At 36.3% G+C, this 72,089-nt stretch overlaps 5 protein-coding genes across 5 annotated transcripts; 4 read left to right on the top strand and 1 right to left on the bottom strand.

The window, feature by feature from the left end:
- The first annotated feature begins 3,543 nt into the window (after nucleotides 1-3,543).
- On the top strand, nucleotides 3,544-4,041 carry LOC111903290 (agamous-like MADS-box protein AGL80). The gene has a single exon (XM_023899067.2). The coding sequence runs from the start codon at nucleotides 3,544-3,546 to the stop codon at nucleotides 4,039-4,041; it is 498 nt and encodes a 165-aa protein (XP_023754835.2).
- A 2,127-nt stretch (nucleotides 4,042-6,168) lies between these two features.
- LOC111903291 (agamous-like MADS-box protein AGL92) lies at nucleotides 6,169-6,489 on the top strand. Its single transcript, XM_023899068.1, has one exon. The coding sequence runs from the start codon at nucleotides 6,169-6,171 to the stop codon at nucleotides 6,487-6,489; it is 321 nt and encodes a 106-aa protein (XP_023754836.1).
- Nucleotides 6,490-7,840: 1,351 nt separating this feature from the next.
- Nucleotides 7,841-8,338, top strand: LOC111903292 (agamous-like MADS-box protein AGL80). Its single transcript, XM_023899069.2, has one exon. It carries the CDS (start codon nucleotides 7,841-7,843, stop codon nucleotides 8,336-8,338), a length of 498 nt encoding a protein of 165 aa, XP_023754837.2.
- Nucleotides 8,339-42,731: 34,393 nt separating this feature from the next.
- On the top strand, nucleotides 42,732-44,159 carry LOC111903234 (dehydration-responsive element-binding protein 1D). Its single transcript, XM_023899009.3, has one exon. The coding sequence runs from the start codon at nucleotides 42,792-42,794 to the stop codon at nucleotides 43,422-43,424; it is 633 nt and encodes a 210-aa protein (XP_023754777.1). The 5' UTR covers nucleotides 42,732-42,791; the 3' UTR covers nucleotides 43,425-44,159.
- A 5-nt stretch (nucleotides 44,160-44,164) lies between these two features.
- LOC111903233 (calcium-dependent protein kinase 17) lies at nucleotides 44,165-46,937 on the bottom strand. Its single transcript, XM_023899008.2, has 4 exons — nucleotides 46,770-46,937; nucleotides 45,571-46,375; nucleotides 45,078-45,374; nucleotides 44,165-44,950 (listed from the first exon to the last, which is right to left on the bottom strand). Exons 2-4 carry the CDS (start codon nucleotides 46,163-46,165, stop codon nucleotides 44,361-44,363), a joined length of 1,482 nt encoding a protein of 493 aa, XP_023754776.1. The 5' UTR covers nucleotides 46,166-46,375; nucleotides 46,770-46,937; the 3' UTR covers nucleotides 44,165-44,360.
- Between the last annotated feature and the right edge of the window lie 25,152 nt (nucleotides 46,938-72,089).

The raw sequence follows: 72,089 nt of genomic DNA, 5'->3' as shown, positions 1-72,089 counted from the left end.
ACTCTCGTGTGGAGAACATGTGCAGCAAGTAAACCTGGTGACTCCAATTGATCACTGTTCTGAAATCATTACCTGGCCTGAGATCGTGACCTGCCTTGCACCCAGAGACAACCATCGACTGTAGGTGAAGGCGATAGAAGTCAATCTGTTCAGAAATCTTGTCCTAAGATCATGAGTGGTTTGGCGATTACGACAACCTAAGTATTTCAGAAATCACTGGTCATCCTTCCCGTTTTTTTGTTTTGACGTTTCTCCATTTTGGCGCTAGTCATCTTTCCCGTTTGTGTGAAGATCAAAAATGTGTGGAACCTACTCAAAAGTCACTAGCCTCTTGTTGTTTGAGATCGAAAACCTAAAAAATGTTTGTTTGATTTTAGGTCCTTGTTCTGTTGACTTTGGGTTTCTACTTGGCCCAAAATTTGTTTGCCAACAGACGTGTTTTGTTTCTTTTTTTTTTTGTGATCTTCATTAGTAAAAAAAGAAAAATCAATTCGGTTTGAGAAAAAAAAATCTAGTGTTTGGAGTAAAACAAAATTAGTTTTTTTTAGCTGAAACCATGTAGCAATGACGGGAGGAGAATCATCGCAACCATCGACTAAGGAACACACGTCATTCACATTCCAAAGTGATCGATCTACACAATTTAGAGGATGGGATGTGATCGATCCCAGACCGAATGACGTGAAGAAAAACAACATCATGAAAGGATTGTTGTTTCAATCGATTCTGGAGGATTTAATCCTTCAAATTAGCAATCTAAAAACCGGAAAAGAGATTATGGGAAGTGATTAAAACTCGTAACCTAGGAGATGATCATGTAAAGGAAGCCCGACTCTACTCGAGATGACACAGTGCCTAATGAAAGCAAAATATATTCCAAAGCACTTTTGGGGCGAAGCGGTACGACATGCAACGTTCATTATAAATCGTACACTTACTCGAGCATTGATAGGTGCTACACCATTCGATAAATTTTATGGTGAAAAACCAAATCTTGAAAACTTGAAAGTATTTGGTTGTGTTGCATATGAAAGAGTAGTCGCAAAACATTTGAAGAAACTTGATGATAGGTCACGACCATTAGTATATTTTGGAAAAGAACTCAATTCGGGAGGATTTCGGTTATATAATTCTTAGGAAAATAAAATTATTATTAGTGCCCTTGCACTTTGTGATGAAAATAAGACATGGAAATGGAATAATGAACCCAAAAATCAAGATGGCAATGGATGGGTACATTTACCGTCTTGTGGACTAATGGTCAAGCAACCCAAGATAATGGTGGTTCGAGCCCAACTTTAACAGAAACCGGACAGTTTACTGATGATCAAAATAACGATGACAGCAGCCCATCACGGCCTATTGATGATCAAAATAACGATGCAAGTTTTGTCCCGCTTCGGCGATCCACTCGAACTTTAATGTTAGAAGATTAAATAACTACGGGCTAGATGTTGATCATTTAATGTTGTCATTCGATGAAGAACCAAAGAATTTTAAGGAATCCAGAGTGAACAAGAATTGGCTCAATGCAATGAAGGCCGAAATTGATTCCATCGAGAAGAACAATACTTGGAAATTAGTTCCTCCACCTAAAGATTCTAAACCTATCGGGTTAAGATGGTTGTATAAAATTAAAAGAAATATGAATGAATCAATTTCAAGGTACAAAGCGCGTCTAGTAGCTAAAGGCTATGTACAAGAGCAAGGCATTGATTTTGATGAAGTATTTGCGCCAGTAACTCGACTCGAGACAATAAGATTATTGATTGCTCTCGCAGACGGGAACGAATGGAAGATTCATCACTTAGATGTACAAACAACATTTTTATATGGAGATTTAAAGGAAGAAGTGTACGTGTGCCAACCAGAAGGTTTCGTGAAGCAAGGTAAAGAAACAAAAATCTACAAATTGGCAAAGCATTATACGGTTGAAGCTTAGATGGAGAATGCGGTTTATAGAAAGGTTTTAAATGGAGAATACATAATAGTTGTGGTTTATGTAGATGATTTGTGCGTGACAGGAACAAGTTTAGAGTTCATAAACCAATTCAAGAGACTAATGGCATTGAAGTTTGAAATGTCGGACCTTGGCAAACTAACTTGCTACTTGGTAATTGAAGTATTTCAAGAAAATGGTTGTGTAAAGGTGAATCAAGAGAGTTATGCTATGAAGATTCTAAAAGAGACAGGCATGCAAAAGTGTAATGCAACTCAATGTCTGATGGAGCCAGGACTAAAGTTGTCAAAAGCTGAAGATGAACCAGAAGTTGAAGCTACCTATTATCGAAAAACAGTAGGTTACTTATGATATCTCCTACACACTTTTCCAGATTTAGCATATTCAGTTGGATTAGTTAGTCATTATATGAAAAGTCCAAGAGAATCTCACACACATGCTATTAAGAAACTTCTTCGTTACTTGCGTGGTACTCTGTCTTTTGGGATAGTATATAAACGAAGTAATAATATGAGCTTGATAGGATATAGTGATAGCAGTGATAATGTTGATGTTGATAATGGAAGAAGTACAGCAGGGCATGTCTTCTTCCTTGGTGACTCACCTGTCACTTGCTGCTCCCAGAAGCAAGATACATTAGCTCTATCCTGGTGTGAAGTTGAGTTCATGGCATCTACTGCAGATGTATGTCAGGCAGTTTGATTAAGGGGGTTATTGGCTGAGCTGATAGGAATGATGAAACAAAAGGTGTTGATTCGCACAGACAACAAATCAACAATTGCAATGTCAAAGAATCTTATCTTTCATGGAAGAAGCAAACACATTCACACTCGATTCCACTTTATTTGAGAGCATGTGGAAAACGAGCAAGTGATTGTTGAACATGTTTTGGGAGATAAGCAACGAGCAGATCCACTTACGAAGGCCTTAACTCGAATAAGGTTCGAAGAGATGAGAGTGTTGCTTGGCATGCATTAATTACCCTCGACTCAGAAATTCTAGGGGTGATTATTGGCGAATTTCATAGTAACAGATATGGGTTGTTAGGCGTGTTCTGTTCTAGATGTCTATTACTTGGAGTGTTGTCCAAGATTTCTTGGTGTGTTGACCAAGTTCTAGTATCCTTGAGTAATAAGGAATCTAGTATAGGGAAAGTATGTGTGGTTTCCTAATCTTATACTAATAAGGTTGTTTAGTATAAAAACCATAGATAGGTTCTTGTATTAAAATCAAAAATTGGAGTTTTGAGATCATTTCTTTAGTAAGAAAGTGTACGAGTTTATGCAATTCACTTTTGTGTTTCTTTTTACTGTTTCTCATACTTGTTTTTTTCTTTCTTTTCTATTTTCTATTTTTCTTGAAAACGATATTGTTTTAAAGTCGCTAAAATATTATTTAACATTTATGGTCAAATTATGACAAGTGACAACTCATGAATGACTATGAAACCAAGATGCTAATTAATGCTCTCTTGTTTTTATCTAAACAAAACATATGATCTCAAATAAATGTTTCAAAACTGTTTGTAAGTCCTTATATTTGTAAACCCAAGATCTCATTGGGGAATCTACAATAACCGAAACATGGCAAGAGCTAAGGTAAAACTTGCTAGAATTCTTAATGAAAGCAAGAGACAAGCTACCCTCAAGAAACGAAAGGAAGCTTTGATCAAGAAGCTGCAAACAATTTGCATGGAGTGCAGGGCGGAATCATGCATGATGATTTGTGATGGTCCAAATGATCCAGGAACAAACGACTCAATGGTATGGCCATCAAGGCAAGAGGCTGCAGCAATGATATCTAGATTCCTGAGTTTACCTGAGCATCAAAGAAGCAAGAAGATGATCACTCATGAGAAGTTTCTTGAGAGTATATTGGTACGAGAGAACAACAAGCTACAAGCATTGAAGAGAAAGAATGAACAAATGGAGATGGAAGATATCTTGCACAAACTCCTAATTGAGTCCACCTCTGTTAAATTAGAGAGTGAGAAATTGACTCAAACATATTTTTATATAGAAGATTTGATCCAAAAGATTGAAAGCAAAAAAAGTTCTTCCCAAAATGTCGGTTTTCCTTGATGGTTCTTTGTTTTGTCAAATCTTTAGTTTAGTGTCCCTGTCCGAATAGGCGAATAACAAAACCATGTCTCTTTTTCAGCCTTTATTGGAATTTCTAGTTGTATCGTTTTGTCTAAATCAGTGTTCTAAAAGGCGTGCCATGGCGCGCGCTAAGGCTCGCCATGGCGTGGGGCGTGGCTCCGCCGTTACGAAAAGCCTTATAACGTTGCTGTTAGGCGTGACGCGTGGCAAGGCGTGATATGGTGCGCCATGGCGCGTTATGGCGTGTTATGGCGCGTGTTTTTTCGTTTGAGACATGGTTTTTTGCTCTTTGTTATGTCTTTTCTAATCGGAGATACAGGTATTGTGGTTTTCGTTAAATTTTTGTTACTATTTATTGGTCTAACACTTATAAAAAGTATTTATATTTAATATAAATTTATATATATGTGGTAATATAATTTTAAATTAATACAAAATCGCCGCCTTACATCACGCCTTGAAAAACGCCATGGCTCGCCATGTCTTATTAAGCTTGAGGCTTGACCTTGCCGCCACGCCACGCCTCACGCCGTTTAGAACCTTGGTCTAAATGAAAAAAAAAAAAAAAAAAAAAAAAAAAAAAAAAAAAAAAAAAAAAAACTTAGTATTGTTATTTTAAATAGTGCTTACATGGTATTTGTTATACTACTTGAAAAAAAAATAAGGTCTGCCTAATTTTAATATTTTTGATCAATTGTTCGTAAAAACAACTATAATCATTTTAATTTTGAATGTTTAAGATAATTATATAAAAAATTTCAAAATAAAATCTTCTTATCTATCCTAATAAATGAAAACGTTTTTTTTCTTTTGCCCAACATCATGTTCTTCTTTAGTTTGACCCATGTCATTTTGTAGGATTTTTTAATTTTTTCTTTTTCCACTTCCCATTTTCTTGTGTTTTCAATTTTCTTAAACTTAAAAGTAAATTCTATATTTTATGCAAGTTTATTTATTTTATGTAGAATCATTAAATTAAATTTCAATAACCATTAAAAAAAACGTTGTACAACCACAAATTAGACAATAATCAATTTTTTCATAATTTAATATTTACACATATTACAATTTTCACTTATACAATAATTTATTCAAAGCAAAAATGTTATGGAATACAATTATAAACATAGAAAATAGTTGTCATAAGCTTTTATTTATTAGTATATATACTGAAAAACTTGCTTTGTTCATTATACCCGCAATATTTATGTAAAAATATTACTTTAAAAAAAATATTTGGTGCTTATAACTTTATATTCAATATTTTTTTAATAAACACGTATAATACATGGATCTTACACATAGTGTTTATAATATTGAATGAGTATCCAAAAATATACATTTGTAGGAGAAAAAGTTTCTACACAAATTTTTTAGTACGACAAATATTCCAAAAGAGTTGCTACAAAAGTATTTCATTATTATTTGTTTTTAACTTTTCGATATTGTACAAAATAAAAGAAAAAAACAATATTAAGTTAGTTCCTTACAAATCGTTGGTGGTTTAATGAAATTCCATTCAACGAGATATATGTATATCTGTTTATAATATTTTTAAACATAAAAAAGGTAAAACTTTTATCATATATATATATATATATATATATATATATATATATATATATATATATATATATATATATATATATATATATATATATTCCATCAACAGTCCATCATGATGTAATTTTAAATTTGTTCACAAGATCTTTATTGATTATAAGAGTTCTTAATTTTTTTTAATGTTTATTAAATAAGGTGGATTGGTATGTATATATATATATATATATATATATATATATATATATATATATATATATATATATATATATATATATATATATATATAGATACACACACACATATAGTTTGAAAACTGTTATATTTGTAAACGAAAGAACTCCTTGGAGAATCTACAATAATCGAAACATGGTAAGAGCTAGGGTATAACCTGCTAGAATTCTTAATGAAAGCAAGAGACAATCTACCCTCAAGAAACGAAAGGAAGCTTTGATCAAGGAGCTACAAACAATTTGCATGGAGTGCAGGGCGGAATCATGCATGATGATCTGTGATGGTCCAAATGATCCAGGAACAAACGACTCAATGGTATGGCCATCAAGGCAAGAGGCTGCAACAATGATATCTAGATTCATGAGTTTACCTGAGCATCAAAGAAGCAAGAAGATGATCACTCATGAGAAGTTTCTTGAGAGTATATTGGTACGAGAGAACAACAAGCTACAAGCATTGAAGAGAAAGAATGACCAAATGGAGATGAAAGATATCTTGCACAAACTCCTAATTGAGTCCACCTCTGTTAAATTAGAGAGTGAGAAATTGACTCAAACATATTTTTATATGGAAGATTTGATCCAAAAGATTGAAAGCAAAAAAAGTTCTTCCCAAAATGTCGGTTTTCCTTGATGGTTATTTGTTTTGTCAAATCTTTAGTTTAGTGTCCCTGTCCGAATAGGCGAATAACCAAACCATTTCTCTTTTTCAGCCTTTATTGGAATTTCTAGTTGTATCGTTTTGTCTAAATGAAAAAAAAAAAAAAAACTTAGTATTATTATTTTAAATAGTGTTTACATGGTATTTGTTATACTACTTGCAAAAAAATATAAGGTCTCCCTAATTTTAATATTTTTGATCAATTGTTCGTAAAAACAACTATAATTATTTTAATTTTGAATGTATACGATAATTATATAAAAAATTTTAAAATAAAATCTTCTTATCTATCCTAATAAATAAAAATGTTTTTTTTTGCCTAACAGCATGTTTTCCTTTAGTTTGACCCATGTCATTTTTGTAGGATTTTCTAATTTTTTCTTTTTCCATTTCCCATTTTCTTGTGTTTTCAATTTTCTTAAACTTAAAAGTAAATTCTATGTTTTATGTAAGTTTATTTATTTTATGTAAAATCATTAAATTAAATTTCAATAACCATTAAAAAAACCGTTGTTTAACCACAAATTAGGCAATAATCAATTCTTTCATAATTTAATATTTACACATATTACAATTTTCACTTATACAATAATTTCTTCAAAAACAAAAATGTTATGGAATTCAATTATAAACATAGAAAATAGTTTTCATAAGCTTTTATTTATTAGTATATATACTAAAAAACTTGCTCTGTTCATTATACCCACAATATTTATGTAAAAATATTACTTTAAAATTTTTTTTGATGCTTATAACTTTATATTCAATATTTTTTTAATAAACACATATAATATATAAATCTTACACATAGTGTTTATAATATTGAATGAGCATCCAAAAATATACATTTGTAGGAGAAAAAGTTTCTACACAAATTTTTTAGCACGACAAATATTCGAAAAGAGTTACTACAAAAGTATTTCATTATTATTTATTTTTAACTTTTCGATATTGTACAAAATAAAAGAAAAAAACAATATTAAGTTAGTTCCTTACAAATTGTTGGTGATTTAATGAAATTCCTTTCAAGGAGATATATGTATATCTGTTTTTAATATTTTTAAACATAAAAAAGGTAAAACTTTTATCATATATATATATATATTCCATCAACTGTCCATCATGATGTAATTTTAAATTTGTTCACAAGATCTTTATTGATTATGAGAGTTTTAATGTTTATTAAATAAGGTGGATTGGTGTGTGTGTGTGTGTGTATATATATATATATATATATATATATATATATATATATATATATAGTTTGAAAACTGTTATATTTGTAAACGAAAGAACTCCTTGGAGAATCTACAATAATCGAAACATGGCAAGAGCTAGGGTAAAACTTGCTAGAATTCTTAATGAAAGCAAGAGACAAGCTACCCTCAAGAAACGAAAGGAAGCTTTGATCAAGAAGCTGCAAACAATTTGCATGGAGTGTCGGGCGGAATCATGCATGATGATCTGTGATGGTCCAAATGATCTAGGAACAAACGACTCAATGGTATGGCCATCAAGGCAAGAGGCTGCAATAATGATATCTAGATTCCTGAGTTTACCTGAGCATCAAAGAAGCAAGAAGATGATCACTCATGAGAAGTTTCTTGAGAGTATATTGGTACGAGAGAACAACAAGCTACAAGCATTGAAGAGAAAGAATGACCAAATGGAGATGGAAGATATCTTGCACAAACTCCTAATTGAGTCTGCCTCTGTTAAATTAGAGAGTGAGAAATTGACTCAAACATATTTTTATATAGAAGATTTGATCCAAAAGATTGAAAGCAAAGAAAGTTCTTCCCAAAATGTCGGTTTTCCTTAATGGTTCTTTGTTTTGTCAAATCTTTAGTTTTGGTGTCCCTGTCCGATTAGGCGAATAACCAAACCATTTCTCTTTTTCAACCTTTATTGGAATTTCTAGTTGTATCGTTTTGTCTAAATGAAAAAAACTTAGTATTATTATTTTAAATAGTGTTTACATGGTATTTGTTATACTACTTGCAAAAAAATATGAGGCCTGCCTAATTTTAATATTTTTGATCAATTGTTCGTAAAAACAACTATAATTATTTTAATTTTGAATGTTTAAGACAATTATATAAAAAAATTTCAAAATGAAATCTGTTTATCTATCCTAATAAATGAAAATGTTTTTTTTTTGCCTAATAGCATGTTCTCCTTTAGTTTGACCCATGTCATTTTGTAGGATTTTTTAATTTTTTCTTTTTCCACTTTCCATTTTATTGTGTTTTAATTTTTTTTAAACTTAAAAGTAAATTCTATATTTTATGCAAGTTTATTTATTTTATGTAGAATCATTAAATTAAATTTCAATAACCATTAAAAAAACCATTGTACAACCACAAATTAGGCAATAATCAATTCTTTCATAATTTAATATTTACACATATTACAATTTTCACTTATACATTAATTTCTTCAAAACAAAAATGTTATGGACACAGTTATAAACAAAGAAAATAGTTTTCACAAGATTTTATTTATTAGTATATATACTTAAAAACTTGCTTTATTCATTATATCCGCAATATTTATGTAAATATATTATTTAAAAAAATACTTGATGCTTATAACTTTATATTCAATATTTTTTTTAATAAACGCGTAAGAAACACGGATCTTACATCCAATTTTTAAAATATTGAATGTGCAACTAAAAATATACATTTGTAGGAGAAAAAATTTCTACACAAATTTTTTAGCACAATAAATATTCCAAAAGAGTTGCTACAAAAATATTTCATTATTGTTTATTTTTAACTTTTTGATATTGTACAAAATAAAAGAAAAAAAAAACAATATTAGCTTAGTTCCCTACAAATTGTTGGTAGTTTAATGAAATTCGCTTCAAGGAGATATATGTACATCTGTTATAATATTTTTAAACATAAAAAGGTAAAATTATTATTGTATATATTCCATCAACACTCCATCATGATGTAATTTTAAACATGTTCACATGATCATTAATTGATTATGAGAGTTCTTAGGTTTTTTAATGTTTATTAAATAAGGTGAATTGGTATATAATTTTAAACGTGTTCACAAGATCTTTTATTGATTATGAGAGTTCTTAGTTTTTTTTTTAATGTTTATTTTATAAGACATGAGGACGTGATTGCAATCATCCATTTTGGAGATCAAAAAATTAAAATACAAAATAAATGGAAAAAGAAAAAATCCAAAAATTCTTGTTTTTAATTATTATTTTCTACATTTTATATACCCAACAAAAATAAATAAAAAATAAATAAAAAGAATTATCATTTTTTTAAATATACATAAAATATTCTAATATAATATTACAATGTAAATATTAAAATGAAATTTTTAGAATGTTTTAATATTCTAGTATTCTACTAGAATCGTTAGATATATGAAAATATTCTAATATTCTACTAAAGTTGTTAGACTTTGTCAAATATTTTAATATTCTATTAAAATTATTTGAATATTTATAGTCTAATATTCTAATAGAATATGTGAATATTCTAACAGTTTTATTGTAATTTTTATACTAGAATATTATATTAGAATATTTCATAGATATTTAAAAAAAAAATAGTAATTTATTTATTTATTTATATTTTTTGGAAAATATAAAGACAAAAATAATATTTAATTTTTTTTTGAAAATTTTCAATTATTTTGTATTTTAAAAATATTTTTTTTATCTCCAAATTGAGTGGCTAGGATTGCGCTCCCATGTCTCACAAAATATAGTGGTCTCAATGATATATATATATATATATATATATATATATATATATATATATATATATATATAAATGCACACACACACACACATCAACCTCTTTAGTTTTTCCTGTATGTGAAGGCTTTCACTCAAATCTCAACCATTCACATTTTTCTTTCCGATAAATCAAGCACTTCTTCACAAAGATTCGTTGCATCTCCCTCTTGCTGCTCATCGATGGCACACATCCCCTTCAACGCCTGGAAAGCTTCTTCGAACTTTAGTTGCTTCCCAGCAAGAATACTAACCCGCTTACGAGTATGGCAAGAAACTTCATTCAGCGGGTGGATCCCTTCCATCAAACAAGAACAGGCTCTATAGAGGCTTTCCTTGTCACAAGCATCCAGACACTCAGAACCTTTAGGACTGGAGGTCATGGCAAAGGGTCATTAAAATTGAGGCAATGAGGTGGAAAAGGTAACAAATGTAGGCAAGGGAACCCCCTTTCCAGAAGTAGGAATAACTGAAATAAAGACAAAAGAAATAATCTTTTTGTAAGGGAAAATGTAAAACAAAGAAAGAGAGTTGAGTAAAGTAAAGTAAAAGCATGGTATAAAAAGCATACGAGGTTGCTCTGAACTTTTCTAAGATGTGTCAAAAGACGTTTTGAATTGAGAATCATCCCCAAATAAAGTAGCAGTATCAAGAATTTCCAAAAGAGTAACACTTGAACTACCTGGAGCACCCGAACCAAGAAAAAAGGCGTTTCGTTGTCACAGTCGTAGACTCAACATTTGTCACGTGAAAACACCTACATCCAGCTCCAAAACTTTTTTGTTGAAACTTGAAAGATAGCAACAATAGACAAAGTGGAAGAAGGTTGATCTTTTGATAATGGTTTGAGGGACTCGACGAAAGTTGGAACTTCCGAAGTAGGATGGGGAGGAACCTCAAAAACTAGGTATAGCGAATCAGTTATGATGACTAATATGGAGATGTAAAGATCAAGTGAATCTAAAGCAATATTGAAGATCACACAATGTAAATAATCTCGTTTAAGCTCTCATTAGATCTAGTAAGTTTTCAATAATTCTCTCACTAGACTAAACGCTCCAAATGGGTTCCATAATGGTTCTTACATAAATGGGAGTCCATCACTTCATATTAATAGTAAAGACTCAACCAATTACACATCACAAGAGAGTAAGTCACATCCAAGGAGAACTTTGCACCCTAACATTCTCCCCCTCAAAGTTAGGATTGGATGTCTCGGCGTCAATTTCCAAGCGAGCTCGTGATCAAGACCAACTCCCCCTCGAAGTAACATCGCTTTGAAATTTTATATCTAATAATATTTGAATACCCATTTAAACATTCTCCCCCTTTCTATAATCTACAAATGATTATAAAACCCACAAGGGTATGAGAAGCGCTCGAGGAATAAATGTGACGAAACTCCCCCTTGATGTGTGACAAAATGCAACCATGAAAATCTTGCACGAAAAACAATCACGAAAGACGAAGAAAAAAAGAAGAAGATAAAAAACAAGAACATTTGGGTTTCTAAACAAAATTCTTCATAAATTGTCTTGAAGCCGAAATCAAGGAAGCAAATTTGGGTTCCAGAGCAACACTCATCAAATGTTGAAATGATTTCAAATTCCAAACCCAAAATTGTTAGAAGATTCTCAAATTCGTTATGAAGATGAAGATAAATCTTGGAGAAATGAGAAGTTCCATGAATTGTACGACATGCATCAAGGGCGGTACAATGTGCAATTGGGTAATTTTTTAATTCCAACCAAGGACCTAAATCTTCCATGATCGATTCAAGTATTATTGCAAATGGAAAAAGAATTATCAAGAAGATTTCTCAAATTCTCAAATGGGTTTCGAAAAATGCATGTTGAGATCACTACCTTATTTTTGAAGATCCGATGATGAACAATCCGGGTTTTCTCGAATTCAAAATCAATCATATTTTCAATTCGTACATTCGTTATTGATTTTTGATCGTTTTGACTCATTTGATCAAATTTGTTTTAACCCGAATGCTATGTTCCAATAATTTTTTTTATAGATCAAGCCCAAAACCAAAATTCTCATAATCTTCTTACTATTAAGCGATCCATCTATTTTGAGCCTAATCCAAGTGTTTTTGATCCAATATATTTTCTTCCATTAATCCGATTACTATGCCCAAATATCAAATTCAGTCACTGTTCATTGTCCGTCCGAGCCCAAATACTTGATGAAAAATCTCAATCATAATCTGATTTGTTTGTCATTCACTTCATACCGATTCGTCTGATATTTCATTCGAACATCACGATTGATGTTTGATTGATTCTTATTTCTTCATAACGAATCTGTTGTATCAATTAATCTCATCAAAGTTGTTTTTGCTTCACAAAAATGTATCGATTAATTGTTCTTGGTTTACCTGTTATCGATCATATTTCAAGCTTAATTTCATCAGTTGATTTTCTGTGATTGTCTCATCAATTCATTTCATGAGTTGTTCGATCTTGAGTAGAGAATACTTCTCAGTGATTTTCGAATTGTTCCAATTGAAAACAAAGTTTCGACTTTGATATCGAATAATTGAAGGGATGACTTTGAACTGTTGAGAAGTTACGAATGAATAGGATGGTCGAAAATTCCAATTCGATGGGAAGAGGCTTATGATTGGCTGTGGATAATGAACTGAAAACAGATAATGCAAGGGTCAGAGATATCTTCGTTGTGAATGTTGATAAGAAGCAATGAATGAGTGTTTGTTGTTCAAATCGACAATGGAATTGGAACTGGGTATGGAACGTGATAGGCTTAAGAAATCGAAAGTGATTATTGATTTTGGTTTGAATTTTCTTTCGAGTCGAGACTACTACTGTCGATTGATGCTTCGAATATTCACATATTTGAGAGTCGAAATCGAATGGCTAAGGCATCGGATTGATACCTGTTGGGATCGAAAATCTGAAGCATGTTGCTTGACATCGAAAGTCAAAAGCATATGGAGACGAATGGATTTTGAGTTCGTGATCGAAATCACTTGATTGGAGTCGAATTTGGTTTCGCCGATATCCTCTTTCGAGTCGAGTGTGAGGATTTCAACGGTGTATGTGTTTCATTCGACTGATATGATTTGGATCGAATTTGATTGGTGTTATTTGGAGTCGAAATCAATTTCGATTATATTGATTGTTCTTTCGCGTTGAGCATCGCGATTTTGATTGGTGAAGTCGAAAATTGATTCAAGGTGTTTTAAGACGAATTCGACTGGTACTTCGAAAGCTTAAGGAGTCGATTTCGAGTTGTATGGTATTGAGTTGGCGTCGAAATCGAGTTTAACTCGAGTATATGTTCCGTTCATTCGCATCCAAATCGAATTGAGGATGAACTCTTGAATATTTCACATCTAGTCCTTACTGTTTCAGCATTTTGGCAGAAAACATCCAATTTTGAATTGGGGTAATTTTCTGTGAAGAATTGAAGATGTATTTGCAGTTTAAAAGTTTTGGGCGTTTATACCCATTTTCGAATTGGGGGTATAATTATGTGACGTGAGAAGATTTTTCAGATTTAGTCCCTACAATTGATGCAAATTGACACTTTATACCTATTGTTGCATTTGGTATAAAGTTTTGCCTTTGAAGCTAATTTTTTTCAACAGGTCCCTGCAGAATTTGTGAAAATGACAGTTTTTACCCAGTTTTCGAATTTCTTGCAACTTATTCAAAAGTCGAAAATTTCACAAAATTTGGAAATTTTCTCAACTGGATCTTGAAGTTTTGAATTCAAGGAAAACATCATTCCTGACAACTTCAACTTTGCAATTTTGAATCAAACATTTTGGAGTTTAATACATTTGAACTTCTTGGATTGAAGGTTTTCTATATGACACCATACCTTCAAACGAATCACAAGAACATAAGCAATCATCAGTTTGAACTCCAATTGAACAAAAAACTTTCACAACTTCATGAAATTCACATTGAATTCCTTTATCTTGAACATCATGATCATCCGGGTAAAATGTAAGAACATTGACACTATATTTGCATTCATCAAGATGAATTCCTTTAATGATTTCATCTTCATTTTTCTTCTTTCTTATCTCATGATAAATTGTAACCAAACAATTAAGCAACACTTTATGATTATCATGATCAAAAGGATAACCAACCATTTTTCCACATTCATCTCCTTTTCCACAAGAAATTAATAATTTTTGTTTAAAATACCTGGTTGTAAAGTTTTAATAAGCTCATCAAAACTATATGGATATGGATCATTTCCAAGAAATACAAACCATATTTCACACGAATCTTTTTCCATTTCGTATAAAAAATGAAAAATCACAAGAACTTGGATTTTTCTAGAGAGAAAGTGATTATGAATGAAACCTCTGGAGAGAGAGTGATTTCGAATGAATTTCTAGAGAAAGAAAGCAAAATTGATCAAAATTCTAGAGATAGAAAGTAAAATTCCGAATGACTTTCTAGAGTGAGAAAGCAAAATTGCTTGAATTCTAGAGAGAGAAAATCGAAGAAGATCAAAGAACTAATTCGATTTCTAGAATTAAAACACTCTCACAAAAATGAAGAACTTACAACAATTTTTTATTCAACAAATCATGTTGTCATCATGGATTAAATTCTTGAAAACTTCAAGCACACTTCAAGAACACACGCTCTAATACCAATTATAGTGACCCGATTATGATGACTAATGTGAAAATGTAAAGATCAAGTGAATCTAAAGCAATATTAAAGAACTGTCAATGTAAATAATCTCATTTAAGCTCTCATTAGATCTAGTAAGTTATTACAAAGTGGGTATGCAATAATTCTCTCACTAGGCTAAACTCTCCAAATGGGTTCCATAAAGGTTCTTACATAAATGGGAGTTACTCACTTCCTATTTATAAGAAAGACTCAAACCTTTACACATCACAAGAGGGTTAGCCACATCTAATGAGAAGTTTGCACCCTAACACTAGGGCTTCAACATCCGAGGAAGGAATATTTTCTTCAGTATGTTTTAGTTCGATATCAGCAATTACTATACATTCATGGAGAGTAAATGTTGACGGCGTTTCCAAGGAAGACTCTGGATTTACATATTCATATGAAGGTTGACTACTCGAGACCGATAAGCCATAACTTTTTTCTTCACCACCACGAGTGGTTCTTTTTCGTTTCAAGGAAGATAGGTCAATCACCTTATTAGGGCGAATAATTACTCCTTCCAAGGAAAGGATTTTCTCTACCCCAGCTTTCCTCTTAGACGAAAAATACCTTAACGCCGCCCTGATCGAAGAAGACAAAGGTTTCTTACTGTTGTGTTCCATCTTCACAATTTTCTTGTAGAGAGGCATTACATGCACATTAATATCCAGACCAGAAGGATTGGCAGCAGAATCCATGCTAGACTCCGACCAAGAATGAGAATTGGAAATAGTCGCCTCCTCTGTGACGAAAATAGAACTCGCCAAATGCTTTCAATGCAATTGCTCCAATAAAGTAACTGATCATCCCGCTAGGATTTCCACTGGATTCCCCCCCCCCCCCAACTTATTCTAGTAGGAGCTTATCCCCGCCATGCCTGGCATCACTTCTTCAGGATCTGTCCATTTGACAAAGTTTTATGATGAATGGTCTGTGATACTTTGTTCTTCTGGGGACAATTCAGGCGAGGGATCAAAAACCATGTAAGAAGTAACACCATAGGTCTGAAGTATGCCATAGGTCCAGAAAAGGCAGAGTCATGAACGAAAAAGAATTCTTCCTTATAATACATTATGGAAATCAGAAGACCATCACAAATCTCTACCAAACTATGATGAAGAGAGAAGGATACCCAATCTCCGTTAGACATGGGAACATAAAACTGGCAGAAAATGGGGATAGAAGGCGCAACATCCACGACAAAGAATAACATCACAAAGCAGATAACCTTCTGAAACCCGTTCGGGGTCATTTGAGAAATATGAAGATTGTAGTAGTCTAGAACTGTTTTCAAGAAGCCGAATGTTGGCATACATAAGCTGGACTTGAAGTACACACAATACACACCAACAAACCCCTCCGGAGTGTCAATGATGGAATTCCTAGGATTTGGCAAACATGGATGAAATTTGCGATCAACTTCGTGTTCTTCATGATGTCTATCAGGTTTTGGGGGGTAAGCTTGGACTTTATGGTGCAAATGTTTGAAATCTCTTTGTTAGACATGATGGAAGAAGATGAAGTAACAAAATGAAGAAGTAAGGATGAACATTAATCAGAAGGATGAAGCAAGAAGTGAAGAAAAACAGACAAAGCAGAAACGATATATATATATATATATATATATATATATATATATATATATAGGAAATCGGATAAGAAATAATTTATAGAGGAGACAAAGTAGCGGTTATACACTATAACTTTTTTAATTGGAAAATAGATGAATAGATGGTTACATGCAATGAGGAATGCTAGGGGTCATCGAACCATCACGTCAGAATTCAATTAAGTTGCTTATGCCTATCAGATCGCAACGGTTACATGGCTAATATATTTAAGTTTGAATTATTACTTTTTAAAAGAAAGTAATAATCCAAACTGGGGGACTTAATAGGGTACGGTCTAGCCTGCAGCTATGCGCATACCCTCACTACGTCAAATCAGGTATATATCGAACCAAGTATATATCGGACCAGGTATACACCGGACCAGACATGTACCGAACTAGACATATGTACCGAACCACAAAAAGTAACGACTAAAGTACAAGGTGTCATCACAAAAATGTCAAAGGAAATTGGAACTCAAAGCAAGAAACAGTTGTTAAACGGCTAGCAAGTACACAAGAGTGTACCTTCGGGTGTATGATCATTAACGCGATACGACTTACGCCCTTCTCGGTCGAGGAAGAAGTCATTACCTCCAAACATCGGCAATAAAAAAGAACCAAAACCACTTTAAAAGGTTTGTGAATATACACACACTCCATTAAGCTCCATTTCACATTTGACATGCTTTTTCAAGGTCATCTCTGACTTTATCATCGAAGCGTTGGTCCGAGATCCCCTCCCGGCTAATCGGCTTATGAGTTGTTTGTTGTCTCTAGGTTAATTAACTGTGAAGGAATCGTAAACTCTCACAACCGATGGAAGGTGAACCCAAGGGCTCAACATATATATATATATATATATATATATATATATATATATATATATATATATATCCCCTATTATAACGAAACAGTATATTTTTTGCCATGTGGCATCTCCTAAGCCAAAGTGAAGTACCAAATATACCCCTCACACATATTACACGGTTGAAGATTTGATTTTTAGAATTTGAATTTCAAATCTAATGCATAAATTGTTACTTTCCATGTTAATCCTTCAAAATCTTCGCCCCAAATCTCGGTACCTTGAATCGCTCATGATTTGATTTCAAAATCCCTAGCTCCCTTCTTCTTTGTCATCTCATTTTTTTCTGACTTTGAGAAAGAGCTTAAGAAAGGATTATTTGGTTCTTGATTGATAACTTCAATCTTGAAAAACGTTAAGGTTTATAAAAATTTGATGCAAAACATTTAGGTGAAGAAGACTGTGACATCCCCAAAATCACGGCCAGAAAAGACCGGTTTGTTTATGCTTGGTTTAAAAATCAGAGTACTTCATTTCATAAAAATGTTGCGGAATTTGTTCCCAGAAAAACACGATAAATACGTTATTAAAACATTTTCGAAGAAACGTATTTTATTCATTTTAAAACATTTGGGATGTCATTGTCAATACAGAAACATAAGCATAAACAGAACTTACATTTATTTACACTAGTGATCTACATCTCTTTAATCTCTCAGTGTAATGTAACTTCATATCAACACCTGTGATATAAATAAACTGAGTGGGTCAGGTTGGAAAACCTGGTGAGTACATAGGGTTTTTAACCCACAATAATAGAATTATCATGTTTAAACAATCAAGCAATTAAACCCAATTACCCATCCCCATTATCTTCTTTACTCTTAAGGATCTACCCTAAGAATCAGCTATTTCTCGTTCATTCATTCCTAAGGATTATCCTAAGGAATCGGCACGAAGTCCATCGTTACCAAAGCTTATAGATTACAACTGGTGAACACATAGTCCAAAACATCTGGTAAACACTTAGTTCAAAAGTAACTAGTGAACACACTTAGTTCAAAATACCTAGTGAACACACTCAGTTCAAAGATACGTAGTGAACACACTCAGTTCAAAGATACCTAGTGAACACACTCAGTTCAAAAATACCTAATGAGCACCTAGTTCAAAAACACCTACAGGTTACGAGCCTGCTAGCGTTCCACCGGACTGTCTAGTATCGTCCATGGTCATCATCTATACTCCACTAGATGACTGGATCACTGACAACATTGATGTCTCCCATCGTGTTATCTCAAAACAACTATTTCATCTACCCATCTTTTACCCAACACATATTGTAGATATAAAATACATATACAGTTTAAATCATTTAAAACATGTATAAAAATCTTTCACCCAGCATAGACGGCAAGTATTCAGACAATATGCACACACAGCACGTAATTTATATTAAAATACTTCATATCTATGTGTAAGATGAAAGGGACTATGCACTCACCTGAGTAGGTGGTGACTCAGTACTCGGACATCGCTTCGATACTCTCAAAACGATATTCCTTCGATAAAACCTAGTATCGATACCACTAAGGTTTAGTTTAACGATAACCGCGACAAATTAATTAGTCCGAGTATTATCAGGCGTTAATAATACTCGATATAACTCATAATAATAGCCCAAATAATTATTTTAAGGACCTAATAACATTCCTATAATTATTTCAAAGCTATATTAAAAATTGCGTAAGCGTAGCACACTTACAGCGAATTTTATCGAAAACCGGAACTTAATTGGAGCAGCGTTTCGAAACCGAAAAACTCCTTTTTCTCGGGACTCCGGGAGCCTCGGGGCTTCCCTAGGGTGCTAAGGGTTTAACTAGGGCTTAGGGGACTCCAAAAGGGTTAGAGAGAGAAAGTAGTTTAGAGAGAGAGATGTGAAAATGTGTGAAAAATCCGGAAGAATTCGCATGGTATTTATAGGGACCGAAGCTCGGATTTACGCTGGGCGTACCGAGGGTACGTTGGGCGTACTCCTCGGATAGGATCACCAGCTCGGACCCAGCTGTCTCGCACCCATCGGATGGATCAAATCGGACCAACGCGGGGCGTAACCTCTTCGGACGCGGGGCGTACTACGAGGGTGGCGTGTCACAATCCGAAGCGAAGCCTTGATCAACAAGCGACAGCCCAGATGCAGCCACGTCATCCATCTCGCATCAGATTTCGCAATTTCCACTCCCGACTTCTAAAAATCATAACTTTCGCATACGAGCTCCGTTTTCGACGTTCTTTATATCCACGCGAAGGTGGGAACGTACTCTACAACTTTCGTTTAGACTTTGTTGGCTAATTTTGGCTCGATTTTAAATTTTATATTATTAACGGGCCGGGACACGATTGGTCCGTTAAATCTTCATAACTTCTTCATCTGACATCCGTTTTCGCCCATCTTTTTCTCGTTACGCTACTCTCAACGAGATCTTCGATTCTCGTTTAGGTCGTGTCGGCTAAAAACCGTTCGATCTAATATTCGAATTTCGGGTTGTACACTGCTAGTCCGAAACTTTGAAAAATCATAACTTCTTCATACGAAGTCAAATTTGGGCGTTCTTTTTATCGATGTTCTTAGTTTAACCTATTCTACGACTTTCATTTAGATCGCTAAGGCTAAATCTCACTCTATCGTAAATTCACTATTTATGCTTCCCGGTATCGTGTCGGTTCCGTCGCGAAACTTCAACGGGTCATAACTTCTTCGTTATAACTCGGATTTCGGCATTCTTTATATGTACGGAAACCTTGTAACATACTCTACAACTTGGTTAAGATTATTTATTCTAAATAATCTTTTGTCGAAAATTCGTTTTCGACCCCTATTGCCTCTAATTGACTAGCCCGGATTTGCGGGCGTTACAATTATCTCCCCCTTAGGATGATTACGTCCCGGAATCATCAACAAAACAGGGCCATATAATGACTCCATACGTCATCTCTTCATCCTAGGTAATAATTATAACTTCTACATTCCTTCAAGTCTATCTCCTAGACTCATTGACTGCAAGCAGTACTTGATCGTGCAGCTGCTCTCTACCTCAGGCTAGACTCCCAATTATGACCTTCAAGTCACAATCTCAATCCTTACTAGATACAAACTTGAGATGATTTATTTTATCACTACTATGGATCGATGTGTCATATTCTAATGACCTATCATCGTACGTTGCAACACTTAGACTTAGGTCTCCTAGAGTTAAATTCTAAAACAGACTATGCCTTCCTTCATGTTCTAATGTGATATAATCACACTTTAACATTAGGCATTTCTAGCTATCAACTTCTTTAACAACGAGCGCGATATTTCTATTGATCGCTTTGATTCCAATCGTTTGGTTTAAGTCGGACGCCTCATCAAACTTGGTTCTCTGAACCACGTAACCCACTCATCGTAGTCGGACTCAATGGGATATGACCACTAGGGTCGGGATAACAACAATCTTCTTAGTCATTACCGAAACAATGGTAACGACATACTTGAATAAAACGAAATCAATTACTAGCTTCTTGGTAACCTTGTGACTTTCCCTGATCCAAGTGTGAGTCCTGTGCTTCCGGTAGTATATGCATCTACTACCATTCACACCTACTCATACTCGTCCCAAGTATTGTCTCGCAGTTTTCCAAGTCACCATACAAGAAAATCACATAACAGTTTAACACATCAGATAACAAAACGAAGGCTTTATTATTTCTTGAAACTATTACATAGATGTTCAAGTTCACCCTAGATCGTGCCTCTATTAGGCTACTCCTACCATACTATGTTTACATTCATAGCTTGATCTCCGGATATCAATTCTCACTTTTGATTACCTTGTCAGCTGCTTCATGTCTCTTCGGGCAGTCCCTACGTAAATGTCCTTCTTTGTTACATCCATAGCACACCTTATTCTTAGACGTGCACTTGCTGGCGTAATGCCCTATCCTTCCACATTTGTAGCAAGTTACCTTCTCATCATATCCCTCATGGTGCTTTAGCAGTACATTTGGCGTTGTTACTCTCATTGGACAATCTTGCTTGAAGTTTCCTTTTCCACTACACTTAAGGGAAACTTCCTCCCTGGTTGAGCATTTGTGGGCATTATGACCAATCTTCCAGCATTTAAAGCAGGTCACTTCCTTAGGGCATTTCTTGTTACACCATTTTGCTTTACCTCTTCCTCCTCTAGACTGTGAAGATAAGTTTTTCCTGTTGGACCTTGAAGATCCCTCAAATTTCCTCTTCTTGCCAACTTCAACTTTGTTGGCGATCCTATCATTGATCTTTTCTTCGACAGACTTAGCAACCCAGATAGTTGCCTCAAGAGCGGGTGCCTGGCGTACTGGCACAGTATGTTCGTCCTTACTTTGTTGAATTAAGCACCTTGTTTCTCTCATCTGTTGATCCAACATCATCCGCACCATTGCCTGTACTCCTTCCATTGTGATTGGTTCGGGTGCAACTTCTACTTCTCGTGTACGTTCAATCACTTGTGGCTAAGGCTGCGGGTTACCATCTCCGAATCCGCTTTGAGTGTTCATCATGTCGATCTATACATCGAATTTAGATGTCCGGTGTAGAGTGATGAGAATTTAGATAGAGAAGATTTTATTTACGATCGACGTATAATTCTCCTTATTTCTCTGAAAAATTATATGTCAGTTCTAATATCGTAATTAAACGTTTAGAAATCTAAACACATAAAGTTTCCAGATCCGGTCAGCAATAGACCATAGATCCGTTCATATATTTCATATCATTAAATATTTAGCACACAAAAGCATGTTAGGCATTTTTCTTAAATAAGCTAGTGCTCACACCTCACAATCATCGCTTGGCATTCTAAGTTAAGTCTAGAAATAAATCCATATTCCTAGTTCGCTTAAACTAATGCTCTGATACCAACTATGACATCCCCAAAATCACGGCCAAAAAAGACCGGTTTGTTTATGCTTTGTTTAAAAATCAGAGTACTTCATTTCATAAAAATGTTGCGGAATTTGTTCCCAGAAAAACACGATAAATACGTTATTAAAACATTTTCGAAGAAACGTATTTTATTCATTTTAAAACATTTGGGATGTCATTGTCAATACAGAAACATAAGCATAAACAGAACTTACATTTATTTACACTAGTGATCTACATCTCTTTAATCTCTCAGTGTAATGTGACTTCATATCAACACCTGTGATATAAATAAACTGAGTGGGTCAGGTTGGAAAACCTGGTGAGTACATAGGGTTTTTAACCCACAATAATAGAATTATCATGTTTAAACAATCAAGCAATTAAACCCAATTACCCATCCCCATTATCTTCTTTACTCTTAAGGATCTACCCTAAGAATCAGCTATTTCTCGTTCATTCATTCCTAAGGATTATCCTAAGGAATCGGCACGAAGTCCATCGTTACCAAAGCTTATAGATTACAACTGGTGAACACATAGTCCAAAACATCTGGTAAACACTTAGTTCAAAAGTAACTAGTGAACACACTTAGTTCAAAATACCTAGTGAACACACTCAGTTCAAAGATACGTAGTGAACACACTCAGTTCAAAGATACCTAGTGAACACACTCAGTTCAAAAATACCTAATGAGCAACTAGTTCAAAAACACCTACAGGTTACGAGCCTGCTAGCGTTCCACCGGACTGTCTAGTATCGTCCATGGTCATCATCTATACTCCACTAGATGACTGGATCACTGACAACATTGATGTCTCCCATCGTGTTATCTCAAAACAACTATTTCATCTACCCATCTTTTACCCAACACATATTGTAGATATAAAATACATATACAGTTTAAATCATTTAAAACATGTATAAAAATATTTCACCCAGCATAGACGGCAAGTATTCAGACAATATGCACACACAGCATGTAATTTATATTAAAATACTTCATATCTATATGTAAGATGAAAGGGACTATGCACTCACCTGAGTAGGTGGTGACTCAGTACTCGGACAGCGCTTCGATACTCTCAAAACGATATTCCTTCAATAAAAACTAGTATCGATACCACTAGGGTTTAGTTTAACGATAACCGCGACAAATTAATTAGTCCGAGTATTATCAGGCGTTAATAATACTCGATATAACTCATAATAATAGCCCAAATAATTATTTTAAGGACCTAATAACATTCCTATAATTTTTTGAAAGCTATATTAAAAATTGTGTAAGCGTAGCACACTTACAGCGAATTTTATCGAAAACCGGAACTTAATTGGAGCAGCGTTTCGAAACCGAAAAACTACTTTTTCTCAGGACTTCGAGAGCCTCGGGGCTTCCCGAGGGTGCTAAGGGTTTAACTAGGGCTTAGGGGACTCCAAAAGGGTTAGAGAGAGAAAGTAGTTTAGAGAGAGATGTGAAAATGTGTGAAAAATCCGGAAGAATTCGCATGGTATTTATAGGGACCGAAGCTCGGATTTACGCTGGGCGTACCGAGGGTACGCTGGGCGTACTCCTCGGATAGGATCACCAGCTCGGACCCAGCTGTCTCGCACCCATCGGATGGATCAGATCGGACCTACGCGGGGCGTAACCTCTTCGGACGCGGGGCGTACTACGAGGGTGGCGTGTCACAATCCGAAGCGAAGCCTTGATCAACAAGCGACGGCCCAGATGCAGCCACGTCATCCATCTCGAATCAGATTTCGCAATTTCCACTCCCGACTTCTAAAAATCATAACTTTCGCATACGAGCTCCGTTTTCGATGTTCTTTATATCCACACGAAGGTGGGAACGTACTCTACAACTTTCGTTTAGACTTTGTTGGCTAATTTTGGCTCGATTTTAAATTTTATATTATTAACGGGCCGGGACACGATTGGTCCGTTAAATCTTCATAACTTCTTCATCCGACATCCGTTTTCGCCCATCTTTTTCTCGTTACGCTACTCTCAACGAGATCTTAGATTCTCGTTTAGGTCGTGTCGGCTAAAAACCGCTCGATCTAATATTCGAATTTCGGGTTGTACACTACTAATCCGAAACTTTGAAAAATCATAACTTCTTCATACGAAGTCAGATTTGGGCGTTCTTTTTATCGATGTTCTTAGTTTAACCTATTCTACGACTTTTATTTAGATCTCTAAGGCTAAATCTCACTCTATCGTAAATTCACTATTTACGCTTCCCGGTATTGTGCCGGTTCTGTCGCGAAACTTCAATGGGTCATAACTTCTTCGTTATAACTCTGATTTCGACGTTCTTTATATGCACGGAAACCTTGTAACATACTCTAAAACTTGGTTAAGATTATTTATTCTAAATAATCTTTTGTCGAAAAGTCGTTTTCGACCCCTATTGTCTCTAATTGACTAGCCCGGATTTGCATTACAAAGACGAAGTTGAAGAAGTATAACAATCGTCTAGATATTGGAGTTGCGTTGCCTCGAGAAAACATGTGACGTTACTGGTAGATTTCCTACATTACGATCTTAGAGTAACAGAGAGGCTATCTAATGGAGATACTTCCTGAGCTCCTTGCAGATGTCTACCGATTATCAGTGCAGTTGAAGTTTGAAATATTGCTCTCTATGGAATCCCTACACCCAAATGAAGTCGTCGCACTCTCGCCATCTCCCTTCTTCTCCGTTTATGCCACAATCAAGAAGATGTCGGTCAATACTTACTTCAATTTTAGAATTTTTAGTATTTTTATTATCATTATGATTTAGATTAGATTACTCATTTTTTGTTGGTTGCAGTTAAATAAGGAACGGATGGACAAGGGATTCCAAGGCGCTTCTTCACTATCTTTTGTAGAATTCACATCATATACCCTGTCGGCCTGCCTGTTACTTCCTGTTTCTCTCGCCCTATTTCTTGATCTCCACACAGACCGCTATCCAGGTAAAGGCCTTGAACTTTATTCACTTTAGATTTCATTGCGATTTCTAAATACGAATTCTATGTTGATGATGTAACGTTTTTTGAAGATTTTGTAATGAAGATTTTAAAGGTTTGGTATGCTTTAGAAAGAACGGATGGACAAGGGTATAAATTTCAAGGTTAGTAACGAAAGGATATGATAACACATGAATATACAAGTATTTAAATATCTTTTCATTGCTCCTAGCTACCTTAGAAATGTCGAATGCTTTGTTTTAATTTGTATCTAACTGATTTGATGTGCTTCAGAGTTGAGTTATCTTCTTTGGTTATGGTACAAAAAACAATATCCTATGATCTTTGTCACATTCTCCTCAGGTTTTTCTCCACCTTAAGTTTTGATGATTTTGTTGTTACTACTGTCAAAGCCTAAATGAAAACAAATGTAATTCTACCTATTTGACTGTTTGACAAAAATGAGAGTATTCAAGGAGATGAACCAGTAAATGACCCTGAAATCATTGATGGGATTGTCGAGATATGAAAGTAACTTTCATAATGTACACCAACTGTTCGATAAAATGATTGTAGACACCAAAAACATTGAAGCAGCTCTATTTGACAGGTTTTTCATTTATATCAGGACTGATGGTGTTTTTAAACATTGATTACTCAAATAGTTTTGTGGGTTGATCTTTTTTTTGGATTTACAGGGTGAAACCTTTCCAGAAACTTTTAAGCTTAACAGAGCCTTTAAGAAGATATTTTTTAATTGTCTTAAAATGATTCAAACCACAAAGGGTGTTGGAAAGGTATGATCATTTGTAGTTGCTTTTTAATCTCCATGGAACAACTTATCAATATCATCATTCACCCACCTAGGTCATTTCCGTTCTCCTTATATATAATTCTTTCATATGAGAGTAGATTGTATGTGTGTCATTGCATTAGTTATGATAAATATAATATATTTTTAATACAAGAGTATATTGTGTCTTGCTAATTCTTAATTAACATGTGTTATTAACAAAACCACATTTAGGGGTTATAAGTTATCTCTTAAGATTTAGACTTTATAACCATCATCCAAACAAAATTTATTTTTACTTCACAATATTACACTTCCACAGTAGGTCTAAGATCCCTTATCAATGGTTGAAAAGCTTTCACAACTATGCTCAAAATAGGTCTACGATCCCTTCTGTTCAATATATGATATTTAATATAATTTTTGCTTTATTTTTATTTGTTGAGTATAAAATGGTTGGTTCATATAACAATCAGTACTTCATTAGTGATAATGGTTTGTTACTATACTTCATTAGTGATATTGGTTTGTTTCTATGGGCATCACCACATTATGCTTTTGATAACAAAAAAAATAGGTCATATGAGTTCCTTTTTTCCAAGATTTGATTACCATCAATTTCTTTAAGGCCAACTATTCAAATCAAAACAGTTTTCAAATTGGTTATAGATTTATATCAAGTTTCTTCTAAAATTCTAAATAATCATATGTAATTTGACGTTGGGTATGTAGTATGTACCATAAAGAGATTGATGTTAGGTGGTAGGGACTCACTTGCTTAGTAAATGTGCTTTACAAATTAATGAAGATACCACGTATGAGGACATATAGTTAATATTTATCTACAATACCAAAACTGGCTACTAATTTGGCAGGTTAGTTGGAAAGAAACACCAATTTTTTTCTTTTCAATTTTCTAAAGTTAAAATTCTAAAAATGTCCTATTATTTAAAAAAAAAATTATTCTCAATTTTCTAAAGCTGAAATTCCAAAAATGCCCTTTTATGTAAAAAAATGTTTTCAAATTTCTAAAGTTAAATTACTTTTATTTTATTTTTACAGGTGAAAGCAGATATTCAACATGCTAATACTCCATAAGAATTCGACCCCTTCACTCTGTTCTTATGACATGATGAGTTTGATCGTTGATGATTTTTTTTTGGAATTTTTTTAAAAATGATTTAGAGTAATCGTTGATATGGGGTTATCCTAATTCGATTTTCAATTTCTGTTTTAATCAATTATTGCTTCTAAATAGGATAAAATTGTTGACATTTTGGGTTAACAAGCAAGGTTGTAGTTTTACTAATTCGATTTTCAATTTATGTTTTACTCGATTAATGATATATTACTTTACTAGTTGTGAGACCCGTATATTATACGGGTTAATTAAAACAAAATGTTAATATAAACGACTAAATGAAATTTTTATTTGAATTTGAAATTCAAAATAACTGAAAATTATGAGAAAAAAACATGCAAAAAATAAATAAATTAAAATTATGTGTTTAGTTATCAAATTTGTGTACTAAATGGGCAATTTATAACAAAATGTTAAACACAAAGGTTTAAACTGTAAATTTATTTGAAATTTAAAATTTAGAATTTGAAATTTGAAATGAATAGTCATTATTGTAGGTTTAATTTATGGAAACTAAATTAATGATATATTGGAAATAAAAAATGAAATAAATGACAAGTGGAAAATAAATATATCTCAAAATTATGACAAAATGACATGTGGCCAATTGAATGAGAAAATGACAAGTGGCAAAATTATTCTTATTTATTAGGGTAGATTATATAATCAATTTTTGAATTTTATTTAAAATTATCACATGTGGGTTTCACAGGTTTTAACCTAGTATATATATATATATATATATATATATATATATATATATATATATATATATATATATATATATATATATATATAGGCTCCGGATCCGATAGTAACCTAAAAAATGGAAGAAAGCGTGACAACAATTCTCCACCACCCATTTCGTCAAATACACAAACGTCAGACGCAATTACTAGTTCGTGACATGTTTGCATGTGATGCATGTCCATGGAACGTAATAAGGACTTGAGAAAATAATAACGTGTGACGAACGTCCATGGAAAATCATTTAAGTGTGTTTCTTTTCCTTTTTCCTTTTTCGTTTTTTTTTAAAACAAAAATCAGAGGCATATATACTCGGTTTTGCTGTTTTTATTTTTATTTTTTTTCGTTTTTTATTTTTTTATTTTTTTTAATTTTTGTTTTTTATTTATTTTATATTTTTTTTCATTTTTATATTATTTTTAAAAATAAAACATGTTTAGATCAATATATACTCAAATTTCCAGTTATTCTTTTTTTTTTGTTTTGGCATTTTTTGGTTTTTTTTTCATTTTTTAACGCTTTTACGACGCCTTTGAAGTTTGTGTTTCTTCGTATTTTTTTTAATATTTTTTTCCATTTTTTAATTATATATCGATTCGACATTTTAATGTTTAACAATTATAAAAAGTTTTGAATCATAAAGATATTAAGGTTAATATCATAAAAGCCACAAGTTTTACTCCTTGACTCTAAATTAGCCTAAATGGATTTTTTGTTTCTAATTAGCCATTATGTAGTAGTTGACTTTTTCCTCGAACCCGGGTAGCCGGTTTTGCCGGTTTCAGCCAGTTATCCCCTTTACAAATAAGGATTTTCAATGTTAGAAATCCAACTCCCACCTTCGGCTTCTTCCTCCTCCGACTTCTTCCTTCACGCAACAGCCTCTTCATGGATAGTTCTTATATAGGGTCTATATGGTCAACAACTTCAGCATGGCAAAATGTTCATGGCAATTTCAGGAACAGAAACAACCTCATGGTTTTGAGTCATTGTGTTGTTGAGGCTAGCTTCTTAGTTGCCTGGACGGACAAGAATCCTAGAAGGAAACTTAGGGGATGCACTAACTTCAAGGTATGTTCTTCACCCTTGGATTCAGTATAAAGTTTTCTTATGGAACTAAGGGCAAAATTGTCAAAAAGATGTGCAGGATCCTTGAGATATTGTAAGTTCTTCATGTGGGTAGACTCACCTTTGCCTAATCAAGATTAGAAAAGTGTGATGTACAAGATGCATTTAGCTCTGGTTGGTATTGTGACATCTCCAAATTCACGGTCATTTTAAAAATCTTATTTATGCTTATTTTAAAATCAGAGTATCCATTTTAAAGAATAATATTATGGAATTTGTTCCCAGGAAACATGATAAATATATTATCAAAGCATTTCCGAAGAAATTTATTTTGTTTATATTAAAACATTGGGATGTCATCGTCAATACAGAAACATAAGCATAAACAGACCTTACATTCATTTACACTAATGATTTACATCTTTGTTAATCTCTCACTGTAATGTAGCTTTGTATCGACACTTGTGATACAAATAAATTGAGTGGGTCAGGTTGGGAAACCTGGTGAGTACATAGGGTTTTCAACCCACAATAATATACTTAATTTGTTTCTTCACATATTTCATGTCAAACAATTAACCTGATTACACATCCTTATTTTCTTTATTTAATCTTCTGCAAATATTTATCCTAAGGGTCATCTCTTACATCGTATTTACCTCTCATCATCACATTTCCTTATCTATTTATTCCTAAGGACTTTCCCTAAGGATCATCGCCTACATCGCATAAACAGTATTGATTCGAGGATTACTCCCCCAATACGTGTCCAGTAAGGGTTAGAGTATCATTGCATGAATACGTAGTTACTATATCTCCTGAACTCGTAATTCATCACCTACAAGTTATGATCCTACCGGTGTTTCCACATGACTTGTTTAGATTAGATAGTGGTCGCAATCTATACTCTGGTATATGACTACATCACAACATCGTAGGTCAAGGTTATGGAATCTCCTAATCATATACTATCTCTCATCACCTATTCATCATCGCATATCTATCATCCCCTAGTTATAATCACCTATCTTTCATCACTCATCACTACCCAATACATATTTATAAGTATAAAAATACATATATAGTTTAAATCATGTAAACATGTATAAATCGTTCATCTAGAATAGATATCAGGAACATAGATAATAAGCATGTATAACATGTATTAACATTAAATACTTCATATCTATGTGTAAGATGAAAGTAACTATGCACTCACTTATTAAAGTGATGACTCGAAATTCAGGCAGCGCTTCGCTTTTAACAATCGTCTTTTCCTTCAACGAAAACAAGCATTATTATCGCTAAGTTTTAATCTAATTTTTATTGTGACTAATTATTAGTCTAGATTTATCATTAACTTAAAGTCTACTTTCATGATCTATCAAGTAAGGATCGGCTAGGCAGGACAGTTGGGAGGCAGTACCATCTCGGCACATAGCTTTTCTGAAATCAAACAACCAAGCCCAACGTGACCATTCTAGACACCTATTTTGTAAGTATATCGATTAGTATAACGAGTTTGAATCACTGATATAGGTTCATAATAACGATAATAAACTTAAACATAAGTTATACTTAAAGTAGGGTAAGCATAACTCACTTACAAAAGGGGTTTAGCGAAGAACTGGGCTCTACGCGGGCATAACTTTTGAGCCGAAAGATCTTCTTCTTGGAGCCTTTTGGCGCTCCGAGACTCACCTCTAACACCTAAGAGGTGCTAGGGAAAAAACTTGTGGGTTTGGGGATGTTTGGGAGAGAATTGGAGTGAATTGGTGTGGAAAAATGAGAAGAGATGAGTGCTATTTATAGGCGGGAAGCTTCCGCGTATGTTGGGCATATGCAAGGGTACGTTAAGCATACTTAGGCCACGTCTCACCATCTCGTGCGAATCCGTGGGGAGGAAGGTGTGATCCAGATCTTGCCATGTGTCATTCGTTGGTTAATCCAAAACATTAATTATCTTCTAAATAGCATAAATTTTGCATACAAGCTTCGTTTTTGATGTTCTTTATATCCACGCGTAGGTAGCAACGTGATCTACAAATTTCATTTTGCTCCATCAGCTAATTTTGACTTTATTTTTAATGTTATATTTTTAGTAGGCTTAGACAGTTAAAGTTCGTTAAAAATTCATAACTTTGTCATCCGACGTCTGTTTTCGTCTATCTTTACACTGTTGAGATCCTACTAATGAGATCTTCGATTCTCATTTAGGTTATGTCAGCTAAAAATCAATCGATCTAAAATTCGATTTCTGAGTTGTGCACTGCTATGTTAAATCTTAGAAAAATCATAACTTCCTCATACGAAGTCAGATTTTGACGTTCTCTATATGCACGCTCTCGGTTTAATGTATATTACGACTTTTGTTTAGATCTTTAAGGCTAAAAAGTAATTTATTAAAAATTCAATTTTTATGTTATGCGGCGTCGTGTCAGTTTAGTCGTAAAACTTTGACGGTTCATAACTTCTTCGTTATAAGTCGGATTTCAACGTTCTTTATACGCTTAGACTCCTTGTGACATATACTATAATTTGGTTAAGATTATTTGCTTCAAATAATCTTCTATCAAATATTCAGTTTTTAATGTTTATTTCCTCTAAATTGACTAGCCCGGATCTACGGGGGTTACAGGTATGGCTGGTGGAAATGCTCAGTTTGAACTGGTGAATCAAGATCAAAATAGGAGGTTGATTTTGATGATTAAGCTTGTGGTTATCATGGCCATGCTATTTGTAGTGATGTTGGTATTTGGGATTACATTTTTGGTGAAGTTTTTGAGAAGTTTAGGTTGTTAAGTTTGGTCTTTTGAGAAGTTTTTGGTTAGGTGAAAGTTATATTAGATCCCACTTTTGGGAATTTGGTGTTATAGTCATATGGGACAGTTGTAATAGGTTGTGAAATACATTTTGAAGGTTGTAATATATAGTCTTATGGGACAATTAATATGAAAAGCATTAACTAGAAATTGACAATGTATTATCCATTACAAACTGACATTGAACTTACTACAAACACAATCCTTATAAACATCATAGCTAAATACATACAAGGAGGGTTGTAACAATCAGAACCGAACTTCTAAATTTACAACATTGTTTACAAGCCAAAAGATGATTTTACAAAATGACATTGTACTTACTACAAATTACAGTCTTTAAGAATATGTAGTCAATAAATTGGAAGCTTCTTACCAAAAGATGATTTCACAAAAAAGGCTACCAAAATATTTATTCCCAGTTAAAAAACCATCCATAATAGCATCACTTCAATGTAATTGCTTTCTCAATTGTTGAAGCACCTCCATTTGGATCGTGAACTATATTTTTCAACTTGATCTTGATAATTCTTTCTGGGAGCTTCCTTTTTCTTACCAATTGATCTTGTGTTTCTTGAATGTTCTCTTCATCAACTATACTCTCAACCAACATTTCCTTCCTTTATTTTCACAACTGTGAATAAGAAATTAACATATTATCACATAATGTTCAAGAAAAATTGTGTCAATTGCTAAAATTATAATTGCATACCTTATTAAAAGCTTAATCAATTTCCTCGTGATCATATATGGATGCCTTCAAATCTTCAATAGTAAGAAACTCTTGTTCATCATGATTTTTATGGCAGGTAAGTGAAACTTCCTCAAGACCTTCCACAAATTGAATTGAACTACCCTGCACATCCCTTATTATCTGCATGGCACTATCTTCCAATCTTTTCCATACATATTTGATCTTACCTTCCTACCTTGTCATCGTCTTAATTCCCTTTTGAAGAGAAATTGAATAACCGACATCTTTTATCTTACATGCTTCTATTGACATGCCCTCAACATCGTTCGTCTTACATACTTCATTTGATGTGCCCTCAAAATCCTTTATCTTTCCCTCACTTGCTTCTTTTGATGTTCCCTCACCTGCTTTCCTTGGTTTCTTTGTAGTTTTCACAACTGATTTTCCTCCCCCATCTCCTTTTGGTCTTCCACCATTCCTTTTAGGGACAAATTCATTGGGACCTTCTCCATTATTACAAGACAATTTACTATGACAAAGTTCCCTACATTTCCCACACCTAACAGTCCTGCTAACATTTGCCTTCTTAGTTGGGTATTTAGAATCCTAAGTTTCAAAGGCATGTCTTCTTCTATTTTTTTGGCTTTCCAAGAATTCTCCTGACAAGAGGTGGTAAGGGCTTCAAATATTCAATATGGGACCACATATTACTTCCATTAACATGTAATATGTTGTCCTTATACGTCTCTATGAACTTGTCCTTATGGAACCAAAATGAAATCAAATCAGTTGGATCTCTATGTGTGAAATTGAGCATGAAGACATGGCAACCCTAATATCTCCTATAATCTGCATGAACAACAATGATCATCTAAATCCACCTTGTAAGTTGAATATCCATGCCTTATCTCAAAAATAGCACATCCGGTTAGTATTACTATCAAGTACCTAAAACATTTAGTGTGAGTAATTAGTAATGAAAAGATATAGACTTAAGATCAAAATTAAATGAGCATACCTCATATGTTTTCCAAACTCCTTAAGCTTCTCTAAGATGTTTGGGCCATAGTCATCGTTCCATTGGGAGACCATAGCAGCTTAATGATAAAACCTATTCATCAAATAAATCATGATTTCTTCAAGCATTGTTAGAAATGGTTTTTTTATCATGTGAATTATCATCGAATTAAAACACTCAGATATGCCATTCTCTACTGCCTCACAAGCATGTCCATGAGAGAAAAATGCCCTACACCAAGAATATGGGTTGGTTGACATCATCCAAACACAACCACTTGGAGTTACGTGTTTGATTTTCTCCATTGTTGCTATAAAGTCCCCCTCCACGATACTTTTAGCAGCTCCCCAAAACAGGTTCTTCAGCTATAATCCAGTGTATCTCTTTCTGAAGTTTGCATAGATGTGCCTGGCACATTATCTATGTTCAACATATGGAAGTAGTTATGTAATAGCCAGTAGTAGACCCTGACATTTAATAAAAAATTTAGTATACATGTATAATAATTAAACAAGAAATACAATATTATTTACCTTGCCGATCTAAAATAATAACAAGACCCCTACCACCATCAAGATCAAGATCAACAACTAACAGCTCAATAAACCAAGTCCACTTATCTTTGTTCTCTACATCAATCACTGCCCATGCTATTGGATATACGTGATTGTCTGCATCTCTTCCAATAGCTTTCAAAAGCTCTCCCTTGATCTGCCCCTTAGGAAAAACCATCCAAACCTATCACATGTCTGCAACCCGTATTCAACCATCCTTAAAAGCCTTTACGCACACATAAAACCTTTTGAAATAGTTCATGCCACTAGGATTAGATTCTACGCCCACCTTACAAGTGCTCCCTGGGTTAGACCTGAGGATTTATGTAGCATAATCTCATACTTTTGCATAATGTTCTTCTAACTTACCTTATATCATTTCTTTTGCCTTTGTCCTAGCCCTATGACATTCCCCCTTAGACACATCTTAAGTACATATTCCTTCATCTTAGTCAATGTTATCTTTGGATTTATAATTATATCCTTCAGGTAATTTTTGGATAACCAGTTGCAACTAACCAAAGATCCAAAATTATAATTCCTAGCACATATATGTATGTCCCATATGGATTTAATCTAAAATGTTCCTTCATTATACTTCCAAGAAGCATAAACTCTAAAGGGACATGAGTCTTTTTTATATATTTCCCCACACCTAGCAATCACTCCATGCCTATCACTCTTCATAAACCATAATTGATATCTGTTAGCTACTTTATAATTAGTTAATGAAAACCCGAGTTGAGCATGGGACTCGTAATACTCTCCAACTACATGCTTCATCTGTTTCTAATGGATGTCTGGATAATGAACCTTATACTCTACACCCTCTTCACAATCATTTTGATAATTAACATGATCATGCTCTGGCTCCTTAACACCAGCTTCCTTATCATCATCTCCCATTCCATCAAGAGTCCTCCTTAGCATATTTTCGTCACATAATATGTTGGAATGGATCATCAGACAGGTTTGAGGTTGGTTTAAAGGTCTCTGGTGCAAAATCCAAGAAAGAGGAATCTATAAGATCATCATCAGAGTCGTCACATAAACCTTTTTAGGCCCTTTGACCTTTTTAGTTCCAAATGATAAAGCCATCTATTCAAGATGAAAAATTAAAGTTGTTAGTGACACTATGAAACTCGATTATGGAAGATAAGAACACCACATACACATCAATTTCTCAATGGCATCCACGTATCTTTCTACTTCAGTGTTTTTCAAGTTCAAAATATTAGTTTTATGCATGCAACAATGGTGTTAGAAACCCCTTTCAAACCCTTCTTCTTCCCAAGATTAACTGCATGAAACCCTTTTTGATGTAGACGATCCTGCTAAAAGGTGATGCTTGGTGGTGTACGAATGCATTTTCGAAAGATCTAGTGCTATAAGACAATGGTGACCGGCTGAGGAGCTTAACCTGTTGTTAATCAGTTGGTTATATGATTTTGAAATATGGTCTCAATTATTTAGGCTAACTAGAAACTAAAAATCCATTTAGGTCTAATTTAGAATCGGGGTGTAAAAATTATGGTTTTTATGGTATTAACCCAAAATATTATGAATCATACTCTTTTGGATCATATTATTTTTGGATCATTAAAATTTGAATCATATCATTTTAGATCATAAAATTTTGGATCATATCATTCTAAATCATATTATTTTGATCATGTTATTTTTTAATCATATGATTTTGGATCATAATATATTGAATTGAATAAAGATTTTGTTTATAATAACATTTAGATTATTATATTTTTTTTGAATCATTTAATTTTGAATCACAAAATATATAATATTTAAGGATCATAACATATCTTAATCAAAATAGTTTTAGATCATAACAATTAAGGATCGTAAATATGTTCAATAATAATTTTTTTGAATCTTATTATTATTATTATTATTATTTATTATTTTGAATCATCTCATTTTTCATCATATTATGTTTAACATTTTTTTAAAACTTTTAATCTTTTAAAACCTACAACTTAAAACTTTTAATCTTATTATAATTTTTTTATATATATGTTTTTCTGTATCGAATGATACATATACAAGAACATAAAAATTTTATTTCGCTTCGGGTAGTAAAAAAGAATAGACCGGTCATATATATAGCTTTGACATTTTTAAACTTTTCACTGTCAATTTTTACCAAACAAAAAGTTACAAAATTTGTTTTTTTTATTCAAAAGTTTTTCTATATAATGATTATGACCAAAGTTTTACAAATTGATACCTAAGAAATTATACGGTAGATTATTTTGATTTGTAGATATTTCTATAAAAGCAAAACATCATACCGATTATTTTAACTTCATATAAACACTTTTGATATACACTATGAAAGCACTTGCTTGTTAAACAATCCATATCAAACTACTTTTAGTTACACATCATATCAAAAACTGTTAATAATGGTTTCAGCTTGAATTTGAATATTTCAGCTTCAATTTGAATATTTTAGCATACAATTAGATCAATCACATATATGTAAAACAAGAAAGAAAATCAACCAGACATGTGGTTCCGTTGGAATATGGGATTCCGGTCCACTTCACGGTAATCTCACTTCTATTTCTCTTATTTCTTTGTCTTACAACACAATTATAACCTTCTTAGATCGGATTACCAATTTGATTAACTGATACTTGAAAAACTTATATAACTATACACTATACAGGAAAACACCTTTTAATCGATCTTTAACAAACCACAATTGAGAACTCTCTTTCTTTCACAGAATTAACATATCAAATCTCATATCTTTGAAGTTTTCTTTCTGAGGGATTTCTTTGTTGTTATGCTATCGTATCCGGATCTAATCTACAATCAATGAAACTCATTAGTAAGATGGAATACAGGAAAGATAGAACCTTGAAATCAAGAAACATGAAACCAGAAAGATGGAACCTTGAAAGAAAAAAAAAAGTTCATTTACAAACATATATACTTAGAAGATGAGGAATTTAAAGTTAGATTCTAGAACCTTTGAATCTCAATAGAGATGGTAGCAGTTGAGGAGGCGTCAGATGTGAGTGTTCGTAAAGGAAGCAGAAGAGGACGGCAGCCAACGATATGGATTAAGTACGGACGTTTGGTGTGGCCTAAGAGGGTGGCATTTGGCCGGAGATGGAGACCACCGAAAAATTAGGATGTAAACCCGAGTTCTGGAGTAGGGTAGCAAATTCTTTTTTGTTATTTCAAAATATCGTTGTTTGGTAAATATGTTTAAAAATACACATTTTAGGTAAATATTTTTCTTAAGAAACACCCATTTGGTTACAAACTCCATTTTCCATATTTATTTCTTGGCCATTGTTAGGACTCGGGAGAATCAGATTGCCAGAAGTATTGATAGGTCATGCACCATTGATCACTTTTACGTAAGTATACTCCTTACGTAGAAAATTTTGGGCTCTCCATATTGATAGGTCATGCACCATTGATCACTTTGAGCCTTTTTAGGAAAGACTCTCCTAACCATTTAAGATTAATAAGAAGATATGTAGACGAAAAATACAAGAGGATAAATTTCTGATATTGAAAATTGGCTGATCAAATTGATGTTTGGACATTAGGGCATCCACAATGCATATAGAGTTCAATTGATTGTCACATCATTTTTCTACATTCCATACAATTCAATAATTTTTTTTTTCCTATAATGCATTCAACTCTATAAAGTTCAATAGAAAGTTACAAAAACTAATTTAGAGTATGTATTCAAGATTATAAAACTTTCCTTTTTTCCATTGAAGAGTTCAATGGTCATTGAACTTCAAATTCATTGAATGTCAATGTGGCATCTCACTATGGTAAAGTTTCATCCATTGAATGACAACTAGATTTGTCATCTCATTCAACTCTCTCATTAAACTCGCTATAGCGGATGCTCTTAATACCAGACTACACCAAAAACAACGACATTAGTGGCAACATTATTTTTGTTATCACTTTTGCCTTTTTGTAACTAATTTTATATTTGTACCTTATTGTAAATATCTGATCAAAACCAACTATAGTATTGAGTTGTATTAAATGTTGATGAATATGTTTGTATGTTAGAACTTTTCTATACTATATAATAAAGTAGAGAAAATTATAATATTAAAAAGTTCTAATATTATACAAATAAATTAAAACACATTCGTGCATTTACTTTAATATTATGATACTTAGGCTAGTGGATGTATCATAAGATATCATAATTCTCATATTTAAATTAAAAAAATCAGTTAATAAAGTGAAATCTTTTGAGATAATTAACAAAAATAATTGTTGAAATAAAATTGACACATGCATTTTGCAATTGCATAACGGCGGTGTCATCTTTGCAAGCTGTTACGAAAAAATCTTAAAAAGCCAAGACTACCTGATAGCCCACATTGATATCATCAGCACGTGGTCCACGCTTTTTTATTGCTGGCTCTGAGTGTAATATAAATTGAATTCATATTTTAAAAAATACTTCGGCATAAATACTAAAGTGGTTGTAGCCAACGGTATTCGGTATTGTCTTTAATTTTTTCTTAAGGTTTTGAGGGTTCAAGTCCTCCCATGACATAGATGGATTTTAAGAGTAATTTAATAATAAAATATATATTTTCCCTTTCACAAAACAAATTGCCATAAATGTAAGGCTTACATTGGGCGTCATGTGTCACGTGTCACGATCTCGTGCAAAGTCGTGAAGAAGAAGTAGCGGTTCAGATCTTGCCACGTGTCACTCGTTGGTTAATCCTAAAATTTAATTATCTTCTAGAATTCGTAACTTTCGTATACAAACTCTGTTTTTGACATTCTTTATATCTACGCGTAGGTAGCGACGTAATCTACAACTTTTGTTCAGACTCCGTCGGCTAATTTTGACTTTATTTTTAAAGTTATATTTTAATAGGCTTAGACAGTTATAGTCCATTAAAAATTCATAATTTTGTCATCCGACTTTCGTATTCGATTGTTTTTGAATCGTTGAGCTTCTATTGACGAGATCTTCAGTTTATGTTTAGATTGTGTCGGCTAATAATCGATCGATATAAAATTCGATTTCCGAGTTGTATACTGTTATGCTAAATCTGAGAAAAATCATAATTTCCTCTAACGAAGTCAGATTTGAACGTTCTCTAGATGCACACTCTCACTTTAATGTCTACTACGACGACTTTCGTTTACGTCGCTAAGGCTAAAAAGTATTTCGTCAAAAATCCACTTTTTACGATACGCGAAGTCGTGCCAGTTTACTCGCGAAACTTCGACGGGTCATAACTTTTTCATTATACGTCGGATTTCAGCGTTCTTTATATGTACGGAATCTGTGTGGCATATACTATAACTTTGGTTTAAATTATTTATTCTAAATAATCTTCTATCAAAAAGTCATTTTTAACGTTTATTATCACTAAATTGACTAGTCCGAATCTTCGAGCGTACAATATACAATCCAAGGTTCCCAGAAATAACCTCTCGCAACACATTTTTACGTTTATCGAAAGCAAAATGTAACCTCTTAAAATGAGATATCAAATGAGAAATCCTCTTAGACCCCACTTGTCCATCCGGGCAACAATAAAACCCCAAAAAAGGACATTGTCACGCATTGATCGAAGAAGTAAAAAAAATAAAATAAGAATTTGCTTTTGTTTTCTATTTAAGTTCAAAAGTTTAATCTATTTCTTGAACATTTTAAAAGTCATCCTTGAACTTGTATTTCGGTGGATATTTTTAGTCTTTAAAACAACCAATTTCAAGTCTTAGAATAATTAAAAACAAATTAAAGTTGTAATTTTTAGTAAAACATGAAGAGAAGATATCGTAACAAAATTTAAACTTAACAACGGCTTAAAAAAAATTAAACAAAATTGATGCTTTTAAGTTAAAGTGTAAAACATAAAGAATAAAGTTATTATTTACTTTAAAATAATTAATTAACGTAGAATAAAAGGAATGATTATTATATTGTTTTCTTAAACAGTGGAAAAGGTGTAGGAACACGAAACTCACACGCGATTCGGGGAACGTTTGAGATAACTGATAAGTACCAACAGGCAACAGCTTTGTCTCCAACCCCAACTTGCAACTTACCCACCCCAACTTGCAATTTCTACCATTACCTCTTCTTTCTAATGAAATAATTTAGAAATAGGATTTAATGGGTGTATGTATTAGCCTTTCAAAAAAAATCATGTTAGTTTTTCTTTATATTTAAAATTTATCGTCTTACATGTCATGTTATGTATAATATTATAACGCCCAATAACTTATATATCATCATTTTTTTCGGTTTATTTTTTTATTTCTTTTTTTTTTTAGATTTATTTCTTTTCTATTTATTTTTTATTTAATTTTATGTTTATTTTTTAATAATTATAAAAACAAAATAAAACATTCCATTTAAATAAATCCTAATTTAAACATAACGTTTAAAAACAATGTGTATATATATATATATATATATATATATATATATATATATATATATATATATATATTGCATGAAAAAAAAAACATTACAAAAAAATAAAATACCATAATCCTAAATTAAAAACATAAAATGATAGTCCTAGTCCAAATATCTCTTATGGATCTTTTCCTTCATCGCATAAGCACTCCAAATCTTGTGGTGACATATTTTCCTCACTCGTTGAAGAATTGTCAAATCTCCATCATTTGATCTTCTTCTACTTGACGATGAAGGGATTCCAAGTGTCGGCGTTGTACTTCGATTCTTTCTTTTGCTATTAGATTGTGTTGGTTAAAATTTTTTTTCATTTCCGCCAATTCTTGTGCCCGACCAATCGACATGGATGGGGGATCTCTTTGATGTCGTTGGGGATGTCATCGATGTCACCGTTGAGGTCGATGTTAGTTCGTGCGTTGGAAACATCAAACGAACTTGAATTGCATGACCTCTTTGATTGTATCTCCGACGATGTTGGCGTTTTAATCCATTTTGGATCTTTTCTCACAATCTCCCATATTTTTTCATACTTGAAAACGTAATTCATTTCAATGTGATATTGCTCCCTCATAGCTCTAAACACATCAAAATCGTTGGCACCACTTCGCTTTTGCGAAGAAAATTTGCTAAAAATCCTATTATACTTGGTGCAACTACGACTGATTGGAGTTCATTTGCTACTAAACATATCGACATTGCGATATGGAGCTTTCTTCGTAAGTATGTGAAATTTTCCGAGCACGGATTCCCAAAAACAAACTCTCCTCATATCATTTCCTATAGTTGGATTTTTTGATGTCTCGCGCACCACGCGATCGTCAAAGCGTACTCTTCCTCTGGTGTCTACCATAGCAGAGGTTCTTTTACTTTCCGCGATCTCTTTCCGTTTCTTTTTCCCTTTTCCTCTAACTCTCCGATTACCTTCCAGTTATGTTTCGAGTACCGTATCTTGCGTTAGTTGTGTGAATGGTGGTTGTGTGGTTGTTTATGGCATGGAAGCAAAAGTATTAAAAATGTTTTGTTTCATGTATGGCAATGTAGGAAATTGCATTGGGGTGAGGTGAAATTAAAATAGTTTCCTTAAAATTGTATTTGAGGGGAGTTTTGAAAGTTGAGGAGGTTCATATAGCTTTCATATTACGTGAAACTCATCGGAACGTATGTATTTGTGTATGGTGGAGGAGTGTTTGATTTTTGCTTCATAGTTGAAAAAAAAATTTTGATTTTTGATGTAAAATAAGATAAAGTGAAGAAGGATGCAGTAAAATTGGTATTTAAATGTAGTATATATAGATAAAAATTAATATGTAATTTCTTTTTAAATTGATCGTTCCAATTGAAAATATATACACATTACGATTCGTTTCGATGACAACATAACGGATGAGGGGCGGTGTTTGTCTGTTAGCACATCATTGAGGGTGAGCCATGTCGGCTCTAACGCCCCTCAAGAGCCCATACCGACTCGTCTAAATTACACTACAACAATAATTTCATGTTCTTTAAAATTGTGATCCTCCTTAATAAATAAATGTTTTTTGCCACGTGTCAGTTTTTTATAAGTTTTGATACTTGTCATTTTGTAGTATTTTTGAAATAAATATTATCCACTTGTCAATTTTTTATTTGTTTTAATTTTTAAAATTAAAGTCATATACTTATATATAAAGTATTAAATGTCATATATATATATATATATATATATATATATATATATATATATATATATATATATATATATATATATATATATATATATATATATATATTGCAATGAATATGTTTCTTCCTTATTTTAAAGTTGTATATTAAAGAATATTATATAATTACATCTTTAATGTTTAATTTTTTTTAATTCAACCCATATAATACACTTTTTTTTGTTAATCTAATATCTAATATTTAACATTTAATAGAATGTTTAAGTAGAAGGGTTCCTTGTATATTAACATTTAATAGAATGTTTAAGTAGAACTGTAGAAGGGTCAAAGGTGTACAGTGAGTTGATAGTTTTTTTTATCAAAATACACTTTCTCCCAACCTTCTTTTTTCTCCGTCCCCAGCTGTCTCCTTATCATCCCTCACTCCGTGTTTATTTTCTTTTATCACCCCCCATGGCCATATTATATATATACAAAGTACAAACAATCACTCTCTCAAACTAAAATTCACTCGTAATAACTTCCCAAACGACAATTAATGGCTACTTTTATCCGATTCCATACCCCATACTCGACAATGTCAACTGAATCTAGTTCAACTTCCGATTGTAGCACCACCGCAAGTTTTTCCGACGAGGAGCTCCTCTTAGCTTCAAGAAACCCCAAGAAGCGAGCCGGGAGGAAGAAGTTCAAGGAAACACGCCACCCTATTTACCGGGGTGTGCGGCGGAGGAATTCCGGCAAGTGGGTATGTGAGATCAGAGAGCCGAATAAGAAAACGAGGGTGTGGCTGGGGACGTATCCCACAGCTGACATGGCAGCCAGAGCTCATGATGTGGCGGCTTTGGCTATGAAGGGGCGATCAGCGTGTTTGAATTTTGCTGACTCGTTGTGGCGGCTGCCGGTCCCGGAATCTAGTAATGTGAAGGACATTCAGAAAGCGGCGGTGGAGGCCGCTGAGGCTTTCCGGCCGGCGGTTGAGGTGGAAGAGTGCAAGGAGTTGGCGGCGGTAAATGGGTTGTATATGGACGAGGAGGCGATTTTTGGGATGCCGGGGTTTCTTGCCAACATGGCGGAAGGACTGATGGTACCACCACCTATGACCGTTGGATACGACAACTGTGAGGATGACGTGGAATTTAGTTTTGACGCGTCATTGTGGAGTTTCTAGAAGTTTAGCCAGATTGATGGATACGCAAATGTGCCATTGAAACTTTGAAAGACTCTTAGAGTGAATAAAACAGACTATTATAATCAAATATTAGTTAAAAAGTACTATAATGCATATGTTTTTAAAAAGGGATCATCACGTCTTTTCATAACCAGGGGGGACATAATATAAAGCCAGGAGGAGTATAGGCTATCTTTCAAAAATTTCCATCAGTTTTAAATTTAAATACATCTTTTGATAATTAGGGGTTAAGTAGTCACCTCAACACCATATATCCCTCACATAAAATTAAAAGGGAATGAGAAAGAGGGAAAAAAATGGTGTGATAATATGTTAACGTCGCTACCAATACATTATACACACAGACATCAAAAGGTTTATAACCTACCTATTCGAAAAGACATCAAGTTCTATTTTAGGCAGCGAATAACTGAATATATGTTGAGGTATGTTCGAAATCAGATCTATCATCGAGCCCAAAGATGGTGTGTTAGTATATATGCCAATAATTGCATTTAAGTTGACATAAACCCCTAAAAAATCGTTCATGTATCGTTTTAAGGATATTACTTAACCAAACAAGTCAAATTGATGTGATTCGGTTATTACTTTTACATGGTTCTACCACTTAAATACAAGAATTGATCCACCCATATGTAAATAGCCTTATACCCCAAAAGTCCAAAACCATATACATGTTGATTAAAAAAAAAAAAAACAAAACCAACAAAAAAAGGAAGTATTAGAACACTGGCCTAGACCGGTTTAGCCCAGCCGGATATCACATAGCAGGACCGGACCGGCCTTAACAATATCAAAAGCCCAATCCTTTTTGTACATCTCCACTATAAATAGTAACAAGTCAACTAACATTTTATATCATCAAACTCAAGACTCAAGAGAATAAAAGTCAAAATCCAACTTCCAACTTCGACTTCAACAAACAAAATCAGACCTAAGGGACGCTGATAGCTGCGTGCACGACACCCACCGGATAACCGACTCCGCAACCACAAGATCCAACGGCTCAAATTCTCCCAACCCGATCGTACGGTTCCTCTTACTATGAATCCCCGATATCCTCGACCCGCCTCCCCTTTTAACCTCACCCAATCTCTGCTCTTTCACTTCCCTCGTATCCAGACCCAACAAGCACACCGACACGGGCGGGTCATGATCCGTATCCGGACCCGGCCCAAAGAAGGAGAAACTTGGCATGGAATGGATCGGAGTGCAGAAGTCTAGGGTGGTGGTATTTGATGATCCGGACCCGGACCCGGACCCACCACTGCTACGGAAAGAAAACCCGCAGGAGTTCACAAGAGGTGTCATGGGCTCCACAAGGAATGAAGAAAATGATGACTTGCAACTGAATGTTTCACATATGATTGGAGATCCAAGCCCAAAGCTGATGTCATCATTACGGGCCATGAATAAAGATGATGTCGGGCTTCCTGCTAAATCAAGTTGTTCACAAGTTGGAGGTGATTTAGGTATTGGCCCAATGCCACTAGTCCATGTATGATCTACAAACCCAATGAACAAAACATTTAGCTGATAGCTGATAAAAAATGACGTTTGGTAGAAACTAGCTAGAAAGTCTAGTAAATTAAGTGGGTTTTTTTTTTTTTTTTTTTTTTTGTAAAAGATTACCAAGAACTTGTTGAGCGGTGAGCCTCACAGAAGGATCGGTATGGAGCATTCCTCTGATCAATTCTTTGGCGGAATCAGAGATTCCATTCCAGGGATCTGGCTGGAATCTCAAAGCAGCAGCTCTGACCGCATCAAATATTCGTGATTTAGTCTTCCCCCAAAATGGTGGCTTCCCACTAAGAAGAATGTACAGAATTACCCCTGCACTCCATACATCAGCAGCTTGGTTGTAACCTCCCGCCAATACCTCCGGTGCTATATAAAACGGACTCCCAACCGTCCCATGCAAACTTTCTCCTGTTTGGTCAATAAAAGTCAACACCTCCTATCCCTTAGCAATTAATAAACCCCAAGTTTTCTATATATAGAAAGATATCCAAGTAACATGTTTTGAATATGCAAGTTGAAACTGATTATTTATTGCAACTTCAAGAATCGTATTTACAATTTACAAGATTCGGATTTAAAAATATCATGAGGATTAAGGATATACCTGGATTAATGTATGTTGCGAGGCCAAAATCAGCCAACTTGATCTGAGAAGATGATGCTTTTGTGGCTAATAAAATATTTTCGGGTTTTAAATCTCTATGAACAATACCTTTATCATGACAAAACCTCACCACTTGCATTAAATGCCTGAATAAGATCCGAGCCTCAGATTCAGAAAATCTCCCTTGTTTTTCTAACCGATGAAAAAGCTCTCCACCTGCACATAACTCCATAACCAGATGAACATAACCTTCTTCTTCATAAACTGCTTTGAGATCAACCACGTTTGGATGCCCAGACAACCTAGTCATTATCTCAATCTCAAGTTTGATGCTTCTTACATCTTCATCAGTCACGAGTCTGTTTTTTGATATTGATTTGCAGGCCAATACCTCTCCCGTCAATTTATCGGAGCATTCTCGGATTATACCAAATTGCCCCCACCCCAATTGGTCTCCAAGAACATATCGATCTTTTAGATTTGAGATCTGATCGGTTTCTAGTATGGTTTCTGTCAAGCTATCGACTTTGAAACAGTTGTGGAATTTGAAAGATGATTCGTTATATCTTCTGGTGTCGCTCTTGGCAACGGCCATACGAAATCTTTGTAGGAATCGAGAAATCTGAAAACCCTAATTTTGGGTGCGAAGTTTCAAAGTATTGAACGCCCCTAAATTTGTTTGACTTTGAATCATCCACTGACTTTTCAAGCCTCTGATTGAAGTCAAACTTCGGAGGTCATGATTCTTGGGAAAGTTACAATGTGATTTAACGTAAATCTACCCTCTGAACAACTCCAGCTGGATCTGTAAAAACATTAGAAGAATCCAACTTTTTTTAAATTTCAAAATTTTCGAAATCGAAAGCTCGTGTAAAACTCCACAAGATGCATACTTTTTGATTGAAAAACAAACGCATAAGGTTAAATTTCTGACACATCGCATACTTTAAACTGATCAAATCGAGAATACCACATGAATAAACTTTCTTGAAGCACATATACAACACTTAAACCACTTCAAAACCCTAAACTACAACGTCCATGAACAGTAGAGCATGGAAAGCATTTAAGAATAGAAATCAAAGACAGGCCAATCAAGATTCAGTTTGAAAGACGACAACCCAGATCTAGAAATTGATTTCGATTAAAGAAAAGGTTTCAAAATTCATTAATTTCAGGAGAAAGAGAAAGAGTTTAACCTGGAGAGAGAGTCAGAGAGATAGATTCAAGTTCAAGAACGTTGAAGTGGGTTTAGAAATTGATTCTCCCCACGAGAGGGGGGAGGTTATGGGGTGTGGGCTCTGATGGTTTCCTTCTCCTTTGAACTTTTTGCCCAATTTAACCTAAAATTAAAAAGCCACCCCACTTCCTTGTGTTCCTGTGTTATGTTTTGCACTTATGACCTGATACATTTGTCCTCTTATTGTTTTTTTTATTTTATTTATTTTGCCCTTTTCCCTTGTTTTCGATGTTCAAAACTTTATTATTTTCATAAGAAGATAGATATGTGCGAATTTTAGTAAACAATGTCATTGTTGTTGGCTGGTAGTGAAAGTCGATGGAATATATAATACTACAAATATTCAACTAATATTTCATTTATTACTTAATTAAGCCAATCCCATATAAATAATGTGATTAAAGATTCTGAAATCCATATATGCTTTAGTAATTTATTATTTACATATTTAAACTTAGAGATTGTTAAAAATTACTTGAGGAAATAGAGAATTAAAAAAAAAAGGTGTTAGGCCGCAACTTTTGAAGGCGACAGAGAGTCATCCCAGTCCATGTGAAAAACCGTGTACACATCCAATTCGTTAGTTCAATAATTTAAATGTTTCCTTGGTCCCACGAATTATTGGAGCAACTGTAGTTTTATTCTCTTCAAATTTGTGGTATTTTTACAGGGCTACTCGTATAAGAATAATTCATTATTATAATATTTATTTAATTATATACATATATTAAATCCTAACATATCTGGAACAGTAAATTTCTAGAGGTTTAGAGTTGCAACACAACATTTTGTACATTTATAATATTTCTTCCTTGTAAATTTAAAAAATGTTAAAATCTCATTCCACAAAACACTGAATATCAATTTGTAAAATCCTCTGTCGCTTTCATTTTGATTCGTCTCCGCTTGTGATGATCTGAATCTCCCAACGATTTATCATCATTGTGATCGTTTGAAACTGCAACCAACTTCTCATCCACAAAAAAAGAGGAATCGACTTCATCAACATCATGTATCATCCAAAAAAAGACAAGATCGTCTAAAACTCTCAACGATTAATCATCACTGTGATCGTTTGAAACTGCAACCGACTTCTCATCCACAAAAAAAGAGGAATCGACTTCATCAACATCATGTATCATCCAAAAAAAGACAAGATCGTATGAAACTCCCAGCAATTGATCATCATTGTGATCGTTTGAAACTGCAACCGACTTGTCATCCAATAAAGAGGAATCAACTTCATCAACCCTTCTGCGCTTTATTACCGTCAGTAAACACCCGCAACAAAACGCCTCTACCCTGTTGTGTGTGAAATTGCGGTCAATTACCGCCACCAAATATCAACCTATGTGAGCAATTTCGGTATGTAGTTGGTTCTTTCAATTTCCTAATGATTTTGGTTCAATTGCTCCTCTTTCTAATCCTTCTGTGTTTTGGAGCGATATCTCCGGTTTTTTGGATTTGAATATCAACATCTCGTCCAAGAATCACGATTGCCGTCAATTACCGCCACCAAACATCAACCAACAAAAGCCTATTCTACGTTATTGTTTCCAATTTGGTATGATTTCTAATTGATTTTGATTTTTGTAAAATTTATGTTCATTCCGTTTTTGTTAAACCAAGCCTCCCACTCTTATTTTAGGAAAAAAAAAAAATCTCGTTGTAATCCTATATTATAGTTCTGACCATATAAACATTATATAATAATTATTTTAAATTTTTAAGGAATCTGATTACATAATTAATGAAAATCATGTAGGAATAAATTGCTCTCTTATAGAAAATAAAGAAATCGTTATTTCTTAATGTATGAATATATACTTGGCAGGTCCTTATAAATGATAATGAGAAAACGATCGAAGCGCAAAAACCTTCTACAGAAAACAAACTAAATTATAGCGGTTTCTCAACAGCCTGGAGAAAGAAAGAAATACTCTTACTGAAACATTCATAAACTAAAAATATTTAGGGGCCCTAAAACTGAATACCCATTGATTTGACGGATTATGCAGGCCATCTGACGGAACCAAGGCATCCTTCAAAGGTTGAACGTGGAGGATACGGCACAGTCGATCGTAAGGCAATTTGAATCGACGTTAATGTCCAAAACGTTGGTTATGTGGCATCCAAAGAACTGGGTGAATTTAATTTTGAAGGCACGAGAAAACTAGTGTTTTCATATATATATATATATATATATATATATATATATATATATATATATATATATATATATATATATATATATATATATATATATATATATATATATATATATATATATATATATATATATATATATATATATATATATATATATATATATACGGTGAGGTTCAATAGAAAACCATAATTAACCAAGAAACCAATCTTTTTTTCAACTTTTACAACTTATTTTTTATCAAAAAAAAAAAAAAAAAAAAATACAGAAATTCATAACTTTTTATCCTTTTTCCAATGATATAAAATTCGAATTTTTTTTTTCACGTCAAATTCACAATGTGAATTTTCGAAAATTCACAACGTGAATCCGGATTCACACGGTGAATCCAAAAAATATTTTTCACATTAACAATGTTACTATATGAATTTAGATATTTTTAGATTTTTTTCAATAAAGAATAAGTTCTAGAAATTAAAAAAAAATATATTTGGTTCCTTGAAAAACCCATAATTTATGGTTCTCTATTGAACTTTCTATTGAACTTTTCCATATATATATATATATATATATATATATATATATATATATATATATATATATATATATATATATATATATATATATATATACATGTGACAAAATTACATACAGGTTGGATTGATTAATCTCAAAGTAAATGATTCGACCATATTGCGTAGCTCTCGTCTAAATCTAACTGTTACAAGGATGAGTTTTCTAATCGAATGATTATTTGAGCCTTCTGATAGCTTGATTATTTGTATATATTTTAGCAATCGTTATCTTTTACTTTTAGCATTTTTTAATATTCTGTTTTCATTAAATTGTTAGATTTATTGTTTTGAATATTTTTACTCGTTTAAGTTAATTTTGTGTAGATATGTACGATCAAGATGGTATTTTGGAGCATTGTTAAAGCCACATTGAATGTCTTGCAACCACGATTGAAATCTCGTAGCAAAATCCGGGAGCGAAAAGAAAAACAAAACGATATCAAATATTATTTTTTGAATTTTGACAGCTTTGTGCGGCTTTCTTCAAGCAATCAAACGGATGGGCAACGATGTCCGGTTGAGCTGAAATTTTACGAGCATCTTACCAACTCTTTCATCTTCAATTTCAAAAAAATGAATTGGTTCGGACATGTTTTGGTCGGGTTTTTGGTCTGATGAGCAACAATGCAGATTGATGCCAAATTTAGTTTTGGCAACCCAATACATGAAGTCCAATATGCAGCCCACATTAGTATTTTATGGCAAACCAATAGAGCAATTATACAAGCCCATTTTTGATTAATCTAGCAGCCCACTTTGAACTTGTGCTGGGGAATTGAACGCAAACATAAAAAAAATGTAGGGCATCACATTTTTTCAATCATCCGCCGGCAATGGGGAGATACGACGCAAGAGGAAGAGTCATTCTCTCTTTTGTGTTATTTCCTTATTTTTCTTTCTATATTTTTGGAACATTGCTTTTATGATTTCACAAGTATAATTTGTTAATGAGTTATTTATCCTTTTAATTAGATTAGGTTAGGTTGATTTTTGTATTAATACTTGGATTATGAATAGAGTTTTTGGAGCAAAAAAGTTACAATTTCAAGAAGTTTTGTCATCTTCATTTCGTAATCGGTATTGGTATAATTTCTATCATTTTTATTGTTATAATTATTTTGTATAGTTAGTTTTTATTTTCAATATTGGGTGAATCTATGGAATAATTAATTGATTAGGAGTAGTTTTGTGTGGTTTTGATGGTATGCTATGAAAATATTTTCTAGTAAAACATCTATTTATGTTCATATGTTTTTAATCATGAGTTTAGATATATGAATATTTAATTAGTTGGTTAATTTCTTGATTATGTAATAGATCTTCAAATTAACAAGCAACAAATGGTTCTTGTGATTGTTTTATTTTCACACAATCATAAAAATATTTTCTCAAATATAATAGTGAAACATTTTGACTCCTCTTGGATTCGGTGACTTTTAAATTTTAATGCTAGTTAATTTTCATTAATTACATGCTTCATGGAAATTATGACTTTAACTAAAAAAATATGTTGTGAGTTATTCTAACCATTGTATTAACTAAGAAAAGTCTAAGTGATCTCAAGTTTCTTAGATTGATATTGTCAAATTAGCATCCATTAAATCCATTGCACCACAAATTTTTGAAGACTAGTCAAATATTTAAACTTGCGATTTATCCCGTTATTGGAACGTTTTATTTTATAGATTTTGTATTTTTCCATTTTTGTTATTTTGTAAAATAGTTTTTATCGCATTTAACATTTTGAAAACCCCCATATCATTTTAGATTTTTATTTCGTAGAACCTAAATGCATAGATTTGATTTGAACCAATCTTTGTGGATTCGATCCCTATTACCGCTATTACAATTCATTTTTATATGTCGTCGTAATAAGGTTTTTTTTATTTGGTGGTCTCGACACCCACCAAATTTTTGGCACCGTAGCCGCAGATTGGTTATCTTTGATCGAAATTTTTTTATCAAGTTTCTTTATGTTTATATTTTTTTATGTTTTTCTTTTATTTTTGTTTTTGGTCTCATGTATTTTTTAGGTTGTATATATAGTCATATTTTTAGTTTGCATTTTAGCTCATATTCTATCGAAAATTTCCAAAAAAAAAAAAAAAAAAAAAAAAAAAAAAAAAAAAAAAACTTTATTATTTGTAGAGTTTTCATTTTAGCATTGCATTTAACTTAACTTTTGCATGCATTTTTTTTTAAAATTTTTTTTTTCTCATTTTTGTCTAAACCTGTAACACCCATAAAAATCAAGTCAATTTAAAACGTTTAAAACCATTAAGTTATTACAATTTGTTTTCAAAATAGTTTAAACATCAGAGTATCCCCATAATCAATCATGAAAATATGAGGAGGTGCTCGATCACGCCTTCGCCTTCCCACAATCATCAGAAGTACCTGAAACAAAATCAACAACTGTAAGCCCGATGCTTAGTGAGTTTCCCCAAAATACCAACGTCATACAAATATAACCATATCATATAACAAATACAAACAGCATGCACAATGAGCCTTCAACATGGTTGGACCGCCTCGCAGGGCCTATAGTCTATCTGGACCGCTCCCGAGCCTTTGGCATGACTGGACCGCCTCGCAGGGCCTACAGCCTATCCAAACCGCTCACCAGGCCTTCGGTCTGACTGAATCCCTTTGCAGGGCCTTCAGTTTATCCGGACCTCCCTGTGTATATTGGCCTTCAGCACAAAGCATAACCGCCTCAACCCAGCCCCAAAATTAACAAACATGTGCACATAAATATCATATGCTAGCATATATAACAGTCAACTGATCTAACAGTTCAATAACCATAACAACATCCTATAACCAGGATACATATCTAACTGATCAATAACATAGCAACCATCCTATAATCAGGATACCGATACAACAGATTATTGCTCATAACAACATCCTATAACCAGGATACAGATCTAACCAATCAATAACATAGCAACCATCCTATAATCAGGATATCGATCTAACAGATCGCTAACATAGCATAATCCTATAAACCAGAATTCCGACCTACCAGGTCACTAAGCATATCACCATCCTAATTACCAGGATGTAAATCAATAAACATATCATGCAATAAACCCGGATACAAATCCGATAAGGGATGACATTGGTGCCTTAGACTTTGTTGATATAGTGCGGAGAACTCACCTGGCACTGTTGAAGTCCCGAAGGCAAAACTCGAGTTGCTAGTTGACAACTTCCCGAACTGTCAACATCAAACAATACCCAATTAATATTTGGTTCCAAGCCCAAAGTCCAACTCACACACCAAAGGCCCAAAAGTCAAGTAATGGGCCAAAGCCCAACATATGGCCCAATTTTCCAAATTGGGCCCAAACCTTTACATGGTCATAATTAAAGGCCCACCCACTTAGTCTATTCCAAACATTTGACATTTCCCATGGCCCAATATCATATAAACATCAAGGTCCAAACTATGGCCCATATACGGCCCAATTTTCCAAATTGGACCCACACCCTCATATAGGCCTTACCCTAAGCCCATCAACATATTCTAGTCCATATGATTATTCTTGGATAACCCATTAATAATCCAATTACCAAAGCCCAATGGAAAGGCCTAACCCCAGGCCCATGTGAAATTAGGGTTTCACATAAAATGATGATTAGGGTTATATTTGCCTACTTAACCCATTAAGGATTTAATCCATTAAGTCCAATATTGACTTAAGTTGACTGCAAATGATCATTAATTAACATATTGAGTTTAGTGAATAATTCAAGTGCGGTCCCGATTAAATCTAAGCTCATAGATCTAATATTAGGGTTTTCTAAACCCTAATTAGGGTTTCCAACCCCATCTTAGCCCAATAGGCCCAATAGCTAGGTCTTTTGATCAATTAAAGTTCATTAGGCCCACTAGACACATGTTTGGGCTTTTAGATCAATTAGGGCTTCATTGGGCCCATTAAGGTCTCATAGGGCCCACTAGGGTTTCTTTAGGCCATTAGGGTTTAGTAGTCTCTTTGTCCAAACATCCAAACGAGTCACAAACCAAACAAGGCACACCGCCACCCGACACGGCGGCCGGTGGCGGCAGCCACCAGCTCATGGTGGTGGTTTTGACTTTCTTTCCATTATTTCATTTTTTGTTACAAATTACAATGAAAATATCAAATGTACACACACATATCCACTAAAATACACTTCTCCCACGATGGTACATGGTGGCAGCCACCACCTCACGGTGGTGGCGGTGGCCCTTTTGTGATTCCAGCTAAAACAGTCACCCACACACATGACACAAAATTGACACCATACAACATCAGTACATGCACATACTTGCATGGAAAATTAAACCCAACAGCCACTAAAGTGGGTGGCGATGGTAGTAGCACAAGAAAGCGGCAGCAGCGGTGGCCCTTGGCGACAGAACTCCGCCACATCGTTGGTTGTTTCGAACGACAGCCACAATGGCAGAGGAACGTACCCGTCGGTGGTCCTCGTCTTCATCAGCAGTACCTGCAGCGACACTGGTTGGAGATTACGGACTCTACAATGGGGTGGCGGCTCCGGTCATCTCTCTCGATTGTCCCCGACGTCCGGCAGCAAGATGGACACAAGATGGTCGTCATTGTCATCAGAACAGCAGCAGTGGTGATTTCTTTGATTCCCGGACAAGCAGCCACGGTAGGAAATGGAGACAACGACACATCCCGGTGGTTTTCCAGCCACACACGACGTCCAACGACGTAGTCATGGCAGTGTTTCGATGGCAGAATCGGCAGGTGACATGGCGGCGGCGGGTGAGGCTTGAGATGGCAGCTGGATAAACAGAAAGAGGAGGATGGAAATTTCCAAAGGTCGTTGTCGTCGTCCGCTGATCAGAAACATCATCGTGGCATCGCTGGTGGTGAAGGGAGGCAATAGGGTGGTGCAGCGCCAGAGTTGAAGGAAGGTGAAGGTAAAGTTGGCGGCTGTTGTATCACATTAGGTTTTGGGTTGAATGGTAAGTTGGTGACGGGTATATACTCCGTCCGTTTTAAAACTTTTGCTCACTTTACAAGTATGGTCCTTTCCCGTAGAGTCTTTTCAACTTAAGTCCGAAATTTACTCCTTTAGTCCTTGCCTTTTAAAAACCCTTTCACAATTGTAACGACCCAATTTTCAAAGTAAAATTTTCATTTGTAGAGTAGTCAAACATATTTCCATACATTAAGAAACCCAATTATAATTGTTTTCAAAACATAAGTAAATTACAACTTTTATTCCAAATATCAGAGTGTCCCATAAAATGCCTGTAAGAGAGTGCACGCCGCGCCATCACACCTTGCCCTTGCCCTTGGGATCTGAAGTGCTTGAAACCATAAACAAACCTGTAAGCACGAAGCTTAGTGAGTTTACCAGAGCATACCCCACACACAAGCCAGATAACATTCTAGCTATAAAAGCTACCTCTACCACATAACACATATCAATTAGCTATAAAGCTACCTCTACCACATAATGCATATCAATTAGCTATAAAAGCTACCTCTACCACATAACACATATCAATTGGCTATAAACTATCTCTACCATTACCCACAAAGGCTATCTCTACCCTTAGCCATAAAGCCTATCTCTACCATTAGCCCTGAAGGCTATCTCTACCGCTATCCCTGAAGGCTATCTCTACCATTAGCCTTGAAGGCTATCTCTACCACTAGCTATAAAAGCTATCTCTACCACATATCAATGTATAACAATGTCACACACCTCTACACAGCAAGTATACCCACTATCATAAAATGGTCCGACCTTGGTGCCTTAGACCCATTGGTATGGTGAGAAAACTCACCTCAAATGCAGAAGCTCCCTGAAGAAATCCTTAGTTGCTGCCTTGTCCACTTCCTGAACCATCAATACTGAACAACATACCCAATTAGAAATTGGGTCCCATACCACGATCCTTAATCCATGCATGGGGGTAAAATGACTTGTAACATCCAGAAATCAGGTATATCTATTTAATCCCTCTTCTTTTCCAAGTTGTCAAAACTAGCCCATGGAAGGAATTTGTAGCAGATGAGTACGTTGGGCATATTGAAGAGTATGATACGTGTACTCATGAGCGTGCTCTTGATGCGGATGCTACCCAGTACGCTGGGTGTAACATAGTGTACGATGGGCGTACTAGGCTCAAACATGAAACCCTAAATGAAACTTGAGCATTATAAAAGGAATGTTATGGCCTCCATCCTAGCCACCATTTCCAGTGAGTGAAATCCTAAGAGAGTTAAACCTTCGTTCTAAGCTTGTGTGTGTGTTTTTTAGCATTGAAAGTTTCTTTGTGTGATTGTGAAGAATAAGAGAGGGCCTTGAAGAGGAAAGACTGGAGTCCAAGCTTTTAGATCTGAGCTAAACTGAGTGGGGAGCTTCTCTCTAAGGTAAAAAGCTTCAAACTTTACCACTCTTTGGTTATGAACTTCATATAGGAGCATTTTTAGGGTTTAAGTCCAAAAGGTGGAGACTTTTTGAGCAAAGGAACTTCATGGACCTTGATCTACCCCATTTCAGTGTATCTTGTGTTGTAGATCCATAAAAATCCAATCTTAGACGTTAAGATTAAGTCATGCATGAGATTAGGGCTTAATGGGGAAAGAGGATATGTGTTTGAAGTGATTGGTGACCTTTACAGCCATGCAAAGGCTTAAAGGTTTCGACTTTATGGCTTAAGAGACAGTAGAGTGCTTGGATCTGATATATGAGCTTAGGTCTTAATCTATTCAGACCAGAAATCATTAAAGTATGAAACTGGGACTTACGTTGGGCGTAATCCCAGTACACGCCGCGTAGGGGGTCGAGTACCCCGATTCTGGATGACCGCGAAGTACGCCCCGCGTATAGAGCCTGTATGCGCAGCGTAACTCCCTACAGTTGACTTTCGTTGACTTTTAGGGTTTGGTCAACGTGTGGACTTTTGGACCATTAGAGGGGTAAAATGGTCTTTTAGCCTTCTGAGAGAACATAGGAAGGGATTGGTCTAGCCTTGAGAGCCGTTATTGATTTAAGATAATTACTTTATTTAATTAGGCGGGAGCTAGGTCATTGTTTCGAGTTCGGGAATATCAAGCACGTGAGTTACTAGACATCATACAAGGTGAGTCTTCTCACTATACATTACCTGGAATGGTATCTATGTGCAGACCGGAGGTTCTTATGTATATATGTATGTTTGAGATTTATCTGCATTGTGTTATATGTATGTAATGTGTCATATAGACCGGACAAGAGGGTCCAACGACTCATGAGGCCAGAGGGTCCTCGATCAAACCGAACCAAAGAGTCCAACGAGCTAGACCGGACCGGAAGGTCCAACGAGCTACGAGACTGAAGGGTCCCGCTGAGACATATTGACCGGAGGGTTATACCGAGTTATAGCCTCGAGTGGCTTATGTGTTGTATGTGGTATTTTGGGGAACTTACTAAGCATTTATGTTTACCGTGTTATGTGATATGTGTTTCAGGTACTAGCGAGGATCGCGGGAAGGCGTCGGCATGATTTATACACACTGATAGAGGATTTTGTATTTGAAATTTTGGGATATGTTTTACCGTGATAACATTTGATACACTTGAGTTTTGAGATGATTTGTATGAGACATGTTGTAACACCCAAAGTTTTGAAGACCAAGAAAGGGAAGAAAACCCTAAGTTTAGGGGTCGACTTGGCGAGTCCAAGGAGGGACTCGGCGAGTCGGAGCGGGATCCGGGTCGAGGAGTAAGTGACCGACTCGGCGAGTCGGCCAAGGTGACTCGGCGAGTCTGGTCTGTGCGAGGAAAACCCTAATTCTGGGAGTTGTATCATATATAAAGTGTGTTATGTCCCTCCCTCAGCCCCCATATCACTCCAGAGGACCTGTAAACCCTATAATTCGTGTGAGCTTCCATTATTGAGAGAAATAGCTTTGGAGGAAGGAGACTTTGGAGAGGAAACTTGAAGATCAAGAAGGTTGCTTCAAGGGAGAGGTGTGTGCTCGAGATCTACTTCAGTTGTGTTCATCTTGGAGGTATTAAGCTTCCATTTTCCCTTCTTTGCATCTATATCTATTTTTCCATGAGATTTGGGGGTTTTTATGGTTGTTTGAGACCCAAATCGGGTTAGGGGCTTAGATATGTTGTTGCCACTTCAGATCTATGGTTGGGTGAGTCCATTATGTCATAAAGCATCAGGAGATGAGTAGTTGGTGAAGCCCTTGTGTCCTTAAACCAAGCCCTAATGTGTTTTGAGCCTAGATCTCTTTAGTTATACGTAAAGTTTGCAACTTTACGTATGGATTGAGCTTTGGAAGTATGGATCTATGGATTGGAGTCCCTGCATGACTCAAAAGCCCTCTGCATGTTGGGAGATCTGAATAGACTCGACGAGTCCTTTGAGTGGACTCGGCGAGTACCATGAAGATGAGGAGGAACTCGACGAGTGGGATGAACATCTCGTCGAGTCGGATGAAGATGGGCATGAACTCGACGAGTTGGATGAACAACTCGGCGAGTTGGATGAAGATTTCCTTGTGCTCGGCGAGTCTGTTCTTAGACTCGGCGAGTCAGGTCGCGGAGTCCCAAACCCTTCGAGTTAAGACTTGAGTCAGCAAGTCGAGCCATGACTCAGTGAGTTGGTCAGGACAGGAATCGGGAATCGGTAGACTCGGCGAGTCAGGGGCTGACTCGGCGAGTGGAGTCGCGAGTGGAAGGACTCTGGACTTATGAACTCGGCGAGTCAGTAGGGTGACTCGACGAGTAGGGTTGACCTAGAAGGTTGACTTTGACCAGGACTTTGACTTTGACCTGAGTTGACTTGGTTGTCTTTCGGGGGTCAGTTAGACTCAGTGTTGCTTTGTTTTTGTTAGCTCGGGAAGCAAGTAGAGCAGGAGTTCAGTCAGTGAATGGGTAGCGGTCAAAGGGTCTAGCAGCAACAGTTCAACAGTATCAGGTGAGTCTCCTCACTGTTTGTATGGGTCTAGGGCACCAATGCCGACCCATTTAGAATATGCATGAAAGACCAGGGAGTGGTTCCTGGCACGCAGTATGTTACGTGGTATGGTAGGAAGACCCGGGGGTTAGCCCTAGGCAATATGTATGAAAGACCGGGAGGTGGCTCCTGGCGCATTGTATGCTATAGATATGAAAGACCAGGAGGTGGCTTCTGGCACACTGTATACTGTTTAGCTAAGTAGAGTAGTATGTACGGTTGTCTTTGTGGTACTTGCATAGAAGACCAGGGGGTGGCCCTTGGCACTTGTCTGTAAGACCGGGGGGTGGCCCTTGGCATTTGTCTGTAAGACCAGGGGGTGGCCCTTGGCACACGTCTATAAGACCAGGGGGTGGCCCTTGGCACTTGTCTGTAAGACCCAGGGAGCGGCCTAGGCTTGACCAGGAAGACCACGTGCGGCCCGTGGCATAATGGCAAGACTATGTTTGGCACATAGCACCTTACTTGGTTATGGATAAGTCAGTTATGTATGACTCTTGGCTATGAATGGTTTGTATGGTATGTGGTATCTGGGGAACTCACTAAGCTTCGTGCTTACGGCTTTCAGTTTTGGTTTCAGGTACTTCCGGTAGCGAATGATGGAGCTCAGGATGATCGCATGGCACACACCATAGATTAGTCAGCCTGGGAATGTTTTACTCTGATAATGAACATGTGTTTTGAAAACTAATACTCTGTTTATGTCTTGAAATGATGATTTTACTTTAAGTGATACTTTATTAAAAGAAATTTTTAGTCTTAAATTTTGGTACGTTACACATGTTATGTTTGAAAAATGAAAAATTGTTTTAAATTTTCATGTCGTTACATGACTATTCCACCCCTGGCCCAATATGATCCAAACTAAGGCCCGAAACCCAAAACAAAACCCAACACTAAGTAGGCTCTCCAAGCCCACTAATGGTCTACCAATGGCCCAATTTGCTCAATCGGGCCCAATCCCTCTAATGGGCCTTACCCTAAGTCCATAAATTTTCCTGGCCCAAAACATCTTACTCCTGATGGCCCATCAAGGCCCAAAGACCCAAAATTCACTACTTGACCCAACCCAAGGCCCAAAACTGATGAGTACACGGGGCGTACTCGTATGTATGCTAAGCGTACTGACTGAAGGTGGTGTACGTTGTGCGTACCTGCATGTATACCCAGCGTACTTCCTCTGTTAAGCTACTTTTTCATCAAGTGCTTAATACTCGGGATTTCAACATCAAACTTCATATCTAAGTCCATTAAGACGTCTTATGGCATAAAGTTGGCAACTTTATGCCTTTGCATTCTTCATATGCTCCCAACAACCCAATAAGGCCTTTCCAAGGGTCTTGATTCGTGCATGAGGTTAGAATACTCATCAAGCTTGCATTTTTATGAAGTAGATGGACCAAAGGACATCAGATCTACTCTTCCTAGTTGCTCAACTCCCAAGAGGTAGCCCATAAGCTCATAAGAAACACAAAACAAGCCCTAACCTAGATCTCAAGCTATAAGATAACAAGGTAGAAACTTTATACCTTCTAAGACTTGCAAATGAGCTGGAGAACTTGGATCCAAAAGCTCTTCCCCGATTAATGAGACTCCAAGTTAATCACTCTTCTTCAAGAACACTAAGATGCACTCCAAGATGGCCTTACAAGCTCACACTCTCACAATTAGGGTTAGGGTTTCGAGGGGGGGGGGTTCAAGGATGAGAAGGAGGCTGACGCTAGAGGGTGTAATGTTCTTTAAGAACACTAAGATGCACTCCAAGATGGCCTTACAAGCTCACACTCTCACAATTAGGGTTAGGGTTTCGAGGGGGGGGGGGGGGGGTTCAAGGATGAGAAGGAGGCTGACCCTAGAGGGTGTAATGTTCTTTATATAGTGTCTCACTCTAAAAATTAGGGTTTAGTGACTCTGGGCGTATGTTGGGCGTACTCCTCGTACGTTGGGCGTACTCATCGTACATTGGGCGTACGTCTCTAATCACCCAAGACCATTTAATCCATCTACGTTGGGCGTACTATTATGCTGGCCACCTTGCATGCATGGGATCTTCTTGTTACTAATTTCCATTGGGGGCTAAAATTGACAATAACTTCGAAGTGTCATAACTCCTTCATTCTAAGTCTGTTTCCAACGAACTTTATATCCACAAAAAGGTGGCGGGAAGCCCTATGCTCCCATCAACACCTCCCAGCCTAAAACCTTCCGGATAAAACCCGATACCCATAAAATACCAAATCGCCCCTATCGTTTCGCTTCCAAGACCCCAACCGAGTACTTTCAAACAGGGTGTTACAACTCTCCCCCACTTAAACTAGACTTTGTCCTCAAAGTCATGTATTAACATCCCCGACACACCAGACTACTTGAGCACCATGACCATAATTCGGAAATACCCCAGTTGTAATGACCCGTCTCCGGTATGATGATTCCTTGGTATTTATTTTGAAGTTTTGCAAGAGGGACTCGGCGAGTTCATAGCCTGACTCGCCGAGTAGGGTCGGGATTTCGAGCACGTGTTAGCTGGCGACTCGGCGAGTCCATATTCTGGACTCGGCGAGTCTGTCCGTCTGGGAGAAACCCTAAATCCCTGGGTTGCCCACTATTTAAGCCACCTTATGGCCTCCATTCTTGCCTCCTTCACCCTCAGTAAGCTGTGAGAAACCCTATTTCGACCTTGAGTGTTTTAAGTGATCTTGTGTGCAATTTGTGAAGGCTTGAAGAAGGAGAAGAAGAAAGGAGCAAGGAGAAGGATTGTAGAGCAGAGATTCAAGGGAAAGCAAGAGCTCTTTGAGGTATTCTTCAGATTTCCTTCACTTTCATGCTTTAAAACCCTTTCTAGATCTAGTTAATGCTTTTCTCAAGCCTTATGTTGATGTGGAAACCCTATTATGCCGAGATATCCTTAGATCTGTTTATTTAGGAGTTGTAGCACCCAGATCTATTGCCTTTATGGAGCTATTTTGCATATTAACCCTAGATCTACCCCTTTTAAGCATCTTTTAGCCTTTATTCCCTTGTTCATGTGTTTGTACACGTAAATTTGGAAACTTTACGTGGTAAATCAGCTTATTGGACTCAGATCTATCTTTTGTATGTATTGGATTCGAGCAGAAGCGAGTATAGAATAGTTGCATGGTGGTGACTCGGCGAGTCAGAAGAACGACTCGGCGAGTCGAGTCGCGAGTCCCCGATTTCTTCCTTTTGAGCGGTGTCGAGTGGGTCCTGTGAGTAGTGGAGTGGACTCAGCGAGTTTGAGGGTAGACTCAGTAATGGAGGGACTCGGGGAGTTGTTCATACAACTCGGCGAGTCCAAGGCAATCTTCTTAAGCTCAAGAACAACTCATCGAGTTGTTCATATGACTCGGCGAGTCGGATGAAGATTGTCTGAGTTCTTGGATCGAGAGGGTACTCGTCGAGTCGATGTCATACTCGACGAGTAGCCACGAGTAGGATTGAGAAGTGAGATTAGAGACTCGGCGAGTTGGCGGCCCAAATCGACGAGTCAGGTCAACTGTGGGTTGACTTTGACCTAGAGTTGACTTTGACCAAGAGTTGACCTTGACCTAGCGTTGACTTTGACCAAGGGTAAAAGAGTCATTTTACCCAGTGCAGTGTTTAGTATTTGATTGAGTGTGTTTATGGACTTGTAGCCGGGGAGATACCGGAGCAGCAGCAGTTAGCTTCCAGAGCCACACACACAGCAGCCAGTTCACGAGGTGAGTTTCCTTTCAGTAGGAACGGGTCTAAGGCCACAATGCCGGCCCGTTTAGCTAGCAGTAGTATCCGGATTTTGATCCGATGCAGTAGTTAGCTTGTTTGATGCCTTCGTGGCTCAGACAGGATTATGTGTGTTCATGTTAGCGATATGTTTATGCTATGTTCAGTCAGCTTCGGACTTCGGTCCGATGTCAGCTTCAGACTTCGGTCCGATGGAGGGGGGGCAAGGCCCCATTCAGTTAGCTTCGGACTTCGGTCCGATGTAGGGGACAAGGTCCCAGTCAGTCAGCTTCGGACTTCGGTTCGATGGAGGGGGCTAGGCCCCAGTATGTGCTTGATATGTTATTGTATGGTATGTGGTAGTTTGGGGGAGCTCACTAAGGTTCGTGCTTACAGTTTCAGTTTTGGTTTCAGGTACTTCCGCAAGCAGAGGGAAGAGCTCGGGATGATGGCATCGCACACACCACAACTTCAGCTTTTATCCTGGGAGTTGATTTAGTTTTTGATTTGATATGACATAGTTATGATACAGTTTTCCGCACAGTGTTTTTATTATGTTTGGGATACATCAAGTATGGTTTTATGATATGACACTCAGATTATGGTTTTTGGTTATATTGGAAAATGAAATTTTTGGGTCGTATTTTTGGGTTGTTACACCAGTCTTCCCGAGACAATCAAAACTAACCCTCGTAGGGTTTTAAAATCCGAAGATGAACGATTTCCTTGCAACCTTATCACATCCGCTCCATCTGAAACCTGAAGCCTCGAGATGGTCTGTCTCCCTGACAGACTGCCCACATCGAATCATCCCTGAACTGAGTCCCAAGGGACCTGCCTAGATAGAATTCTTCCCACTCATAGTACCTTGAGGCTTCTTAAAGAACAAAAGTCACTAACCAACTGCGACTACTGAATAACCTGCAATTCCATGCACACACTCCAAATCATTAAAGTCGCTCCTACTCCTCGTGCTGCCACATGGCTGCTTTCCTAAAGAACGGTCGGGACCTTCCTGGTCCTGACTCGCCTACCAACTACCTGAAACACTAGACACCTTACCGACTTTTGAGCCAGAGACACAGGCTCAGCAGTCCTACATGACCTCTAAAGGACACCTCATCTGACAACAAATGCCCTGGCAATACCTCTTCTCTCGACTCCTTCAATCCTTGATCCATCTAATCATGAAGGGCTGACAACCCGTAGCCACTGATCCTGACGCAAAGATGAATGCTACCAGAACAACTCTAGTCTTACATCATACCCGACCTCCTTTGACCTGCCTTTTCCTGGTTTCAACATGTCATGGTCCCATCACTCATAGCACCATTTGAGGTACATTGCAATAGCTTGAGCTACCATCGAACCCAAACCATTCATTACTATGGTATACTGCCTTTGATGCCCTTGGCATCCTTATGCTCTGGTATCCCATGACACGGAATCAAAATCCTAAACTGATTCTGCGCGAACCCCAATTCGGATTCCTCTACGAAACAGATCGATACTCCACCACTACCTCGAGATCCATTATGCATCATAACATCTGATTACCCTTACCTGACCAGTAAACAGACACCCTTAGCTGATCCCTGAGATTACCAATCTTGCACCCGGTCCCACCACCAGGTTCCCAAAAGATCAAATATCAAGACTACATGGTCGTAGCTCTTCTGTGTCACGTACCGCTTATCCACACGATCTTGTAACTCAAGTTCTCAACCCTTGCCTCAACAGCCTCTGCCAATTCCATTATGAATTCTCATAACCACCCGGCTTGCCTACCGTTACCTGATCGGATAATCATCTCTAGTCCTGATTCCACCAAAGCTATGGATTCCCCATGACATTATGAACTGATCTAAGCCATCTGAACGAATCTATGAATGCTACAGCTACACCCATAGACTTAGTACACTCCCTACACAAACATGATCCATGACCATATCCCTATCGCCCATCTATCAATCCGAACGCATCTCAGCATTGAGCGCCCACGCAGTTTATCCTCCCAGCTGAAATCAAACAGTGACTAGAACTCTACCTGGTTCCCTCCTCCAGATTTTGCTATATGACGTTAAGAAGATGCGATCCAAATGTTGGGTCGTTTCTCGAACTCCCATCCCTTGCTATCCTATGTTCAGTCGTCACCTAAGGCCGCCTTTCCTCCCTCAATGGGGATGTGAAACGCATCCTCGTCTCACACTCGCTTCCATCATGGATATCTGAAAGATTCTCCCCCACTTAGATTCATCTAGGTCCGCTCGACACACGAGAAATGAAGGACCCTCTAAACCTTCTTCCGAACAACATGACTCCTGAAAACCAGCTAGCACTTCTCGAATCCCAACAATGCCAATGACTCTAGCTGCTCCAACTAATATCACTCTCGCAACACCTAAGGCCGCCTTTCCTCCTTCAATGGGGATGTGAAACGCATACTCGTCTCACACTCGCTTCCATCTTGGATATCTGAAAGATTCTCCCCCACTTAGATTCATCTAGGTCCACTCGACACACGAGAAATGAAGGACCCTTTAAACCTTCTTCCGAACAACATGACTCCTGAAAACCAGCTAGCACTTCTCGAATCCCAACAATGCCAATGACTCTAGCTGCTCCAACTAATATCACTCTCGCGACACTCGTTGTACAGTCATCAACAATCCCTACCTCGAGCGGGAAACCAAGGTTCTCGGAGCATTCTGGAACTTCTTGCTAAGCGCAAGAGACACAAACGATCGGATAGCACCCGAATCAAAACAAAACATGTATCGACATATTATTGACCGTAAAGGTCCTCATACAAGCTTAATATTCACACAAGTCATACGAATAATAAAAAGCAGAGAATAATAGACACGTACCAACCATAATGTTTGGCGCTGCTTAAGCCTCCTCAATGGTCAACTGAAATGCGCGACTCTTCACCACTAGAGTATCCGCCTTGGCAGGGCGGCCATCGGTAAATCCTCATCGTGATAGGTGCGGGTGCCTCCACTGCCCCTCCTCCTCCTTGCAACTTCGGACAGTTGACCCGCTTATGGCCGGTCTGGTTGCAGTGAAAACAAATTAAGCCCTTTGTGGGGTAGTCCCTGCTCAAGTGGCCCTGCTGGCCACTTGCATAGCATCCCGTGCCTATGATATGGCAAGCTCCACCGTGCACCCTACTGCACTTGGCACGCCAGCCCTGACCCTGCTGTCCCCTGCCACTAGTGTCTGAGGTCTTAGGCTTCTTAGCCTGACCCCCCCTGCTACATGCGTCTGCTCCGGCTTCCGCTTAGTGCGGAAGTCCAACTCCATATCCCGTTCCCGGGCCTTCTCTACCATCTCATTCAGGGTTTTGCACACTGTAAAGCCCACAAACTCCCAGATATCATCTGTCAGCATGGAATAATACCTCGTCCTCCGCATCTCCTGATCGGTGGCATACTGCAGAATCAACAACGCTCGCTCTCGAAACTTGGCGGTGATCACCGCCACAGTCTCGATGGTCTGCTGCAAGTCATTAAACTCCTTCACAAGTCGTTTCACCTCAATAGCTGGTGCAACCTCCAAGTCGAATCGCTGAGTAAACTCAGCCCAGGTCATTTCAGCCACACCGGTTGCTCCCACCTGACTCGTAACCTCGCCCCACCAATCTCGGGCCCTATCTCTCAGCATACAAGAAGCAAACCCCACCTTTGTCGCATCCAGGCAAGAACTCATGTGTTGGGCATTCTCGATATCCGCCACCCAGCGTCGGCTAACAATGGGGTCCCTGGCCCCGAAAAACTCTGGTGCCCCACATGCCTTGAACTCCCGGAACGATGGAGTTCGAGCCCCAACCTGACCCGTAACAATCTCAGCCCTGAATTCCATGAATCTCTCCTCCATAATCTCCAGCATGCTCTCCGTGACCGTCCCAAAAATGATTGGGGTAGTGTCAAGGATGCCCTTGGTAACCTCAGCTGCAATAAGCTCGCACAACCTCTCATCAATCACATCGGTAGTGTTGCCTGACCCTGCCCCGGATCAAGATCCCGATCCTGATCCCCCTGCTCCAAGTCGTGTCACCACCATGCTGAACTAAAATTTCATAAATCACAACGATCAGGATTTCCATATAAGGGATCTCCCCACACCGGTCCTCCTTGAAGTTGTCAGATCTAACATTGGTTCGGGTACAGGTCATATGCTTATAGTAATACGGGTTCGATACTACCTTCCACACCTACCTGTACCCTTCCCCACTGCTCTACCTGATAACTCCAATTCGTCCCACAACCAAACCATATCCCACGACTACCATGTACATCAATCTCAGGCTGTCTTAAGATTTGCTCTACTCAAATCAATTAAACCAATCATAACAGATTGCCTTTATGCATGCAAATTATACACAGAAAAGGATCAAATATACTTTTGAATAAAATATTCTACCCTAGGACCACAACCACACAAGGAACAGGAAATAAGGCCAAATCAATCATTCTAAGGCTATAAGCTCCTGATCGTATATAATTTTAAAAGCATACACATAGCAAGTTCCATACGATCATCAAAGCTCGAATATCAGTATAACATGACTAGCACATTGGGGAACTACTTACTTGGCTTGGCTGATCGCGCGAGTTGCACTCTCATCTTTTCATTTCCTTTTGAAAAACCCTTTTATGTTACTTTTGAAAACAATTTTACCATTTTCTTAGTTTGAGTCCTGACACACTCGAGAGTGTGCCCGAATCCCTCAAACCAAGGCTCTGATACCAACTTGTAACAACCCAATTTTCAAAGTAAAATTTTCATTTTTAGAGTAGTCAAACATATTTCCATACATTAAGAAACCTAGTTATAATTGTTTTCAAAACATAAGTCAAATACAACTTTTATTCCAAATATCAGAGTGTCCCATAAAATGCCTCTGAGAGGGTGCACGCCGCGCCATCACGCCTTGCCCTTGCCCTTGGGATCTGAAGTGCCTGAAACCATAAACAAACATGTAAGCACGAAGCTTAGTGAGTTTCCCAGAGCATACCCCACACACAAGCCACATAACATGCTAGCTATAAAAGCTACCTCTACCACATAACACATATCAATTAGTTATAAAGCTACCTCTACCACATAATGTATATCAGTTAGCTATAAAATCTACCTCTACCACATAACACTTATCAATTAGCTATAAACTATCTCTACCATTACCCACAAAGGCTATCTCTACACTTAGCCATAAAGGTTATCTCTACCATTAGCCCGGAAGGCTATCTCTACCGCTACCCTTGAAGGCTATCTCTACCGCTAGCCTTGAAGGCTATCTCTACCATTAGCCCTGAAGGCTATCTCTACCACTAGCTTTAAAAGCTATATCTAACACATATCAATGCATAACAATGCCACACACCTCTACACAACAAGTATACCCACTATCATAAAATGGGTCGACCTTGGTGCCTTAGACCCATTGGTATGATGAGAAAATTCACCTCAAATGCAGAAGCTCCCTGAAGAAATCCTTAGCTACTGCATTGTCCACTTCCTGAACCATCAATACCGAACAACATACCCAATTATCAATTGGGTCCAATACCATGATCCTTAATCCATGCATGGGGGTAAAATGAATATTCTACCCCTGGCCTAGTATGATCCAAACTAAGGCCCGAACCCCAAAACAAAACCCAACACTAAGTAGTCTCTCCAAGCCCACTAGTGGTCTACCAATGGCCCAATTTGCTCAATTAGGACCAATCCCTCTAATTAGCCTTACCCTAAGTCCAAATATTTTCCTGGCCCAAAACATATGACTCCTAATGGCCCAATAAGGCCCAAAGACCCAAAACACACTGCTTGGCCCACCAAAGGACCTCATATCTACTCTTCCTAATCTCTAGAGTTGCTCAACTCCCAAGAGGTAGCCCATAAGCTCATAAGAAACACCAAACAAGACCTAACCTAGATCTCAATGTAACGTCCATAAAAATTCAACAAATTTTAACTTTTCAAAAACAATCCATTTTCTTAATGTTATTACAAAAAGGTTTTCAATATAATTATTATCAGAATCTTCCCAAAATCACATCATAAAACATAATCATGAGGAGCGATACGATCACGCCTTTACCTTGCCACGGTCTCCTGAAGAACCTGAAAAACATTAAACCACAACTGTAAGCCCGAAAGCTTAGTGAGATACCCCCAAAATACCAACCACATATACCATACACGCATAACATGCCATATCATATCAGAACACAGAACAACCATGCACTTCGGGTCTACTGTGTGACTGGTCCGCCGCACCGGCCAACAGTCCACCTGGTCCACCCTCCGAGTCTAGCCATATACATCGAGTCTGCAGTGTGATTGGTCCGCCCGCACCGGGCCTTCAATCCACCTAGTCCACTCTCTAAGTCTACGGTATGACTGGTCCGCCCGCACCGGGCCTTCAGTCGGCCTGGTCTACTCTCCGAGCCTCGGCACGTTTGGTCCGCCCTCTTGGGGCCTACAGCCTATCCGGACCGCTCGCTGGGCCTTCGGGACAACCGGTCCGCCCTGGGTATCTTGGCCTACAGCACAAAGTAGGACCCGCCTCAACCCAATCCCAGTCCAACAACCATGTGCACATAAACATACAATCATATATCAATTCACAATTAACAAGTCGATCTAACAAATCACATAACATATCATCATCCTAACCAGGATACCGACCTAACCGGTCACTAGCATAGCATCACCCTACATATCAGGATACCAACCTTAACCAGGTCTCTAATATATACCATCCTAGCTACCAGGATGCAAATATATCAAGGCAATAACATAACAACAAATACCCGGATCTCAATCCGATAAAGGGCCGACCTTGGTGCCTTAGACCCAGTTGATATAGTGAGGATAACTCACCTTGCTACTGCCGAAACTCTGAACTGAAGAAGCAGATTCTCGAATCACCGACTCACCGAAAATCCCGAACTAGCCAACATAGCACAAATAATCATTAGGCTAAGCACAATACTCTTCCAAGGGTAAATTGACCATTTTACCCTTAACTCAATTCGGCCCAACACTAGGTAAGCTCCCAAGCCCACCAATGGCCCAAAGTCCAAAAGTCCGAAGCAAAGCCCACTATTGGCCCAATTTACTAAATTGGGCCCACCTCACCAAATGGGCCTAGACCCATGGTCCATGACAACTAATGGGTCCACAATACTCCATCCAATATGTCCAGTCACGGCCCAAAATCCAGCAGCCCAATAACAGCCTAATCCCTAAGGCCCAAAACGGAAAACCCAACAGAGGGAGTACGCTGGGCGTACACACTGATTCGCGATTGGGGATCGAGGCACTGACCCGCTACGCGGGGCGTAACTTCGTTGCTCATTAAGTCCTCCTAACTTCTTAATGGCTTAAGCTCTTAAGCCCAAACTTCAGATCCTTAGGCCAAATATGCCTAAGATTCATAAAGTCTCAAACTTTATCACTTGGGACGTCCATAAAGCTCTTAATCCAAGGTCTTAATCCATTAAGACCTAAATATTTCACACATGGAACAACCACAGCCCTTGGGACCTCATTTTTCTCACTCAAGACCTCTCCAAAGGTCTGAAAGGACAGATTGTTGGGATAGTGTCTAAGGCTGCAATTATATTAGGCAAGTATTTGACCCGATTGTGCATGGTCCTTTTGGGTTGCCTTCACCATAGCAACTTGACAGGATGATTTATTATGAGAGAATAAATATTATTAATATATTATAAGAATAATATAAGGAATAATAATATTGTTATTTGATTAATATAAGTCATAAATTAATTAGTATTAATTTGGTGACTTAAAGAGATTAATTAAATAAGAGGGTATAAACTGTCAATTGTTTGATAGTTACACTTTAGACTGTAAATCCTTATTGGATAAAGGAGGGACGAATTCTAGAGCTAAGGATAGCTCAAAATCGTCCATTGCTTATCTAAGGAAAGGATTTGGATTGCTTTAAGGAAAGATTATCCAACTAGGGTTTAAGGTGAAACCCTTTAGGAGTCTACAAGTATAAATAGACCCTCTGGCCAAGGGAAATCGGCATCTCATCTAAAGTAGAGAACCCCTGGCTGATTTCCTCCCCTCTCCTCTCTCTCAAATCATCCTCCTTGCTAGTTGGTGTTTGTAAGCCATTAGAGGAGTGACAATTGTGACTCTAGAGCTCCAAGACAACAAGATCAAACAAGAGATTCAAAGGTAAGCTTCTAGATCTGATTTTCTATTGTTCTTATACCTAATTAGTCATTAGAAGACTTGCATTCAAAGCATGTTTAATTAGAAAGCCTAGATCCAAGCATTAGGTTTTGCATGCGCACATAGGAAAGTTCTTATGGCTAAAACCCGTTAGTGGTATCAGAGCCTAGCTTGGTTTCTGTTAAATTGTTGCTTGTTTGTTTGAAACTTGTTTGCAAAATTCGATTTTTGAGGTTCTGAGTCATGGACTCGGCGAGTTGGCCTGACTCGGCGAGTCCCTTGGTGCACTCGGCGAGTCCAAGCGTCAGGAAAGGCAAGATTCGGGATTTTTTGATGATTATCTTATGGAAACTTACCTTAATCATATTAGATCAACCCTAATCCGATTTTTTGATATATATATATATATATATATATATATATATATATATATATGACTATAATCTTGATCTAATTAAAGATATTTATCAACTTATAAAATATTTAATTTCCTTATAAGATAATTAATTAATTATTTTGATTAAATTGGTAATTATCTTGCAAGAAATCTTGAATAAATCAAATATAGATAATTATGGAATTAATTGTTAATTAAAATTATTTTTTATTTGATCCTCCATGTTTTAAATGTTTAAAACTTGTCCTCAAGTTTTGATGTTTATGTTTTGTGATTAAAAGTTTTAATTTAGACAATTTAAATTTCAAACCCTAGATTGTAAAAGTTTAAAATACAACCCTATACTAATATAATATTACAAGATTAATATATATATGTATAACTAAAATGCTAGTCTTACCGTTTGTAGGCCTTATTCACGAAGCCGATCTATAAGGTGAGTATAAGGTTGCGGCCTATAAAATGACGCTTAATGGGTGTACACTCACACCCACCGCTTGCTTGATCGGTGGAGGGTCGTTAGCCGAACGGGTAGGATAGGGCAAACTCATCCTCTCTTTAAAAGTATAATAAGAAATATAAAGTAACTACATATTATTTAAATTCCCAATCTTAGTTACCTTAGGAAAAGTGAATTGATGCAATCCCATGAAATTACACTTTGCACCCTTGCTAAGAAGTTAGTTTAGTGTGTGTGGTTTACCGGCACACTAATTGGTTTTAAGCAAAGGTGGAAAAGGGTGATTCATTGTTTATCATAGTTCGATAGAGCGTGTGTGGTTTACTGGCACATCGAATAGGTGATCGTTACAATGAAGGCACCATGTGAATTTGCATGGTAATTCACACCCGCTTTGTGATCCTCGGTATCCCAGTCACAAACAAGAGGGGCATATCGAGATTTAATCATGCCATTGAATAGTTTCAATGAATCTCATCCAAACCTAGGAATTCTCAATACATTTAGGACTTAAAGCTATGTTTTTATGGTGGAGAATTAGTGAATCGTCATTCACTTACCTTCATATTATTTGCATGTTAGATTACGGCATCCCTTTTCTAATATGTAAATATTGTTGTTGGATCCTAGCCCTATTTTTTCTTATTGGGTGATAATTAGGGATTCATATTCTAATCTATCTTTGTCCTTTCTATTTGTAGATGTCGAACGCAAACAACGCTGCTGCTAGTTCTTTTACATTTATGAGCCT

The sequence above is a fragment of the Lactuca sativa genome, chromosome 2 (assembly GCF_002870075.4).
Source record: "Lactuca sativa cultivar Salinas chromosome 2, Lsat_Salinas_v11, whole genome shotgun sequence".
NCBI lineage: Eukaryota > Viridiplantae > Streptophyta > Magnoliopsida > Asterales > Asteraceae > Lactuca > Lactuca sativa.
This window is presented reverse-complemented; position numbering and strand designations above follow the sequence as displayed.

Coding starts and splice junctions, on each gene's coding strand:
- LOC111903233 (XM_023899008.2), bottom strand. CDS start 46,165: ATGGCCGTTGCCAAGAGCGACACCAGAAGATATAACGAATCATCTTTC. Junction 45,375..45,570: donor CGCAACATACATTAATCCAG/GTATATCCTTAA, acceptor TTGACCAAACAG/GAGAAAGTTTGCATGGGACG. Junction 44,951..45,077: donor CACCGCTCAACAAGTTCTTG/GTAATCTTTTAC, acceptor TTGGGTTTGTAG/ATCATACATGGACTAGTGGC.
- LOC111903292 (XM_023899069.2), top strand. CDS start 7,841: ATGGCAAGAGCTAGGGTAAAACTTGCTAGAATTCTTAATGAAAGCAAG.
- LOC111903290 (XM_023899067.2), top strand. CDS start 3,544: ATGGCAAGAGCTAAGGTAAAACTTGCTAGAATTCTTAATGAAAGCAAG.
- LOC111903291 (XM_023899068.1), top strand. CDS start 6,169: ATGGTATGGCCATCAAGGCAAGAGGCTGCAACAATGATATCTAGATTC.
- LOC111903234 (XM_023899009.3), top strand. CDS start 42,792: ATGGCTACTTTTATCCGATTCCATACCCCATACTCGACAATGTCAACT.